This window comes from Odocoileus virginianus, chromosome 17 (assembly GCF_023699985.2).
Source record: "Odocoileus virginianus isolate 20LAN1187 ecotype Illinois chromosome 17, Ovbor_1.2, whole genome shotgun sequence".
NCBI lineage: Eukaryota > Metazoa > Chordata > Mammalia > Artiodactyla > Cervidae > Odocoileus > Odocoileus virginianus.
In genome coordinates, this window is record NC_069690.1 from 45754250 (window position 1) to 45825702 (window position 71453).

The 71453-nt window shown below is 47.9% G+C and overlaps 1 protein-coding gene across 2 annotated transcripts; it reads left to right on the forward strand.

Annotated features, from left to right (window-relative positions):
• Positions 1–8770: 8770 nt before the first annotated feature.
• Positions 8771–27190, forward strand: MEOX1 (mesenchyme homeobox 1). 2 transcript variants are annotated; one of them, XM_020888971.2, is made up of 3 exons: positions 8771–9693; positions 23539–23711; positions 25055–27190. In XM_020888971.2, exons 1-3 carry the CDS (start codon positions 9225–9227, stop codon positions 25175–25177), a joined length of 765 nt encoding a protein of 254 aa, XP_020744630.2. In that variant the 5' UTR covers positions 8771–9224; the 3' UTR covers positions 25178–27190. The 2 variants fall into 2 exon arrangements, with proteins under 2 accessions (XP_020744630.2, XP_020744631.2); XM_020888972.2 differs by lacking the exon at positions 23539–23711.
• Positions 27191–71453: the final 44263 nt, after the last annotated feature.

A 71453-nucleotide genomic window follows, 5' to 3' on the forward strand; every position in this document is an offset into this window, starting at 1 on the left:
TGGAATCATCAAAGAAAGATTAAACCTTGCTTGTGTAATTGCTCTCTGAAATATCTTCTGTTTTATTCGCTTGCTTGGAAAATTGATAACCTATGGATTTTCAATTAACTTAAAGTTACGAAGAATATTCCGTTTACCCAAGTATCCCATCCATTTAGGGATGTTCCCTTTTAGGAGTTTATTTTCTATCTCAGGCAGAATCTCCCAAATATGACAGAGTTTGGGGGTAGAAAAATCATAAGGGGTTACTGGAGGCCCTAACTCCAGCCCTTTCTAAGACTGTTGACCTTGAAAGTCACTTAGCCTCTTCCAGCCTCGGTTTCCTCACCTGTAAAAGAAAATGGATTAGTGCCAGCCCTGCTCGCTCATGGCCATTGCTAGAATCAAGTAGGTTATGAGTGTGTTTGTAAACCTCATGTCTGTGCAAATGAGAGATACACGGGAAGCACCTGAGAATTGCTTGTTAAGACCTTGGGCTCAGCCAACAAATCTGCTATCTTGGGCCAGGAGCACTGGACAGGCTTCCTGGACCCATGGTTTTCCCAACGGTGACCTGTGCAGCCCTGGGCAGGTCACTAGGCCTCTCTGAGCCTCGGCTTCATCATCTGTAAAATGGAGAGCAGGCGGACTTGGAGGAGACCGGAGATTGCAAACTGGCAGTTCAAGAACCAAATTGTGCCCACAGGACTTTTTGTTTGTTCGTTTTTTGACCGAATCACTCAGCTTGTGGGATCTTAGTTCCCCAGCCAGGAATTGAACCTGGGTCATGGCAGTGAAAGCGCCAACTCCTAACCACTGGACTGCCACGGAATTCCTGGACTAGGAGTGTCCAGGAATATCATCACCAATATTTAAAAACCGAGAGATCATACAACTACCTCATCAAAAAACCCCAAACAACCTTCCCAAAAGTGAGAAGAGGACCTGAATAGACATTTTCTCAAAGAAGACATACAGATGGCAACAAACACATGAAAAGATGTTCAACATCATTAATCAGCAAAGAAATGCAAGTCAAAAACTGCAGTTAGATACCACTACACACCTGTCTTCCCTGGTGGCTCAGATGGTAAAGAAACCACCTGCAATGCAGGAGACCTGGGTTCAATCCCTGGGTTGGGAAGATCTCCCAGAGAAGGGAATGGGATACCCACTCCATTATTCTTGCCTGGAGAATTCCATGGACAGAGGAGCCTGGCAGGCTACAGTCCATGGGGTCGCAAAGAGTTGGACATGACTGAACGACTTTCACTTCACACACCTGTCAGAATGGCTCTCAACAAGAAGACAAAAAATAACAAGTGCTGGTGAGGGTATGGAGAAAAGGGTACCCTCATGCACAGTTTATGGAATTGTAAATAAGAACAGCCACTATGGAAAACATTATGGAGAGTCCTCAAAAAATTAAAAATAAGACTGCCATATGATCCAGCAATTTCATTTCTGGGTATTTACCTGAAGAAAATGAAAACACTAATTCAAAAAGATATATGCACCCCAATATTCATTGCAGCATTATTTACGATAGCCAACCTGTGGAAGCAACCAAAGTGTCCATTGATAAATGAATGGATAAAGATGTGAAATATATACATACATATATATTCATACATATAGCTCTTCCCTGGTGGCTCAGTGGTAAAAAATCTGCTTGCAATGCACGAGACACACATTCACTCCCTCAGGAAAATCCTGGAGAAGGAAATGGCAACCCATTCCAGTATTCTTGCCTGGGAAATCCCATGGACAGAAGAGCCTGGCAGGCTAAAGTCCATGGGGTTGGAAAGAGTTGGATACAACTTCTTGACTAAATGACTAAACAAGAACAGCAAAAACATACATATATATATGTGTGTGTGTGTATACACACACAGAGAGAATATTACTCAGCCATTAAAAGTGAAATCTTGTTGTTTGTGACAACACAGATGGATCTAGAGGGTATTATGCTAAGTGAAACAAGTCAGACAGAGAAAAACAAAACAGAATCTGTATGATCTCACCTATATGTAGAATCTAAAGAGCAAAACAAAGAAAACCAAATGAAAAGAGACTCATAGATACAGAAAACAAACGGGTGTTTGCCATTTGTTTCAAATAAGCACAGGGGATTAAGAGCTACAAACTTCCGATTATAAAATAAATAGGACATGGGGATACAATGCACAGCATAAGGAATATGGCCAACAATATTGTAATAACTTTGTATGGGGCCAGACGGTGACTTATCATGGTGATCATTTCAGAATGTATACAAGTGTCAAATCACTATTTAGTGCACCTGAAACTAAAATGATATTGTACATCAACTATATTTCCGTTAAAAATAAATAAATATAGGGACTTCCCTGGTCTGGTGACTAAGACTCCTCTCTGCCAATGCAGGGGGCCCAGGTTCAATTTCTGGTCGGGGAACTAGATCCCACACGCTGCAACTACAACCTGGTGCAGCCAGATAAATAAATAAGCATTTATAAACAAATAAATATCAATAAAAATCGAGAAATTACCTATAAAATTTAGAATCCTGACTTTAAAAAAAATAATGAAAAGATCTGGTAAATCTAAGCCCAGTTTCTTGCAAGGCAAAATTGGCCAGTGTCAAGCAGCTCTTCCCTGGAGAAGGAAATGGCAACCCACTCCAGTATTCTTGCCTGGAGAATCCCATGGACAGAGGAGCCTGGCAGGCTACTGTCCACGGGGTCACAAAAGTCAAACATGACTTAGCAACTAAACTACTACTACTAAGCAGCTCTTGGGCCCCCTCTGTCTCTCACTGTAGCCTGGGTATCCCAGCTGGCTTCCCTAGCTTGTGTTTACTTGCCTGGCCCCTTGAGGGTTCATGACCCCTAGGCCCAGAGGTCTCTAAGACTTCAGGCCTTGACAGTCACAGTTCCCCCAGGGATGCTGGCCTGGCCTTTGTCCTAAGGAGAGAGAGTGATCTGGGGCCTGCCCAGGGCTGCCCTTCCCACCTGGCCCCAGGCTCTGGAAGGACACATTCCTTTAGCAATTTCTAAGCCGATACAGAGCAAAGCACCTTTGAGGAGACCCCCTCCACTCTCCTCAGCCCTCAAGGGCCTTGCAGCCAGAGCCAGTAACTCACAGCTGTGGTTACCCGCGCTGATTTCTGTTTTAAAAAATACTGCTGGATAAACAGTGAGGGAAACCCGAGCTGTTCCCACACCACATAAATCCCCGGTTTGCTGTCCTATCTGGTTAGCTGGTTTTTCCCCCAAATAATGGCCCGGCTGCCTTGCATCAGGGGCTGGAAAGGCGCGCCCAGGGAAGTGGGCCCGGGAGTCTCCCAGGCTGGCGCCCTGCCCAGGCCTCCCTCCTTCTCCCTTTCAGCACTTCCTGCCCAGGGGCACTCACCTTTGTCCTTACTCCTTCCACCTGCACGCCCTTCCTCCTCCTGCCTCCTGTCTGCTTTGTCTCACTCCCAAGGCCTCCACAGGAGAACTTCCTGGGGGACCCTGGGCTCCTCTTGCAACTAGAAAGCCCACAGACAAAGTAAAACCTGCCCGACTACCGCCCCTCCCTCTGGAAGTTACCCTTGAGAGTGTCCTTCCAGAGCCTTCTGTCAAAGTGCAGATATCCTGGCTCAGAAAGCAAGGCCAGAGTCTTCTCCATCTTGAAGATTAGTTTTGCCTTGGATGACAGTTTCCAGACTTAGTGCGGGGGGGGGGGGGGGGGAAACAGACACCCAGTTGAGTTTGAATTTCAGATAAATAAAAAATTCCTTTTTACCTTAGGTGTGTCCCCAGTATTATATCTGAGTGGCTGCATGCTAGGTCATGTCTGACTCTTTGCAGCTCCATGGACTGTAACCCTCCAGGCTCCTCTATCCATGGAATCTTCCAGGCAAGAAGACTGGAGTGGGGTGCCATCTCCTTCCCCAGAGGATCTTCCCGACCCAGGGATTGAACCCACATCTCCTGTGTCTCCTGCATTGGCAGGCGATTCTTTACCACTGAGCCACCAATATTACACAGAGTATACTTAACTGGGCTCCCTGTAGTTTTTTCCCTGGCTGCTCTAACTTTGAGCCTACCCTTCAGATCCACATGCTTCTAACTCCTTCAGGCACAGAAGCTCTAGAAAGGGCACATTTACTGAGCACCTACTGAGTCTCTGCAGGTCATCTATACAGTGAGCTTCTACTTTTCAGTTGAGGAGACGGGTTATGTGACCTTCAGGAGTTGGAGTTGAGAATCAGGAGACTCAGTGCCTTATTGTGTTTTCCGGTCATCTGCCCACAATCTCGGTGCAGACAAGTGATGGCTGCACCAAAAATTTACACACAAGAGAGGAAACTCATTTGGGGAAATTGTCTCTAATATTAACACAGTGTTTTTCGGGATTTAAGACAAGATCCTGTCATTGGGTCTTTGGCATGGAATGTCCTGCAAGCTTCCTAGGAGCATCTGTCGTGAGGACAATATTCTGTGGTTTATTCAACTCCGATCTGTCCATCGAATTGGTTGAGCCTCACAAAAGTCCTAGAGGTCAGTAGTGACCCTGGTGCCACAAAGCCTTCCAAGAAGCCAAGGATGTATACATTCCAAATGAATCCCAGGACCAGCCACAAATGTTCTGGTCCAAAATGATTTCCATGCTTGGAAGACAGCTTGTTTGTCTCCCCTCTCATCCTTACGTGATCTTGCTGGGGATCAGGCATCTTATCCGACTCTTGTTCTACTACATGAGTGAATGCTAATGGACTTCTCCTCGAGTGGCCTTTTGAAGTTGTCCTCAAGGCAAAAACCTCAGGTATTTCCATCGTCATCATCCAGACATTACCACTAAACACTGTACACCAGGCTATGGCATGAGATTTCCTACAACACCTCATTTACTTCTCAGCAACCCAACTGAGAAAGAAGGGAAAGAAGAAAAAAATTATTCGCACTTTACAGATGAAGAAGCTGAGGCTCAGGAATTCCCTGGTGGCCCAGTGGTTAGGACTCAGAGCTTTCACTGCTGGGGCCCAGGTTCAATCCCTGGTCGGGGAACTAAGATCCTACCAGCTGTGTGGCACAGCCAAAAAAGATTGAAAAATAAAAAATGAGGCTCAAGTGATAAACTGAGCTATCCAAGGCCAGTTTATTAGTGGCAGAGCTAAGTGTAAACCCACACTCTCCTGATTCCCAAGGCCATGACCTTGACCCTCTGTTATGTTACCAAAGAAGAAGGTATGGGGGTCAAAGGGCAGCTAGGATGTACTGTCTTCATCCTCTATGGAGCTGTGACCTGCCCCGTAGTCCAGCAGAGTAAGGAAGGGGGAGATATACTAATTCCCCACATGCATTGCCCTTTATGGTCAGCCAGGTCTTTTTGCAGACATCAGATCGTGGATCCTCTTAACAGCCACACGAGGCGAGTACAGTCATCTCTGCTTCAACAACGAGAAAACTGAGGCCCAGAAAAGGGATGTGTCATGCCTGAAGCCACATAGCAGAAGGACAAGGCCACACAATGAACTCGCGTCTCTGCCTCCAGGCCCAGGTTCTCCTCTGACACCCGCGCAGTTGCAGGCACAGGTCGGGGATGGGGGAGCGGTGGGGGATTCCGAAGCAGGTCTGCGGATGCCAAGGACACGCCCACGTGTTGAGCACAATGAGGGAAATTCCAAAAGTTCCTTGGGATGGCTCAGGTGTGGCCAAGCCCACCGTCTTCCTCAGGGACCCTCCTCCTCACGCAGGCTTTTCCTCTTCCTTCCCCAACTCCCCCAACAACAACCAGAAACGGGGTCCCCTCCCTTCCTGGAAGCCCTGCTCCCCTTGGCCACTCAGGGCTTTTTTCCACAAACAGCCACGTCCATCCATCTCTGTCTTGTGGGCCTCGGGGCCTTGGCGGGGACACGCAGACTTTGAGGAGGTTAAAGGTGCCGGTGCCCGGCCTTCATCTAACAAATGGGTTGCCATGAGAGGAGGACCGTTGTTGTTCTTTCCCGGCCTCTGAAGAGGAGCCTGTCAGGAAGATGGAGAGGCCAGCAGGCCCCCGGCCGCGCCCCGCGGGGAGGTTGACAGGCGCCGGCAGCTGTGCGGGCGCCAGGGTGCCAGGGCCCTGCCTTCTCAGCGCAGAGGGCCCCCGTGCCCCTCCCCGAGCCCCTCCTGACCTCGCAGCCCCCCTCCAAGACCCAGGACCCACCCTTCCAGGGGCAAAGGGCCAGGCCCCGGGCCTCCCTGGGATGGGGTCCCTGGCCAGATGGGGAGGACAGAGCTGGAGTCCGGTTACAGCCTGCGGGCCAGATCCCAGGAAGGTTCCTCTCCCCTCCAGCCTCCTGTGGATTCCTTCCAGAGCCCCCACAGCCTGCAGCCCCTCGAGGGACCTCCCCAGGCTGTTCTCTGAGGAACTCCCTCAGTGTCTCCCCACCCTGCAGTCCCATTTGGAATCATCCAGATAAAGGAAAACTAGATGGACTAGGAAGGGAGCCACTTTCATCCATTACCTACTTCGCACTTTGCATAAATGATTTCATTTTGAATTCTCTGACGTCTGTGGGCATTCAGAGGCAGTGGGGCCAGGCTGCCTGGGCTTGAATCCGGATCCTCCACTTCCCAGCTGTGTGACCTGGTGCAGGTTACGCAGCCTCTCTGTGCCTCTGTGCCTCCTATAAAAGATGGAGAAGGTGAGAAAAGCACTTGCTTCAGTGGGCTTTTGTAGCATCCACTGGGGAATGTGGTTGAGGCGCTAAGATCAATGGCTGAGTGGAAGCTGTAAGAACCATCCCACCTTAGGGGAAATGGAAGCTCAGAGAGGTGAAGTAACTTGTCCTGGGGCACACAGCTGGGAAATGGCAGATTCTAGGATTTGAACTTTGAACTGTCTAACCCCAAAGTCTGTGCTCCTTTCTTGGCATCAAAGTGCTCCAGACTGGACAGCCGGCCACCTGAGGGCAATGCCTGCTTCTGCCACTTCTTAGTTATGTGATTCCAAGCAGCTCACGTAATCTGTCTGAGCCTCTGTTTCTTCATGTGTATAAATATAGAGTCTAATTCTTTCTTTACCCAAAATAGGAGAGTTGTAAGGTTCAGAGGAGAGATGCACGTGCAATGGGTAAGTCCTGGACAAAGTGGAGAGGGGAGTCTGGTTTGTGGCTTTGACCCCATCTCCTCCACCAGCCTGCAACACCCTGGCTCCCTGTTCTGGAAGATGAGATGCCTGTTTAATTAACAGCATGTGTGCCGCCTCCAGGCTTCAGGCTTCAGAGCTGAGACCCATGGCCCCTCCTCGGGGAACCTTGGGCATCTTTGGAACCAGCCAGCATATACACTGTTCTTACCGTCCATTCCCATTTCAGCCCCAAGCCTGCTGCACTAGACCATGTCAATAATTCAGTGGGCAAGGAGCTCTGACCCTATGTGCTTGAAATGTCGTTCTCCAAGAAATTATATTAACCCTCCAGAGACACCAGCAGGCCATGGGGACTGAGTAGACTGACTGGCCAGTTGAAATGGCAATGGATCCTCCTGTGATGGGCCGCAGCCTGTAAGACCACGAGAAAGTGAAAGTCCCTCAGTCGTGTCCAACTCTTTGTGACCCCATGGACTCTAGCCTGCCAGGCTCCTCTGTCCATGGAATTCTCCAGGCCAGAAAACTGGAGCGAGTTGCCATTTCCTTCTCCAGGGGATCTTTCCAACCCAGGGATTGAACCCTGGTCTCCTGCATTCATTGCAGGCGGATTCTTTACCCTCTGAGCCACCAGGGAAGCTCTTAGATCATGAGACTGTTTGCCAAGGAGAACTCTTTGGGGACTTCCCTGGTGGTCCAGTGGCTAAGACTCCACACTCCCAATGCAGGGGGCCCGGCGGGGTTCAATCCCTGGTCAAGGAACTAGATCCCATGTGCTGCAATGAAAATCGAAGATCCCCCCTGCCGCAGCTAAGATTTGGTGCAGCCAAGTAAATAAATATTTTTAAAAAGAGAGAGAGAGAACTCTTTGGGGAACGAGAAGCTCCTGATTCCTATTTCCATGCACAGACTCCATGGAAAACTTGGCCCCTGGGGGTGGGGAAGACAAAGCAGGTGGGCGAAGGTTACAGAGCCAGAGAGCAGGTGGGGGAAGCCTGGAGAAACTTCTAGGAACCTATCTAAGTGTCTTTCCTTTGCCTTGGAGAAAAATGACTTGAAACCCCACTAGACAAGAGTGTGGCTAATTGGCATGTAAGTTGGGGGTTAAAGAGCGGAAGGAAGAATCTGATTGTTTTTTTAAGTTACTGAGAAAGTGAGAATGTCACTGTGGGCAGAGAGAAATAATTTTTTTTTCTGGAGTGTGTCTTTCTTTCTACTACAGACCGTAGTGGGCCACTGAGACTTGCAAAAAAAGATTGCTTTTAATCCACCTTCCTTTTTGCAAGCAGCAGTAGAAGGGCCTTTAAATCAAATGCAATCAGCAAACTTGTCTCTTGCACTTATTCCCCGCTTCACTCCCTGGAATTTGGCACTTGATGGTTTCTGGATCTGACTTAAGGCTTTTTTCAAATCCGAGACTTGGGGAATTTTGTTAACAGTGCAATAAAATAACTTCATAGTGTTATAGGAGGCACATTAAAGAAAGTGTGTGTGTGCTGCTCTCTTTCCTTAAAAAAAAAATACAGACAATGTTTCTTTAAAAGACTCCATCTGCAAATCCCATTAGATGTGCATATAAGGTTTCTGATGATTAATAGTTGCCTGCTCGGGTTTTGGTTGGAGGGGATCGTGTGTGTGCTGGTTAACCCCTCCCTCTCCTCTCTCACATTTCACTTCAGAAATTTGTCACTCTCTCCCCACCGCAGGATTTAAAAGTGTGTCTCAGCAGCCCTGGACCAGCTCTTTGCAGGCATTTGCTGCGGGCTCCAGGACAAGCCCTCGTCAGCCGGTGCGTCTGGGCTGGGACAGTGAAAATGTTTAGTGTCATCGGCGACAAATACATGTATAGGGGACCCCACTAGGCAGGCTGGTGGGTCAGGGGGAACAGGAAGCCAGGAGCCAAGTCCAACATAGGTGTGGGCACACGTATGCGTGGCCACCCACACGTGTGCGTACTCTGAGGAGCAACTTTCGTTTTGGTTTTTGTTTTGGTTCTTGTTTTGGTTCCTGGGGCAAATTTTCTATTGAACACTTTTGCCCTCCTGTTTAAAAAAAAAAAAATTTTTTTTTTTTTGCATTTTTAACAATTTGAATATAAAAAGTGTAAGAATCCAACCTTTGAAAGGATTGAGGCAGGCAGCAGACAGCAGATGGATCCAGCGGCCAGCAGCTGCATGAGGGGTCCCCATCCCCCGGCACCCGTCTGGGGCTGCCTTCGAAACCCCCACTCGGAAGGCACTGGGGCCTCAGGGCTCCCCCACTACCCGCCAACCCCATTCTCCTTCCACCAGAAACCAGACTTCCCAGCAACAGCGACAGCTGCGTACCCCGACTTCTCAGCCTCCTGCCTGGCGGCCACCCCACACAGCCTGCCCCGGGAGGAGCGAGGCTTCACTGAGCAGCACCCCGCCTTCCCACAGTCCCCCGACTGGCACTTCCCTGTCTCGGAGGCCCGGCGTAGGCTCAACCCAGGCCCCGCGGGGGGCTCCAAGGAGATAGGGGCCAGCAGCCCCGGCCTGGTGGACACCACAGGAGGCCCAGGCGAGGACTATGAGGTCCTTGGGAGCACTGCCAACGAGATGGAGAAGAAGACAACCAGACAGAAAAAGGAGAATTCAGGTAGGTGGCTGAGGAAGAGCTGACAGTTCCTTTACTGTGTGACCTTGAGGAAGTTGCTTGCCCTCTCTGAGCCTAGGTAGCCTGATGTGAATGGGGGATAATATGATCTAACCTCCCCAAAGGCAGGAGACTCAAACCAGTTACCTTTGGGGCTATTTCTGCTCAGAGTTCTAGGATTCTCTGGTGATGGGGGTTATGTCTGTCTCCTCACCTCTGCTGGGTTCCAGGAAGGATGTGCTGGAAAGAGAATGAAACAGGATCCACAGATTTGGAGGGCAGGTGGGATGGAGCCTCCGGGTACAGGTTGGCAAAGGCTGGAGGGGGCTTTTCTGAACTGGACTATGTCTGGGTCACACTTCTCCCCGGTATGCCCCAGCTGGTTCCAAATGGCCCCGAGAGCCCCAGGGCTGACTCCCCAGGAGAGTTAGCTTACTCCCCAAGGCTCAGAGGGCTAGGACCAAGGCTGGGACCCTGGGCAGTCAAACAGAACCAGGACTCTGTGTCTCTGGGAGTCTAGAGGCAGCAAAGCAGACATAGGGCAGGGATGCAAGAGGCAAATGCTGCGGTTTGAGGAATGCACTGCCCAGCTGGGCTGTGTGCACAGGCCGAGGGGCAGCACAAGCTGCTAAGGTCTGGGTGATCTCCCAAAGGCCACTCCTCAGAGGAGCCCTCCCGGGGCGTCACCAATCTTGGGGAGAGTCAGAGAGGCAGGCAGCAGAGGGTAAGCACTGGTGGAGTATCAGAGGATGGAGCTGACCTGCTTGTTCAGACCCCAGTTAATGTCCATCTCCTCCTGGTAGTGGGGACTGTTATTTCCTCATCTCCCCATGGGACCGCCCAGCTTCTCACCACCCATTCACCTTTTGTCTGATTCCCCGTCTCTATCTCGACCAGAACAAGACAGTGCCCTTGCCTCCTGCACCCACTGCCCGACTGTGTCCTCCTAACGGCTGCCGTCAGGGCACATCTGTCTGTCTGAACCTATAGGAGAGTTTTCATGGGGCTAATGAGGGGCAGGCAGCAAATGAGAAGACCAACCAAAGAGAACACTCCCTGCTTTAGGTTACGAAGGGCTTTCAAAGTAGCCCAGATTTCCCAAGCATCTTCTGTTTGTTTTGACAGAGGCCCTGGGGCTGCAGGGATGAATAAGGTGGTCTCGCCCCCCAAACAGCTCAAACTGAGAGGGAGGGGAGGCCAGCAGATGCCACTGGCAGTGGATGTGCTATGACTGAGGGGGTTCAAGGTGCTGTAAGAAACATACGATAGTTCTGAGTCGCACAAGGTTCGAGTTTGCTCCATCAGGTCTTATCAGTGCCTCGATTCTTTACGCATGGATAAGAGACTGAAAAGCTTGAGAGGAGCGCTGCTAGCACAGAGTTAAAAGACAGTGACCCACTCATGCCAATGTACCTAGCACTTTCCTGGTTTTAGCATTCAAAGTCCAGTGCCCCCAGAACAGTTGGTCACCCTAGAAGAAAGCTCAAGCCCCAGACTTCAGACCCCAAATCCCACACCCTTCAGTAGATCCCAAACACAATCCTTATTTTGAAATATCTGGTCTGCATGCTTGAAGAAGCCCCTCAGTGTGCTCACAGCGGATGTTAAAAACCACAGTCCCTGGTGGTCCAGTGGTTAAGACCCTGTGCTTCCCCTGCAGAGGGCAAGGGTTCAATACCTGGTCAGGGAACTACAATCCCATGTGCCATGCTTCAAGACCAATAAATAAAATAATAATTTAATTGATTTAAAAACAAAGCAAAACAAAACATAGCCCTCTTGGATGCTATGAATAGAAGGGCTCTTTGAATTCTCAGCCGGTTAAACCCTGAACTGTTCCTAAGCCTGGCTGGAGATTTGCTGAGAATGGGACACTTTCTGCTTCTCCTTTCAAGGAACTCTCAGCTTCTTGGCTCTGCGCCTAGTTGAAGAGCTCGCCCCTCTACGGTGCCTGCCACTGTAACTCCTCCATCTCTGCCCACACCCACCTCGGCTGCATCCAGCCACTTTCCAGGGAGCTGTGAGCCAAGAGTACTGGGAAGGCATGGACAAAGCCAAGGGCCAGGCTTAGACAGGTCATTCCATGTTTCAGCTGGACCCAAATGCACCATCTTTCCTATTGATGAGTGGCCCGTGGATGGTGCTTCTCATGTGCCAAGCAGCTGGCCACCCCTGGGCACCCTCCTCATAGGGTCAACTTCTGGTCAGGAGAGGTTCCCACCCAGGAGGGGCCCTGAGCTCTCGTTCAAGCTCCTCTCAGAAGCAGCACTGGCAGCAGCAGTCACACAAAGCAGGGCACAGCTCGCTGGCTCTCATTCATTCTCTGGGCTTCCAGACACTCCGTGGTCAACACGGAAATCTTTATCCCCCAGTGGCTTGCATCATCCTTTGAGATTTAATTAAAGAGGCAGGAAAGATCAGCTTTGTCAGAACCTAAAGAGAAGAGAAAGCAATGGGCAGGGCTCACAACTAACTCCAGGAGTCTGGAATTCAGATCACAAGAGACAAATCCACAAAGAATCACCACCCTGGGACTTCCCTGGTGGTCCAGTGGCCAAGACTCCACACTTCCAATGCAAGGGGCTGGGGCTCGATCTCTGGTCAGGGAACTGGATCATGCCTGTCCCAACTAAGACTTGGCCCAGCCAGAATAAATATTGAAAAACAAAACAAAGAACCCCCACCCACCCTATCAATCCTGATCCACTGGTTGGACTGTCTTATTTTAAACTTTGACATCCTGTTCATTATGGACTTTTTGTAAGAATTTTGATTTTTTTAAACATTGCATTAAAATATTCTTTCTCTTCGTTACTGTGGTTATTGGCACCCCTTGTATGTTGTACTCAACGTGAGTGTCTCACCCCGGCCCCTGCTAGGCCACATCTGCAAGGTTAACCAGCACTGATCAAGAAGTGTGTTTTCCACCAAGCTTCACAATCAGGTTGCAGGTTGGCACTGCAACTTCCCACTGCTTGACGTTGGGAAAGTCCTTAATTTCTCAGAGCTTCTGTCTCCCCAGCTGTAAAATGGGACTCTAATAGTATCACCCTCCACACAGAGTCCCTGCGAAGGTTAAACGCTGTGATCCATGAGATGAACCCTGTGCCTGGCACATGAGTTCGATAAATAGTGGCTATGAATGGTATCAGGCCCGTCTTTACAGAACTAGTCTCCAGAACATAGAATGTGACAAATAACCCTTTGTTTGGGGGGACAGTGGAATTGAACATTTCAAATATGCTGTCTCAGAAATTCCTGAACCCGGGGTATAAAATGTGGAAACTTCTCAAAATCATTGTGGGTCCTGAAATCCAGTTGCCATAAATCAGGAGCCTGAAGCTCAGAGATCCACCAGAGAAGCTGGGGGAGGGAGTGAGTCGGGCCTGGCAAACGTGTCCCATGCTGGCTGGCCTGGCCAGGAAGGGTCCAGTAACAGAAAGTTACTGAAAGTTCATTTCGAAAGGAACATTCTCTGCTCCCCGGTCTCCTTCAAAGCTCTGCCAGTCCCAGCTGCTTTCCCATCACTTGCCATCACTGGAAGTGGAGCTGATTTGCTCAAGGAAATGGTCAGGAAAGCGGGGTTCCCTGGACCCCACTCTGAAACTTTCTGTTGGTTCACAGCACCAAAGCTGATTTAGGAGTCGGCTGTGATGTTAACTTGCCCTAACCACTCCCACTCCGGGGGGCCAGGGGGCGTTAAAGACCCCTGCTGGCAAGGACAGCTGCCACTCCTGTTTGCCCCTCAATCTGTCAGGGCTACCGTGGTCGTCTTTAATTTATGGGAATGAAGGATTTCACGGTGATTTCCTGACGGGGTTCAAGGGAAGGTCGCATGTGATCAGCCCGGCGGCAACAGGTGAATCTGATCGGCCGCCTGGGAGGGCCTCTGTGCCTGGGATCCCCGCTGCTGGCCGATGCTCTCGCATACTCCTTCTGTCTTCATCAGACTTGCTTTGTCCTCCCCTCCATACTCCTGAAGCTCCGACATGTGTGCCTCCCAGGGCTCCTCCTTCCCTGTTTTTTCCCCTGTAAGATCTGATGTCCACCTGCCCTGCCCAGCTACGCACACTCTCAATGTCCCCTGAGGTTGAAAAACCCTCCACAAACTGGCCTCTTTCCCACCTGATTTCCCTCTATAGCCCACCCCTCTCACTTCTATCTCCACTCAACAAGGCACCAAGCCAATTTAGTTGCCTTGCAAAGGCACCCTGCTTTTTCTCCCCACCACCCCGATTTGTTCAGTGCTTCCCCTTGCTTCCCCTTGCCTCAAACACCCTTCTCTTCCCACACTCTTCTGCTTTATTTTAACATCCAGCTTGAAAGCCATCTACCCCAAGGATCCTTCACTCCTTCCATCCTTCCTTCATGATTCCACTTAAACATGGCATCATTTCAGTGAAAGTTACAGTTTAGAAATTTCAAATGACAGTATCACTAGAACCTGAGGATGATTTTATAAATAAAGTTTGTAACTCATAAGGGAGCTCTCCTGAGATTTCTTACCATCAAACATCTAATCTTTAAAATCTGTTTTTTTCTTTATTGTGATCAAAAACACATCATGTAAGCTTGACCATCACAACCACTTTTAAGTGTGCAGTTCAGTAGCATTAACTATATACATATATATATATATCTCATTGTGCAACAGATCTCTAGAACTTTTTTTTTTTTTAGATCTCTAGAACTTTTTCATCTTATACAATGAAATTCTACATCCACTGAAAAACAGTTCCTTTTACCCTCTTCCCTGCACCGCCCCCCCCCCCCCACACACACACATCAGGCCCTGGAAATCAGTATTCTACTTTCTAAGAATTTTACTACTTTAGATACCTCATATATGTGGAATCAAGCAGCATCTGTCTTTTCACGATAGGTTTAGTTTACTTAGCCCAATGTCCTCAAGCCTTATCTGTGTTGTAGCATATGACAGAATTTCTTTATTTTTTTAAGGCTGAATAATATTATGCTGTGTGTATATCCACATTTTCTTTATTCATTCATCTGTAATGGACACTTGGGTTGCTTCCACCTCTTGATTATTATGAATGATTCTGCAATGGACGTGGATGTGCAAATCTCTTTAAGATCCTGCTGTGAATTCTTTTGGATATATACCCAGAAATAGAACTGTTGGATCATATGGTAACTATTTTAATCTTTTGAGGAACCACTATACTATTTTCCCTATGGAATGCTTTTGTTGACCATACTTTTGATGTCATATCCAAGAAATCATTGCCAAATCCATTCTCTCCATGTTTTCTTCTAGGAGTTTTCTAGTTTTAGGTCTTGCATTTTTAGGCCTTTAATGTATTTTGAATAAATTTTTATGTGTGTTGTACAGAAAAGATTCAACTTTATCCTTTTGCTTGTGGAGATCCTGTTTTCCCAGCACTGTTTGTTTAAGATTGTTCCTTCCCCATTGTGTAGCCTTGGCACCTTTATTGAAGATCATTTGGTCATTTATGTGAAGGCTTACTGGGCTCCCTATTCTGTTCCATTGATGTATGTGTCTGCTCTTATGCTAGTATCACACTGTTTTGACTACTGTTGCTTTGTAATGTGTTTTAAAATCAGGAAGCAAGAAGCCTCCAGCTTTGTTTTTCTTTCTCAAGATTGTTTTGGCTATTCAGGGTTCCTTGAGCTTTCCTATGAATTTTAATTTTTTTCTATTTTTGCAAAAAATGCCATTGGGATTTTTATAGGGATTGCGTTGAATTTGTAGATCACTTTGGGTAGTGTGGACATTTTAACAATATTGCCTTTCAAAATCCATGAACACAGGATGTCTTTCTTTTCATTTGTGTCTTTAATTTCTTTTAGCCATGTTTTATAATTTTCATTGTACAAGTCTTTTGCCTCCTTAGTTAAGTTTATTCCTAAGTATTTTATTCTTTTTGATGGTATTGTAAATGGGATTATTTTCTTAATTTCCCTTTTGAATTGTTGATTGTTCATGTATAGAAATACAACTGAGTTGTACATGTTGATTCTGTATCCTGCAACCTTGATGAATGTATTACTTCTAAAAGGCTTTTGTGGAATCTTTGGGGTTTTCCACATACAAGATTATACTATCTACAAAGAGAGATCATTTTACTTCTTCCTTTCTGACTTAGATGCCTTTAACTTCTTTTTCTTGTCTGATTGCTCTGGCTAGGACTTCCAGCATTATATCAAATGGAAATAGTAAGAATGGGCATCCTTGCCTAGTTCCTGATGTTAGAAAACTATTAAAAACTATTAAACTGTTAAAAACTATTTTAGTTTTTCACCACTGAGTATGATATTAGCTACAGGCTTTTCGTATATGGCCTTTATTATGTTGAGGTAATTTCCTTCTTTTCCTGGTTTGTTGAGTGTCCAAATATCCTTTTGTGACCTCTCTCTCCACACACACATAGCATGCCCTGTTGACAACTCCATTTTAGCATCAAACCTAAGTTGGCTTATATCCAGAGTTATAGATGCATGTAGCAGTCTTTTTCCTTAAAATGGAAGTGTCTAGATGGCTGGAATGCTATCTGATTCACCTGTGCAGTATCACCAGCACCTACTGTAACATTTGTACATAGAAGCTGAGTGTCTGGCCAATAACCTCTGCTGTAACCTGGCATTCACTCATTCATTTTCTCACATTCTGAGAGTGGCTCCACTGCCTGGCATGAGGTTTTCACCATGTGTGCTGTGCTTCTGTAAAATGCATCAGGACTTTTATAGTCTCACTCATGAAAAGGTGTGCAGAGAGCCAGACTTCAATCATAAAACCAGCGCAGGGTCAGGGTGAGTGCTGGGGTCAGAAAGATGTGTAAACATCCACATGCAGGCTGGGCTGACTCACAGGAATCCCCTACAGGGCACCGGGGTTGGGTCCAGCAAGGGGAGCTGCTGTGGCTGAGCAGTAAAGGGGACCCACCATGGTCAGGCACTCAGGGGGGATCCTGGCTGGGCAGTTAGAGGCCCCAACTGCGGCGTGAACAAGTGGCTGTGCTCGCCACTCTAGAGGAAAGCACACCTTTCTCTAATTTGCAGAGAGGTCCCTGTGGTCTTGCATCAGCTTTGTACCCATCGTGGCCTTGCTGCCTCTCTCTCCTCAGTGGAAAGCTGTAGGGAGTTAGGTGGGGGGCATCTTGGCTCGCTTGGGCTGCCATAACAAATACCATAGACTGGGTAGCTTAAACAACAGACATTTATTTTCCCACAGTTCTGGAAACTGGAAGTCAAAGATCAAGATGTTGGCAGGTTTGGTTTCTCCTGAGGCTTCTCTCTTTGACTGGCAAACAGCCGCCTTCTTGCCGTTCTTGGCGTTCTTGCCTTCTTGCCTCACTTGGTCGTTCTCTGTGTCCTCATCTCTTCTTATGAAGACACAAGTCAGATTGAATTAGGGCTCACGCTAACAGCCTTCCTGGAGAAGGGAACGGCTACTCACTCCAGTATTCTGGCCTGGAGAACCCCATGGACTGTATAGAACATGGGGTCGCAAAGAGTCGGACACGACTGAGTGAAAGTACTTAAAGTACTTTCGTACTCTGTACTTAAAAGTACAGAAAGTACTTCTGTGAAAGTACTTAACAGCCTCATTTTAACTTCATCACCTCTTGAAAGATCCTATCTCAAAACAGTCGCATTCAGAGGTACTGAGGGTTAGAATGTCAACATATTAATTGATAGAGGGGACACTATTTGGCCCATAAATAGAAGAAACAGGGACAAGATTCTAGCAGTGGTACAAATGCTCCAGTTATAAACCCCTTTGGCAGGACCTCAGAGCTTCCCTAGCCTGGGGTCCAGGGTCTGTTGGCCCCTAGAGTTTTTCCATTGCTATAGCGTGTTGCTTCTGGCCACAAGGAGATCCTGCATTTTTTTAAGTTTTTTTTTTTTTTTTATGTGGACCATTATTCAAAGTCTTTATTGAATTTGTTATAATATTGCTTTTGTTTTATGTTTTGGTCTTTTGGTCATGAGGCATGTGGGACCCTAGTGCCCTGACCAGGGATCAAACCTGCATCTCTTGCATTGGGAGGTGAAGTGTTAACCACTGGACCACCAGGGAAGTCCCGATCTGGTATTCTTATTTTTTTCCCACAAACAGAGAAGAAAAAGTGGAGACTGTTTTAGGAATGAATCCTTAGAGAAGCAGGGTGTTTGACAAAGAAGGAAAGGACGTGATAACAAAATAAATGGACAACCTCAGTAAGTGTCACCTGGGTCATGAGCATGACTCTTGAGTATCACGCCCAGTGATTGCAAAGCCACCCCCACCTCTGTCGGGGCAAGACTCGAGGCCCCTGGAGACCCCTAGAGCCAGCTTCCTCAATGCCTACTCTGCCCATTGAGTCAGGCTGCCCTGGCCTCTCCCAGCTCCCAACCCCACTCCAGCCTTTTCTATTTCATGTTTTCCCATCTTCCTCGAATTCGATGATGAAGGAACCATGTGAGCAGTGGGGCCTGGGGCCTGAAGCCTACACTTCCTTTGGTGACAGCTGAAGGTGACATCTGGAACTTATAAACACAAAGTCCAGCGCTGCCTGTGCCTTCCCCAACCATCTCAGAAGCTCACTGCAGCTCCTACCTCTCATTTCCACTGCCCCTCCCACCTCCAATTCTCTGCTACAATCCTCCATGGTCCCCACACCCCATCTCCTCACTCAGTCCATTCCACTTTCCCTCATCAGAGCCCACCCTCACTGCCTGCCCCACCACCACCAGCTGGGACTCTCAGCAAACACGACTCTAGCCCTAGGCATTCCCATCCCAGAGAACATAACCTAAATTCCCCAGCCCTGCTGCTGGGCTCCTCAAAGAAGCTGGGAGCCCTACCATGTCTCCTCAGGCCCCCATGGGAGAGGAAAAGGGTCTAGACATTGAGGTGGAACAGACAGGGACCAGAGAGAGAGGCTGGCCAGTCTGAGGAAGCCAAAGAGGTCTGGATGCAAACGCATCTGGCGAATGGTTCCATCCAGGTCTTGTCTATTTTGAGGGCTTTGACTGCTCCCTCTGAAGCTGAAAGTATCAAAACTAAGGAGCAGGGGATTTCCCCAGTGGTCCAGAGGTTAAGACTCCACGCTTCCAATGCAGGGGGTGTGGGTTCAATCCCTGATCAGGGAACTAAGATCCCACATGCTGCGCAGTGTGGTCAAATTTAAAAAAACAAAAAAACAGCTAATGGGCACATTAAAGGCCTGGTCTATAGCCCAGAAAACTATAGGCATCATTTTCAGAGGATTTGCCAAGGTCTCACTTAGGGAAGTCCCTGGGAGGCTGACCTGGACCCAGATTCAGATTGCCATCCTTGGAGTAACCACATCTCCATACTCACTGTCCCCGCAGCCCAGGGTGACCTAGCCTGGACACGTCCTGGGGGACTTTGGGCAAACCATTTAGTCTCTGGGTCTCAATTTCCTCATTTGCTCTATGGTCTAATGTGTACCTTACCTACCTCACAGAATAATTAGGAGGATCTAATAGGAAGCAGCCTAATAGCAAGAAAATAGCTTCCTCTCAAGAAAATCTGGGTTCTCAGCCCACTTCTGCCACTAACTTGCTGTATGTCTTTAGGCAAGTTTCTTACCTTAACCTGTAAGGTAAAAAGGCCACATCAGATCATCTCTAAGTCCCCTTCTAGGTCTGCTATTCCATGATTCTGTAGTACAGAGGAAAGCCCAACAGAAGTTTTTCTCTGGGGGAAAGAAACCCATTGTCAATTGTCAACTGCAATGTGCTATTTGAACATGGGGCATGTGGCCATCTATCTGGTCTTGGATAGAAATTTATGTTAAGTAGCTGTGAGAGTTGGGGAGTAGGAATACAGAACTCCAAAAAAGGCACATTCCCCAAGGTCTGTCTGAGCCTCCCTCTAGTACTGATAAAGCTGTCTGCTGACTTTAAGAAGGCTTGCCAAACCTGACAGCTATTTATGAAATAATTTACCTTGGATGGTGTAAAAGCTCATGGTAGAAACTGCAATATCACACACACACATCCTGTTTGCATTTCTCTGGGCACTCTGGACCATTCCCTCATGGTCCTGCTCCCTCTGAGGGTGTGCAGAGGATGGGGCGGGGCCATGTGGCTCCTCCATAGACACAGAGGCAGACTGCTGAACGCCAGCCTCCTCCCTCTGCTGTCGTGGAAGAGGCACCCTTTGGCCCCGAGGAAGAATCAGGACCAGGAGGACTGATATGGATCCTCACGCAGATCAATGCTAGTTACTGTGCTTGGAACCAATAGTGACAAAGATTCAAGTACAGATATGCATAAGTACTGGGAGAAGGGAAAACAGTTACAAGGCCAGACATTGAAAAGGCGTCCCTTTCGCACAGTTCTTGAGACGTGGTACCCCAAGAAGCGTCGTGATTTAGCTCTGCCTGTGCTACCTCTCCAACATCATCCCCAGTAGAACCTCTTCTGGTGGTTCTTTCAAAGGAGTCTCAGCTGAATGCCACGCACTGTGCTGTGTTAACACACATTTCCCATCTCATTTTACCTTCGAAGCAGACTTTTCATCACAGCAGGTGTGATAGCTAACTTGACATACTTCTGACGCTTTTGTCATTTCTAACATTTCTAAAAGGTTCTTACACCTGTGGGAAGCTGATGAGGGACAAAGGTCCTCCCAGTGCCACCCTGTTTAGCCAAATGTTGCCTTGAGGTTCACATACAGGTTCAGACACTGGGTTCCCAGCTTATCCTGGGGCCCCAGTGCCCAAATCAGGATAATAAGAGATGAGATAGGAGAGTGGATAGGGAGGGATTACCCTGGTTTTTGTCTCCCCCTCAACCAGTCCAAGACCAGGTACAAAGGGCTCGTCTCCCAATCTCCCCTCTTCTCCCTAGGAAGGATTATGTACAGGACTCTGTATGTGTGTGTAGGATGGGTATAACTGGGGGGGGGGGGGGGGGGGGTGTCCATAGGGCACCTATGCACACCTAAGCAGGCCTGGAAGACAGGGAGGGTGGGATGTGAGCATCAACCCAGGACAAGGCTTCTGGGAGCCCAGGAGGTGGAGATGCACAGAGCTGCCATAGTCCAGGTCCAGCCCCCAGCCAGCCAGATACAAGATGGAGAACCTGACACCAGGGCTGATGATGGCCACGGCTCTGGTCAGCTGGATCTGGATTCAAATCTCAGTTCTGCTGCCCCAAAGCTGCCTGGCCAAGTTCCCGGGCCTCTCTGAAGTTGCTTCTGCCTCTGTATACTGAGAAGGATTTAGCAAACATTTAACAAGTACCTCCTATGTGCCGGGTTCAGTAGCAAGTGAGAAAACCAGTTACATCCCTGGGGAGAGAGAGAGCTATTAATCAAATTATCACACAAATCCACATGACAAAGATAAAGGGATAATAAACACTGCCTACTCCTTCCAGTGTTATGTGGGGATGGCTAAAGCCGAGACTGCATCTTAGCACAGGGAAGACTTTAAGAAGTGACAGCTGCTATTACCCCAGGCCCTCAGATGGCATCTCAAGGAACTGAAGAATCAGAATACTATATATTCGTTTCAGCACTTTGAAGTTTTAAAAGCATTTTCCACCTACAGCAACTTGTCTAGGCTTCCCAATAACGCTGGGAGGTCGATTTTTGGATGAGGAGGCTGAAGCCCAGGGAGGTTAAGCGACTTCCTGAGAGGCTCCAGCAAGAAGATCCAGGATGAAAACCTCGGCTCAAGCCCTCCGGGTTTGACACACCCGCTGCTGTGAAAAGAAAGGACTGGGAACACTGAGCCCCCGGGCAGCAGCGGGTGGGAACCTAGCCCGGCTTCGCGGCCTCGCTCTGGGCTCGCGGGCGGGGACGTGCTCCGGGAGCGGCGTCCCTCCGCGGCGAGAGCGTGACCGCCCCTCCCTCCCTGGGCGGCGACGGCCAAGGCTAAGGACTCCTGGGGGACCCCGGCCGGGCGGCGCGTCCTTCCCCTCCAGCCCCCGCTCCGCTTCCGGAGAGGTCCTGGCAGGCAGCCCGGTCGGAGAACTCGCCCCCTTCCTTCCCGGCCCCCTGGCGCGCCCGGTGGGCGGCCCACCCGGACCCGGGGCGGACAGCCGGGCATCGCGGCTGCGGGGACCCCCGGGGGCGGCCCTCCTCCGCCTTCTCCACTTCCCCGGGACGCCAGGCTGGGGCGGGAGGCGCCCCCATCTCTGTCCCGCGCGCCTCCCCGCGCCTGAGCCGCCTCTCCCCGCCCTTCTCCCGGGCTCCCAGCGGGGGACTCGCCGACTGAAATACAAGGGACTGTGTGGAAAGCGCTAGAAAGAACCGGCAGGCTGAAGTTCCCAACGGAACGCGGAGTGGACGAGGGGGCTCTGTATCCCGACCCCGCTTGGCAATCTGGCGGATTGGTCAGCTTCCCAGTCTGTAAAACAAGGACAGTGAGTTGAAAGACTTCTAATTTTTAGAGCCCTGCGTAAAACGTGCTTCCTGGAGCCCTTTCCCGGCCACGTGGCAGCGTTGGTAGTTCATTGTATGGGTGTGTCGTCTCCTTCCTTCACGCCTCTCCACCCGCCACCGTCTCTTACCCTGCTCCGGGAGGTCACGATACAGTCCCTTCTATGTATACAGCACTTAACAGTTTGTAAAGCCCTCCTAAGTGTATTTCACTAGAACAGTGTGTGAGTCAAACTGCCTGAGTGGATTCCAGCCCCTCCACTCACTGGCCAAGTGAACAGTTTACTTCACTTCTCTGTGCTTAGTTTTCTGGTCTGGAAAATGGGTTTCGTCCTAGAACTCACCTGGCTGAATTACTGTGAGGATTAAGTGGCTGATACACCTAAAGTGCTTGGTCCCTGCACCGCTGTTAGCAGCTGCGATTGAGCCCCTGCTATGTCTAACTCAGAGCCTCCTTCATAAGTGAACTTTCCAGACTGGGCCCCTCCTGGTGTCACAGGTAGGGGCTAGGGTAGGTCTTGAAAGCCAGGAAGAAACTTAAAGCAGCACTTCTCAATTTACATGTGCACACAACTCCTAAGGTTAGTGATCATGTAAGTCACTCAGTCGTATCCCTGACTCCTTGCAACCTCATGAACTGTAGCCTACCAGGCTCTTCTGTCCATGGCATTCTCCAGACAAGGATACTGGAATGGGTTGCCATGACCTTTTCCAGGGGATCTTCCCCATCCAGGAATCAAACCTGGGTCTCCCGCATTGCAGGCAATCTTTACCATCTGAGCCACAAGGGAGGCCCTAATTCCTAAGGGGATCATGCTAAAATGCAGATTCTGATTCAGTAGATCTGAGGATGGGAGGTGGGCAGCAGGAGATCTTGCAAGTCTGGTCAGCACCCAGACTCTGCTGCTGCCACCATCCTTTGAGAAGCCAGGTCTTAGAGCAGTGGTTTGTAACCCTGACCACGTGTCTGAACCATCAGAAGCCTTGTTAAAACAGATCACTGGGTCCCACTCCCAGAGGTTTTTCATTCAGCAGGTGTGTGTGTGGTGATGCCCAAGGATTTGCATTCATAATGAGTTCCTAGATGGGGCTGATCTCCCCGAGGACAGAGAACCTCAGTTTTAAAGCATCTTGCCCCACAAGCTCCTAGCCACTACCAGTGTCAAGGTGAGGGTGGCTCAGGTGGCAGAGGTCATTCAACAGCCAAGGGCAGCTTCTTGTGCTCTGGAAATTAAAAATAGTTGTTTGAGGGGCAGGGCACTTGAGGTTGGGATCCTAAATTCTTTCCATTTCTCTTAGGGTTAAGACATTAGAAGGAATGATAAAGGGACACAGTGGGATCTCTCTCAGCATCCTTTAAAAATAAGAGCGACAGGGAAAGGCTTGCGCCTCTGCTTGAAGACAAAAGAAAGGGAACCAAGGTCCCTGCGGTTCATATCTTCCTGTTTGGGGTCCTCTCTCCCCAGACAACCAGGAGAATCGAGCGAAGCCAGAGGGCGCCAGCAAGGCCCGCAAGGAGCGGACAGCCTTCACCAAGGAGCAGCTGCGGGAGCTCGAGGCTGAGTTTGCTCATCATAACTACCTGACCCGGCTCCGCAGATATGAGATCGCGGTAAACCTGGACCTCTCCGAGCGGCAGGTGCGACATGGAGGAACCCCTCCTCTTCTGGCTATCCCTCTTTTCCTTTGCTCTCTCATCCCACCTCCCTCCCTGCCCCCTTCTCCTGGAACCTTCTCCTTTCTCCTCTCCCTCCACCCGATCCAGACATTCTGGTTGTACCTGACAGTCACCTATGGAGATTCTAACAAGGAGGATGTGTGGAGCTCACCCCTAAAGATTATTTTCACTGGTCTGGGGTGGAGTCCAGGCATCAGAATTCTTCAAAGGTCCCCCAGGTTGGGACTTCCCTGGTGGCCCAGTGGTCAAGACTTCTGCTCCCAATGCAGGTGGCCAGGTTCAATTTCTGGTCAGGGAACGAGAGCTCACATGAGGCAACTAAGACTGGTGCAGCCAAATAAATAAATATTTTTTAAAAAGTCCCCCAGGTGATTCTCGCATGCAGCCAGGGTTGACACCTCTGCTCTGCTTATCCCCAAATGTGAGTGTGCAGTGGAATCACCCAGGCCCTTGTTTAAAATGCAGATTTCAAAAAAATAAAATGCAGATTTCAGGGTTCCACAGTGTGATAGTGCAGTAATAGAGTAATAGAGGGAATCTGCATTTCTAGTAGGTTCTCCGGGTGATTTGAACATGCAACTGTTTCCTGGGCACACTCTGAGAAAAACCTCCTCACCCTTTGTTTTGGCCTTTTCTTCAGAACATTCGAGCCATACTCGTTCTCTGATGTGGAGTAAAATATAATAATAATTGATAGCAGCTTTCAGCTGAGAAAGCGATCTGCTAGAGTGCTGGATTTAGAATCAGAGGACTTAGATTCAAATCTTGCTTCTACCACTTCATAGCCCTGGGACCTCTGGATCACATCTTCTCCTAACCTGTCTGGTCTCCATTTGTAAAACTGGGTCATAACCCCACCCTGAAGGTTTACATGCAGGTAAATGCTGAAGCTCAGATGAGAAAATGCCCAGACCAGAGCTGAAAAATGCTTTCCAAATGTGCCTAAGGGAGAGGCTGGTGATTCTGTGCTCCCAGGTCCTTGGGTAATAGAAGCTTGAGGGAGGGGTGTCCACTTAAGAGGGGCGGGGCTTGTGAAGGGGTGGGGCCAATGCAAAGTGACATTTAGTACCAGTTCTTCTGCCTGTGAGGTTTTCTTTATCTGGAGAGGTAAGACAGGTCTTTGAGCAGATTGAGGAGTCTTCCCTTTGGTCTCAATACCTGGAGCCTTTGGAGGCATGGGGAGGGGCAAGCAGAGTTTGGAGCTGGGCTCCCTGGAGCTGCACCGCAGGTACCTTGAGTGTCAATATTGGTGAGGTCGTCACACCTGCCCTGAAGTTACCGGGCTCCTCTGCTTCCTTCATCAGGTCAAAGTGTGGTTCCAGAACCGAAGGATGAAGTGGAAGCGCGTGAAGGGGGGTCAGCCCATTTCCCCCCACGGGCAGGACCCCGAGGATGGGGACTCTGCCGCCTCTCCAAGTTCAGAGTGAGATTCTCCAGGGAGAAACAAAAAGAAGACTGAGAACTGACCCCCCCCTACCAACGACCCCCACTCCAACCCCACCTTAACCTTCTCCCACTCTCCCAGGGCAGCCTCTCCACACTTCGCAGTGATTCCTGGATAGAAAGCTGCCCAGGGCTCCTGGGAGCCTTGAAGTTTCTATAAAGTTCTGTCCAGCATTACTCTGTCTTTAGCAGCCCCTTCCCCAGGGCCTTCACTTCCCACAATTCTCATGGAGTCAATCATACAGCGGCCAGATCCAACCCAAGTGAATTCAGAGAATAGCTTCGGGGACACTGTTTCTTCGGGTCTAAGCTGCCACTCACGCCTCCTTCTCACAACCTTCCTCCCACACTGGCCAGACCTCCTCCAGTTCTGGACACCTGGCCTGATGGGAGAGGAGCCTTGAGACCAGCCGGTGAGTCACAAAAGCAGATGCCCCCAAAGAAAGGCAAGGAGACACATGCATACACACACACACACACACACACACACACACCCCCTAGACCACCTCTCTTTTCTGGGTTTTGTTCTGAGGCTTTGGGGGACCTCAGTTGTCCCAAAACCCCAGGGAAAATCAATGTGAGGAAGTCTGAAGACAGAAACTTAGCTGCTACAAATCAGAAGCCATCCATGGATCCAAATTGGCTGGCTCCGTGGGCAAGTTCATGAGCACTGGCTGGAAGCAGTCAGGAGAGCAGCTTGGCATAGGTCTCTGTGGGCCCCACACAGGCCTTTCATGCTGGCTTGACTAGGTGGGTGAGAAGGGACCCAGGACAGCACCTGCTTCTTCAAATCAATTCAGGGACATACCTGGGATTGTTGAGCCGGACCCCAAATCACTGGAATAGCTATTCCTTTTAAATCTGTAATTTCTGGATGGAAAAACTATCCAGATGCTCACATTATTGATGTGAGGGCTGGAGAGGGTCCCTGTGTTCCAAGGATGGAGCAGCCATACTAGGGCTGCTTACTGGGTGAGGGCCTAGAAATGTGGGACCCTGGCCTGGTTTCTTTCTCCAGCTGCAGGGTCTTGTGCTTTCAAAGAACTCTGGCTGCAAAAGGACCAAGAAAATGTCCTACTTTCTCCATGCGATGCATCTGAGGCCCTCCGAAGTGTGCATTCCACAAATGCTGTTATGATATGAGAAGCTGCCACATTTATGTGTGGACTGCCCAACCCCCACCCCAGGACTGTTGGCCCAGCAACCTGGGGCTACTGACACCTTGAGAGAGGCCCCTGCCTGCCTCAGTGCTCTGTCCCCCAACACCAGCTGGTGTTGCAGAGGGAGGTCAGCAAGAGTTTGAGTTCTTGTATGTAGATGTAATCATTCATGTGTAAAAAAAATACAAAAACAAAAAACCCACCTCCCTATCTTGAAAGGACAGACTCTGTGGAAAATGATTGCCAAGTGAGATGGCTGGTTAGAGCATGTGTAATTTTTTCTAAAGTATACTTCATCTATTTTCTTTAGATTACATCAAGTTAACTGTGTAAAATCAATTCACTTACTAAGAAAAATCTTCGAGAAATAAAATCAATAAAAAGAAAAAAAAAGAGCAGAGTTTCCAGGTCTTTTTTCCTGGAAGAGCTAAGAACCACATGTCTGTATGTAGTCCTCTGATACTCACGTGATCATCAGCCAGACAAGATCTAGAAACAAAAAAACAGAAATCCTCTAAACCAAGGTATCCCTTGGTTCTTCAAAACGTAGGGGTGCAAATATAATGGATGGTTTTTTAAAAAGTCTTGTCTTCCTTGCAACTGTTTTGTCTTCATTTCCCATTGAAAAATTTTAGCTTTCAGTTTCCCTAACCTGTGGCTTATCAAATAGACAAAGGTCCGTAAACAAAAGGTGAACTCCTTTGTTAATAAAGGAAACTTGACCATAAAACTAACCATACCTAATTTTTAAATCCAACGTTTGGAGGTTTTTGTTTTTCAGGGTGCAACAGTATACACCAACAGTAATAAAAATGACACAAGAAAAAGTGTCCTCAATTCTGTGTCTTTTTAATTATAAGGGATTTGTCTCACCAAGATGTCAGCAATGGACAAAATAGGCCTGGCTGGACAGAGAGGAGGCAGGGAGCTCGGAGGAGAGCCCTGGCCAGGATTTGGCTCTGAGGCTGTCTGGGCCTGGTGTGGGCGGCCACCAGAAATGACATCATCAGGAGCTGGCGGAAGAAAGCTGACCCACCAAAATCAAGGTGCCAAAGGGAAGGTTCAGGTTCAAAGCCAAGCAAAGCAGACACCCCAGGCATTCCAACACCCGCTGCTCACTCAATTCCTGTGGCTTCAGAGGACATCAGCCTCTCTCTTGGTTTTCTTGTCTGTCTAGAATGTTCCTTCTCTATTTCCCATGCAGACTTAATCTCCCTTTCTCGATGCTTTTGCCTTGCATTCCTAGTTCCAAGATTTCCTCTTTCTGTCCACTGCCCTGTTCTCCCTCTTCTTACCTTCCCCAGATGATCCCATTTACCTACATTTGTTTCAATTGTGGTAAAATGCCTGCAACATAAATTTTAAACCATTTTCAGGTGTACGGTTCTGTGGCATTAAGTACTTTCACATTGGTGTGCAACCATTGCCACTGTCTCCCGAGCTTTTTCATCTTTCCAAACTGAACCGCTACTCACTAAGCAGTAAGCCTACCTTCTCTCTTCCTTCCATCCACCTACGTTATACAGCATTTACTGTCTGTCAGGCACTGTTCTTTCTATCTCCTTCTCTTTTTAATATTTGTTTATTTATTTGGCTCTGCCAGATCTTAGCTGTGGCATGTGGGATCTAGTTCCTTGATCAGGGATTGAACCCAGGCCCCCTGCATTGGAACTCGGAGTCTTAGCCACTGGACCATAAGGGAAGTCACTTGGGCACTGTTCCAAATGCTTTACATGGACAAATTAAATTATTAATTAATAATTCTTTTAATACTGTGAGAGGTAGTACTTTCTATTCCTGTCTTACAGAGAAGGTAAGCAAAACAGAGAAGTTGAGTAAGTCCCCCAAGGTTTACAGCCTATTAATGGTCATCACAGATCGTATGTGTGCTGTGCCTAGTCACTCAGTCGTGTCTGACTTTTTGCAACCCTGTGGACTGTAGCCCGCCAGGTTCCTGTCCATGGGGATTCTCCAGGCAAGAATGCTGGAGTGGGTTACCATACTCTCCTCCAGCAGATCTTCCCAACCCAGAGATCGAACCCAGGTCTCCCACATTGCAGGTGGATTCTTTACCCTCTGAGCCACCAGGGAAGCCCCCATAATTATATGGTTGGGTCCCAAGTTTTTTTTTTCCTCTCCTATAGATGAATATGGCTCCCTGACCATCGCCATGTGCTGTACTCTTGTGGAAGCAGTGTATGGCCCCTCCCCATTGACTTCAGTCTTGTGCATGTGACCTGCTGCAGCCAATAGAATGTTCCCTGCTGGTTGCCCTGTTGATGCAGAAGTTTGAGAGTCTTCATTGCCTCTGTCATTGCTATTTTCCTTCTGCTCAAGGCTGAGATGGGGGTTCCACCATTACCTCAGGTTCCAGAATGAGAAAGACAGAGCAAAGCCAAAGCCAGCCCATAACCTTCATCTCTGTCAGTGAGGTTACGAAAGTTGGCTACTGTAAGCCACTGGGATTTGAGGGTCATTTGTCACTGGGGCACCACCTCATGGAAACCAACCACTCCACTGATGACACTTGAGATTTGCATCCTGGTATTCTGGCACCAGACCAATATTCCCCATCCCTGCTCTGGGAGCTTCATGTTTCATACTCTGCTGTCAATTGCCCTTTGCCACATACAGGTACCTCAGACTCAAAATACCTGAAGGGGAAACCTCCATTCTCTGGATTAGGCTGGCTCCTCTGCCTGCATTCTGAATCATGTATTTTAGTTGGCAACACCAAAACCTACCCATTCACTCATGCTACATACCTGGGACACATCCTTGAGAATAACGTCTTTACTCTGCAGAGCCAATCAATTACCTGATCCTGTTGATTTCACTTCACATGTAGATTCTCTTATATTTGTGCATGCTTTGCCTTCCAGCCACCATTGCCTTTGTTCAGGCTGTCAACATCTCCCAGCTGAATAGAGCCGCCGCTGCTGCTGCTGCTAAGTCGCTTCAGTCGTGTCCGACTCTGTGCGAATGCATGGACAGCAGCCCACCAGGCTCCCCGTCCCTGGGATTCTCCAGGCAAGAACACTAGAGTGGGTTGCCATTTCCTTCTCCAATGCATGAAAGTGAAAAGTGAAACTGAAGTAGCTCAGTCGTGTCCGGCTCTAAGCAACCCCATGGACTGCAGCCCACCAGGCTCCTCCATCCATGGGATTTTCCAGGCAAGAGGACTGGAGTGGAGTGCCATTGCCTTCTCTGATTAGAGCCTCTAGTAGCTCTCAAAGTCCATCCCCTAAGGAACTGCACACCCAGAAATTCAACCTTGTCACCTCTGATTTAAAATCTATCAGTGACTTCCTATCACAGACAAAATAAATTCAAAACCCTTTGTATGCCTTCAGGGTTGCTGTGCTCTGGCCCCTACATGTCTCTACAATCTCATCGTATCCCGTGCCACAGAACCTGTGCTCTAGCAATACCAAACCACTGACTCTTCCATATGCATGCACATACAAGGTGATTTCTTGCCTATATCCACTTCTCATTCCTTTCTGCTTGGAAAGATCTCCCCGACTTGGACCCTGTAAGGATTCTACTTACTTAATATTCTACTACTACTTAATAGTACAGCTTGAAAGGGATACAGAGGAAGTTTTAATGGGACAGTATGGCCCAATTTTAAACAGGAAGCTGATGCTTGACATCAGGCAGCAACATTATCTAATTTCTAAAGTCAATAGAAGAAAATCTCTTTTGATGCAGGAATTTTAACTTCTTTAATAATAGTTAATAAATCCATTGAAGAGAGTCTGATCATGAAATTAAATGTGCAGACACACATCAGAATATTCATTGGAAGGACTGATGCTGAAGCTGAAGCCCTAATACTTTGGCCACCTGATGAGAAGAGCCAACTCATTGAAAAAGACCCTGCTGCTTGGAAGGATTGAGGGCAAGAGAAGAAGGGGGCAACAGAGGATGAGATGGTTGGATGGCATCATCGGCTCAATGGATATGAGTTTGAGCAAACTCCAGGAGATAGTGAAGGACAGGGAAGCCTGATGTGCTGCAGTCCGTGGAATCACAAGAAGTCAAAGACAACTGAGCAACTGAACAACCACCACACACATCAGTCAAGTTTTCTGGTTTCTTTGGAACACTCCCTGACTCCTCCCACTCTTCAGTATTGGCATTTGATTGGCCAGTGCTGGATGAACAGTAGCTGGGACCAAATGCTCCTCAAGCTGGTAAAAAACCTTCTGCTTTTTTCTTGAGTGCAAAGCTATATGAGGGAAGCAAGGCCACCCACTGGTGACTCCCTGATGAGAACCAGTGACTGTGACCAGAGATGGTGGCTTGGTAGGAATCCAAACAACCAAGAATTCTCCAAGAGTAACTCTTCAGTAATGGGTTTCTCCATCCTTCAGAGAGCATCAAGGACAAGCAAGTGCGTGACTGCCCTTTGGAGAGAGTTAGAGAGAAGAAAGCAAGATAAAAGAATCCATTTCCAAGTGAAAGAGCTTGGAAGGACTCAGGGCTTCAGAAATCTACCCACCTGCCTGGGACAAACCCTGTGATGGATGCATTCCTAACAGTTCTTTTATTCAAAGAGGAGAACCAGTATCAGGCAGGAATCCCTTCTTTCCTGTCTGGAACCCCAAAGTGCCACAGCTCCAGTAAGCAAGAAAGCCCATGGTGGGTGACTTTCTTTCCTTACACTGAGTAGAAATATTTTCCACTAAGAGCTATATATTCCCCAGCCAGGCAGAGGGGCCTGTGCCAACTAATCCCATGCAACTACCAAGGTAGCAACTGCAAATAGTGTCCTCTCTTTGCCACCATAGCACTGGGCTCTCATCACCTTCCTTCTCTCACTGGATGTGACTTCTCAGTTCCATTTGCTACAAACCCTGAATGTAACTTCAAAAGATATCTCACATCCATGCCCTTCTCTGATGCCACCATCATCTCTGGCCACCACTGTCCTTTGATCTGTGTCTTCTCACGTTATGTGTGTACCTTTAGAGCTGTTACCACAATTTATAATTCTTTTACTAGTTGTTTGTTTATTCACGTGTGGTCTGTATTCCAAGCTGGAGGAAAGAAAATGAATTATGTTTCTCTGATCACTTATTCCCACCTACTAGCATGATGCCTGAAACATACTAAATGTTCAAGAGATACTGCATGAGGATGGACGGATGCAGGGATGGATGGATGTATGCGGGGATGTGGGGATGAATGGATGGATGGATGCAGGCATGGATGGATGACTGGCTGGATGGACAGAGGGCTCACTGGCTAGCTGGATGGATGAATGGATGGATGGATGGGTGAATTGTTAAAATAGTGGTGTCAACTGGCTTCTCAGCTCACAAGTGCCCATTGCTGGCCACATGGACCACATAGCAGAATCTCTGGCCAAGATGCTGGTTAAACCAGCTGGCTTGATGCAGTCCAGACCTTTAGCACCCACCAAGTCTGGTAGGCAATACCCTTTTCCAAAAGTGGGACAGTAGACACCCACCCTGTTCCTGCAGCTCAAGGGAACTGATCTGGCCACAGGACCAAATCCTCTGTCACTCATTCCCCTACTCCCTGCCCAGAGCCCTGAGATCTAAAAGAGCCACTTCCTTTGACCTGCAGTGGACAAAGAAATAGTGTCCAGGGCCAACCACTGACAACAGCAAGACTCAGAAGCACGTCTGATAAGAGGTCTGTGAGCAGCTAATGTGAGCCTCTGAGGGTGATGCTTAATAGCTTGAAGGTGACATCAGGGTCGGGACTAATATCCGATTGAAAAGAAAGAGACATGACCTAACTCGTCTCTCACCATGGGCCTGGCTGCAAGAGATTCTCTTTCTTTTTTAATTTCCTAACTGGAGCTGCTGGCTCGGGACTCCAGCCTAGTCCCCAGAGTTGGGGCCTGTGGCTGGGCTGAACTCCGGCATCACTGGGAAAAGATCAGGCTCAGCTGAGTCTGAGAGCCCCCCTGAAGGGCGTCTACCATCGAGCCTGTGCTCATCTGGCCCAGAGCCTGATGCTGGGTTTTCTCTCCCATCCAGCACATTTACCATGCTTTGAGAAAAACCAGTCAAGCGATTTTAAGTCTCTGAAGAATTCTTGATGGTACCGAAGAGAACGTGGCTGCAGCCTCCTATCAAGCTGCAGGCTTCCCCAGTGCCTGTAAAGGATGGTTTTTATTTGCGTTTTTTAAAATGATTTAAAACCAGTTTTCCAGGAACACAAATCCTTTCTAAGGCACCCAGCACACCTGGCCAGGAGCTGCAGACCTGTGTCTGAGCTGGCCAGCTGCCTGTCTAGTGGGACCAGGCTTTCTTCAGGCTGTTTTCTTCTAATATGTTCTGCATTGCAGGAGGAGAAATCTCTTACTCCTTACCACCTTCCTTCCTTACCACCTTCCTTCCCCCAGCTTCACCTCCCCTCCCCAACATATAACACACATACACACACACCATGTTCTAGACGGAGTTTTCTTCTATTTCTACAGGGACGCTGCAACCCAGTAACAATAAAAGCACAGAGCAAGGAGATGGAGGCCTGGGTTTTAGCATCTGCTGTCCTACTCATTAGCTGTGTGACTTTAAGCAAGCCACTTGCCCCCTCTGGGCCAATTTCCAGGTCTGAAAAAACAAAACAATCTTATACCTTGCTCTGAGTACAAAAGATAAACAGATACCACCAGGCAGAAGGTTTTCAAAGCACCAAGCTGTCCAGATAAGAAACACTGCTGAGAGGCAGTAGGGGATAATGATGAAGGTCAAGGGTTTACAGGATGCTGGATCTAGATTTGCTTCTGATACGTTGGCCCAGAGCAGAACTTCTGCTCACTACCATGCTATGGCCACACACATGCTGCTGCTGCTGCCGCTAAGTCACTTCAGTCGTGTCTGACTCTGTGTGACCCCATAGACGGCAGCCGGCCACACACATGAGCCCCCAGCAAACCCTGTGATAGCAATTTAGTTATTAAAGCATCCTTCCCTTCATGTCCCCTCACCAGTAGAGGTATCACTGAGATCTTGATCCAGTAGCCTGGTACCTGGAGAGAAGCGGCTTCTTCAGAGGTTCTTTTGAGGGAATTAGAAAATGGATTCTCTGTGCCCGGCTGGACAGCATTCTCCTGGGAAACCTCTTCTTTTCCTTTTTTTGGCCATGCCCACAGCATGCAGAATGCTGGATCTTAGTTCCCTGACCAGGGATCGAACCTGTGCCCCCTGTAGTGGAAGCCTGGAGTCCTAACCACTGAACTGCCAGAGAAGTCCTTCTCCTGGGAAGTCTTGCAAAGGCTCTGGGCCCCACCATCCTCTCTCACCAGCTGTCTTCCTTTGATAGTGCCCACAAGCACCCACTTTCCCTCCCCAGAATGTCCAACCCATGGGAGGTATACAGCGGAATAAAAACCCAGGCACAGCTGCCTCTTCCCGGACTGCCTGGCCTTCTCTTCACTGAGAAGGGAGACCAAAGGCTAAGGGCATTTTTTCTGAGAGAAGATGGTGTTCCAGTCCCCTTAAATGCCTTTGCATCCTCAGTCACCACTCCTTCAGTGTTTTCCTCGCCCACCTCTTCTCTGAAAGGCCTGAGGAGCAGCTATTCAAGAGGCTTGTGGGGAAGCATGGGGAAGTGGGGCGCCTGGGAGGATGATGCAGAGGCTAGGGGACCTCTCAGCCAGGACTAGGTTCTCTCTGCCCAAGAACTTGTGGCTGGAATTCTCTGGTGGTCCAGTGATTTAAAATGCGCTTGCCAGTGCAGGGAACATGGGTTCAATCCCTGGTCCAGGAAGATTCTACCTGCCGTGGAGCAACTGAGCCCGTGAGCCACAACTACTGAAGCCTGCGCACCCTATAGCCCATTCTCTGCAACAAGAGAAGCCACCACAATAAGACCCCTCACACCGCAAGTGGAGAGCAGCCCCTGATCACTGCAACAAGAGAAAGGCTTGCGCACAGCAACGGAGACCCAGGGGAGCCAAAAATATAAATAAAAGCTTTAAAAAAAAATTGTGGCCCTTCTGTGGGCTGCAGCTCAGGATGCAGTGCCTTCATCCCGCAAATCCCCTCTGAGCACCCCCCTCCCGCCCCACGTCAGATCTCTGCAGAGCAGATGCCAGGGGTGGGAGGACGATACAATAGCCCTCTTTGTGGGGGGATCTGGGCCAGCAGGCAGGGGAGGAAATTAGACAGCGCTCCTGACAGCAGGCTCTGTCTGGGGTGTCTGTGAAATATGGGCCAGAGGGGCTCCTTCCCCGAGGCCAGTTCAAGGCTGCCGACCACCCCACCCCCGCTTCGGGCAGAGGACACTGCCTGCTAGGAGAGAAAAGATATACGACACCCAGCTTCCTTCCCTCCGCCCCTGGGGGGCTTAAGGGGGCCTCACAGTCTCTCCTGGGAGGTGTGGACGTGCATGTGTGTCCGCACATGCATGGGTGTATGTGTGTATATGTGTGCACGTGTATACGGGTGCATAAGTGTGTGCATTGTTCTATGTTTTCTCTATATGTGTGTGTGTCTACTCACTCCATGGCGAGAGGAAAAAGAGTTCAAAATGCTGCCACCCTCCCCACCTCCAGGCCAAAAATCAAAACTAGCCAAACAAAATGCTGGCCAAGATGGCACCCTAATTTAGCATGCCTGCCTTTGCCCAGGCCAGAATGAGGGCCCTTAGGAACAAACTTTTTTCTTTTGGCTGAGCTGCAAGACATGTGGGATTTTAGTTCCCCTACCAGGGATTGAACCTGTGGCTCCTGTGAGGGGAAGGGCAGGCAGCTGAGCCCTTGCCCTCTGAGTTCATCCTCCAAGTAGCCACCTCACATACAGGAACTGTTTTCAGGATAAGCACAGCGCCCACCTCACAGAGACTCTCAAGGCAGCCATAGCTGACAGGGCCTCCATGGCCCCTGAGCCATTTGTCTTCAAGGGGAGGAAATGGGAGGGTGTCCCCACACACCCTTCTTTGTGGCCAGCCAGGCTTCTACATCTGGGCTGCAGCTGGCTGCCCTTACAGGTCTACTCTCTCCAAATGACAAGAAGACAGAGCGCTGTCAACAGAGGGCTCTGAAAGTCACCACAACCCCTCAGCCAGCTGGGAGCCATAAAAGTGCAGCCCCAGTTTCCCCACCTGTAAACTGGGGCCGAGGGCAAAGTCAGCCCTGCCCTCTGAAAGGTCGGTTGGGAAAATTAAAGAAGTTAAGGTGTGGGGACTTCCCTGGCTGTCCAGGGATTAAGGCTCCGCACTCCCAATGCAGGGAGCGTGGGTTTGAACCCTGGTTGGGGAACTCATATCCCACATGATGCATGGTGTAGCCAAAAAAATAAATAAAGAATACAAGGTGTGGAAATATTCAGCAAACTCCAAACATTTTCCAAAGAATGGTGACTAATTTCCACCCAAAAGATAACCTGCCAGGCGTGGGCCACAGGTGTCCTTGTGATGGGGCTGTGAGAGAGGAAGAAAGATGGTATATTTTACATCAGAGCCACTGAGGTGGCTCTTTTCATGTTGCTGCTGGTGGAGGTGGGTGGGGGATATTATGCCCAATATGCAAATGAGGAAACCAAAGTTCTGATTGTTGGAAGAATTCACCCGAGGGCACGTAGCTACTTTGTGTTGGGAAAGATGGTACCTGGCCTTGTGTGTGTCATTTTGGGTTGTTGTGTGGAACTCATTCTAGAGCCTTCTCTGGCAAGTCAAATTGGTCAGTGAAGTTGGCCATGACGTGAGATGGGAATGGAACAGGTGTAAAGTCACACGTAGAGAGCCTGAGGCTCAAGTTCACCACTGTCGCAGTCCCAACTGTTCCGGAGACTTGAGCACATCCCTTCTCCTTCCACAGTGTGGCTGGGACTTAGGTCTTCAGAGCAAGCTCCCATGTTTGCCTGCTGTGCCATTCACAGTCCTCAAGGCACCTGGAACCTTGCCCAGGAAGGACCCAGATGGCTAAGTGACACAAGAAGGTGTCATATGGGAATTCCCTGGTGGTCTAGTGGTTAAAAATCTGCCTGCCAATGCAGGGGACATGGGGTCTATTGCTGGTCCAGGAAGATTCCACATGCCTCGGGGCAACAGAGCCGGTGCAGCCTCAGAGCCGGTGCAGCCCCAGAGCCCATTCTCCACAGCAAGAGAAGCCACCACAATGAGAGACCCAGGCACCTCAACACAGAGCAGCTCCTGCTCACCTCAGCTAGAGACAGCCTGCATGCAGCAACAAAGACCCAGCACGGCCGAAAATAAATACATCTTTTAAAAAGAGGAAGTGTTGTATGGTGTAAGGGAGAGAATCTGGCCTTTTGCGTCACACATACCTGGTCTGAATCCTGGCTCCACCTCTTTCTGGGTGGGAGCTTGCCAAATCATGGTTTTTTTTTTTTGAATAGTTATTTTTATTTTATTTATTTGTCTGTGCCAAGTCTTGGTTGCAGCACGCAGGATCTTCGATCTTAGTTGCAGCATGTGGGATCTAGTTCCCTGACCAAGGATCAAACTCAGTCCCCTTGCATTGGGAGCACTTAGTCTTAGCCACTAAATGACCAGGGAAATCCCCCAAGCCATAGTTTCTAAGCCTCGGTTTCCTCATCTGAAATGAGACTCATCTGTGTCTCTGAGCTGCTGTGACAATTAAACGAGCTAACGTGTGAAAGAGCCCAGCACAGCTTAGTCAGTGCTTTGGAAGAATGGATAGCTCTCTCTTTCCCCAGGGAAAAAATGGCAAAAGAGAGACGAGACTCATGAGTCCAGGGGAGGAGGCAGGTGAGACCTCATTAGTTCTGCCAACCAAAGGGAGAGGATCAGAGAAAGGAAAAGGAGTGATGCTTCAGTGAAAAGATGGCAGAGAAGACTTCCGACTGACGCTGTGAGTCACTGCGAGACACAGAGTGTGTGTGTTTCCTCTCTATTGGAGGAATCCTACGAACAAACATCACCATATAGTAGGGTTGACAAGGACCCGGAGACTAGTTCTTCCAGCTCCTTTGATCCACAGGGAAACTGAGATCCAGAGAGAAAGGACTAGTTCAGGGTCATGAAAGCCTTTTGTGACAGACTCCTGACTCCCTCCGGGGCTCAGCTCACTTCCCAGGAGACCTGGGTGAGGCCTGGGGAGATAACCTGCTGTTGTGAGTTGGCAGTCAAGAAGGACAGGAGGAAGAGTTAGAACAGAGACAAGAGCCATAAGCCTGGGCTCCTGCCTTTCTGTCCAGGGCCTGATGTCCTCTCCACGGGTCAGATCTGCCCACGGAAGCTGGCTGGCCAGCCCTGGAGGTCCCTATCTGTCTAGACTGCCTCCTGGCCCATCCTACCGAGAAACTCGACTCAAGGCAGGCTGGGGCGGGTGGGATGGCCTTGGAGGTCCCCGACAGCTCCGGAAGTCTGCACACACAGTCTGTGGAAGACTGAGAGGTGTTGTCTCTGCAGAAAAGCCGTCGGACATTTCTGTGTGATGGTGACACAAACCATCCCTTCCTCCGTAATCACCCTAGCTGCAGTGCTGGCTCAGAGCAGACAGCCTGCCGTGCACGGGCTTTACTTTCAAATCCCTCTTGCTTTTTTTAAATCCCTGTGAATGCCTGAACGCCCAGGCAGAGGAAAGCACTCAAATCTGTCCTTGAGTGTGCTGGTGGTGATGTGATGGTTCAGACGGGACCCTCCGAGCTCTGTGGCAGGAACAAACCCCCTGCTGATGTAATTTAAAAGAATAACCTCCCAATTTTCTCATCTCCCTTGGCTGGATACACCTTATCAAATGACAAGAGAAGCCAATGTTTGGTTAAATGGTTCAGAGGTTAATACTCAACAGATGGAAGACTTTTTTTCCCTTTCTTTTCCCCCCTTCCAGGAGATCTGGTCTGCTCCTCTTGCTGGATATATGAGGCTGGAAGGGACCCAGGAGCATTCTTCCCATCATGCCCTTCAAGGGACCCCATCTCCTCCCAGCTGCTGCTGGTCCTCTGAGTATCTCAGGCTGTGTCCACAGCCTCCACAGGGTCTCATCCTGGGGCAGGGCCAGCCCGAGGCTGGACTGTCTACCCTGTGAGACAGCAGGATGGGACCCAGGACAGGAGACGAACCCAGTTCCCCGCCACCAAGGGAACACTGTTCTCCTGGTTTAAAATAAATAAATAAAAAAGTCCAGGGTGGGTTGAAGCAGGCAGGGGAGGGCATTTATCTCCTGCACTGGGTTCTGCTCCAGGCCTGCTGGGGGACTGTCGGCAAGCCTCAGGCCAGCTTTGCACCCCAACATCCCTTCTATGGAATGGGAAGAAAAGCACCTCCTTTTCTTCCTGGCTTCACTAAAGTGGAGAATGAAAGAAGCCCCTGTTTGGGGCCTTATTCACTCAGATGCAGACCCTAGAACAAGGCTTTGAGGGCAAATGGTTTACTTGGGGGGTGAGGCCAGGAAGTACCAGTAGGGGAGAGAAGACTGAGCTAGGGAAGAGAAAGGGGTCCCTGAAGGATGTGTCACACAGAGTATGTTGCCCACTGTGGGCAGTCGAGATCCACTCACACAAGGGACACAGGGAGACTTGCTTAGATCGTAGCAACAAAGTGGTATAAAATGTGTTAGTCGCTCAGTCGTGTCCAATTCTTTGTAACCCCATAGACTGTAGCCCGCCAGGCTCCTCTGCCTGTGGAATTTTCCATGCAAGAATACTGGAGTGGGGTGCCATTCCCTTCTCCAAGGGGATCTCCCCTACCCAAGGATCGAATCTGGGTCCCCACATTGCAGGCAGATTCTTTACTTCTGAGCCACCAGGGAATCCCAGCAACAAAGCCATACCTCTGGCCGTTGTGACTACTGGGGACCTGAAACGTGGCTAGTCTGAATCAGGAGGTGCTGCATCAAATATACATCAATTCAGAGACTAAGGAGAGAGAAAGGATATCTAATGTCTCATTAATAATTTACTTTATTGTTTACACATTGAAATGATAATACTTTAAATCTATCAGGTTCAATAAAGTATAAATTAATTTCACCAGTTTAGTCTTATTTTTTTCATGTGGCTACTATAAAACTTACAAAAGCCGTTTGGCAGGCTGCTATTTCCATCGGTTACCACGGAAACAGTGATGGCTGAATTGGGGGGGTGGGCATTAGATAATAGGAAGTTTGTGATGCACTGGAGGTTTAGGTGCCGAAAGCCTTGTTTTCTAGAAAATTACCCATGCGTAAGCGCTATCCTCTATCAGCCGAATCCTGAAAATGTAAGGGGCTTCCCTGGTGGCTCAGTCAGTAAAGAATCCACCAGCAATGCAGGAGACCTGGGTTTGATCCCTGAGTTGGGAAGATCCTCTGGAGGAGAGCATGGCAACCCACTCCAGTATTCTTGCCTGGAGAATCCCACAGATAGAGGAGCCTGGCAGGCTGCAGTCCATGGGGTCACAAAGAGTTGGAAATAACGGAGTAACTAAGCACTACGTTTCTTGGTCAGAGCTGGTACAGAACAGGCCTCAGAACATAACCTCAGAACAGGTTATCCCCCATGAACTCCAATACAGAGCTCTGATTCTAAAAATAGTGATAAATCTAAAAATAAGAGTATGAAAATGTACAAGTTTATACTAGAATTAATACCGCTGTGTGATATTTTTTAATATTGTTGAGAGAACAGAACCTAAAAGTTCTCATCACAGTTTTTCTTAAAACAATTTTTCTTTCTTTTTTCCAGGTGGGGGTATCTATACGAGATATGTGCTTGTGTTCAGTCACTTCAGGTGTGTCCAACTCTTTGCAATCATATGGACCATAGCCCTCCAGGCTCCTCTGTCCATGGGACTTCCCCAGACAAGAATATTGGAGTAGGTTGCCATGCCCTTTTCCAGGGGATCTTCTTGACCCAGGGTTAGAACCCACATCTCCTGCATGTCCTGCCTTACAGGTGGCTTCTTTACCGCTGAATAACTGGGGAGGCCCAAGGTTAAACATACACTTTCCATAAGATCAGTCTGACCACTGCACCCCAGCCTACTCTAGGTTTCTACCCTAGAGAAAGGAAATCTTTTGTTCACAAGTAAACCTTTACAAGATGTTTCTAGCAGCTCCATTCCTGATTGCCAAACCCTAGAAACAACCCAAATATCCTTCAAGAGGTGAATGAATAAACAAGTATGGTACATCCTTACAATGGAGGACTATTCAGCAATAAAAAGGAAAAAGCTACTGACATACTCAAACACTTGGATAAGCTCAAATATATTAAGCTGAGTGCCAGGAGCCAGTTTCAAAAAGTCACATAGTGCATGTTTCCATTGACACAATATTTTCAAAAAGACAAAACTGTCAGGATGAATCAGTGACTGCCAGAGGTTATCAATGGGGGAAGGGGATATCTATTCAGGGGTGATGTCAGGGGGCGAGGTTTGAGGTGATGGAACTGTTGTGTATCCTGATTGCAATGTGGTTACACAACCAATATATGTGCTAAAACTCATAGAAGTGTACACCCAAATTATTTAAAATCTATCAAGCTATCTGGAGAAGGGTTTCCCCTGGTAGCTCAGTGGGAAAGAATCAGCCTCAATGCAGGAGACTCAGGTTCAATCCCTGTGTCAGGAAGATCCCCTGGAGAAGGAAATAGCAACCCACTCCAGTATTCTTGCTTGAAGAATCCCAAGGACAGAGGAGCCTGGGAGACTACAGTCCATGGGGTCACAAAAGAGTTGGATCCAACTTGGCAACTCAAGAACAACAAGCTATCTAGAGAGAGAGAAAAAAAAAAGACAGTGAATGTGGCAAAGTGCTGACTGCTGTGAAGTCCAAGTGGTGGGATACTAGTTGTACTGTATTAATCTTTCCATTTTTCTGTACATTTGCTATTTTTCATAACACAGAGGAAGAAGAGGTGGAAAGTTCTTTCTGAAGAACCAGGCTGGCTGGATCTGGCCCTCCGAAGCACTATTTTCCTCTCCCCCTGGAACACAGGGGAGGCAGCCACTCTGCCCAAGACCTGAGGTCTCACCCTCACCTCCCTAACCCACACTCAGGGCATAGCCCACATGAGAGGTGAGAAAGCAAGCTTTTCTGTCAAAGGCCAGATAGTAAATACGGTAGGCTTATGAGCCACAGAGTCTTTGGTGCAACTGCTCTGCCCTCTTAGCACAGAAAGCAGCTCTAGACAATTATATAAACAAATGACTGGCTGTGTGCCAATAAAACTTTATTGATGAACATTAAAATTTGAATCCATGTAATTTTCGCATGTCATGAAATCTTTTTTGACTTAAAGAAAAAACACTTTAAAATGTAAAAACCATTCTTAATAGGGAGAGAAAGTAGATTAGTGATCACTTAGGACTAGGGAAATGGGAGAGTTGGGGGGAAGGGAGTGACAGTGAAAGAGTATAGGGTGTCTTTTTGTAGTGATGCAAATATTCTAAAGTTGACCATGGTGATGGCTGCATATATCTGTGACTATACATACACTTCAAATGGGTGAATTATGTGGTATATGAATGATACCCCAATAAAGCTGTTAAAGTGTTAGTTGTTCAATCGTGTTGGACTCTTTGCGACCCCACAAACTGTAGCCCACCAGGCTCCTCAGTCCATGCAATTCTCCAGGCAAGAATACTGGAGTGGGTAGCCATTCCCTTCTCCAAGGGATCTTCCTGACCCAGGAATTAAACCCAGGTCTCCTGTATTGCAGGTAGATTATTTACTGTCTGAGCCACCCAGGAAGCCCCCTCCTGAAAAAAGCTGTTAATGTACACATCTATTTTTAGCTCCTAGACTGTATAGTAACAGACAGCCGGTTAGATTTGTCTCCTGATGTAGCTTGCTGATAGATAGGAAAGATTTAACCTAACAAGATTTAAATGCTCTGAATAAGAAAACTCTTCAGGATGGGGTTCTGGGGGGTAGGTGGAGAGGAGATGGGAGGAAAGGTCTGGAAGAGACTACTTGAAGATAGACCAATGTCTACACCTGGAAGTAGTGAGGGAAGCAGGGAATGGCTGATGTATGTCTAGGCCAGGGTCCATGGGCCAAACCTCACCTACAATCTGTATTTGCAAGGCTTGTGAGCTAAAACTGTTTTTCACAGATGCTCATTTGCAGTCAATTTGATGATAAGGAATGCTAATTTTGAACCAACTAAGCAAAATGTTTTAGCTCCCAAAGTAATTCCATTTGTCTCCTTGCATGCATGCATGCTAAGTCGCTTCAGTCGTGTCCCTTTGAGACCCTATGGACGGTAGTCTGCCAGGCTCCTCAGTCCATGGGATTCTCCAGGCAAAAATACTGGAGTAGGTTGCCATGCCCTCCTCTAGGTGATCTTCCTGACCCAGGGATCAAACCTTCATCTCTTTAAGTCTCCTGCATTGGCAGAGGCAGATGTTTTACCACTAGCACCACCTGGGAAGTCCCTCTGTCTCCTTAGTAAAGCTGTATTACAAAGAAATGTATTCTATTACTACTACACTTTGAATTTCATTAATGAAAAATTTGTGGAAGTTTGTTTCCTCTGTTGTTAATATAAGCATATATTTAATATGCTTGACTTTGCTTGTTGGTCCACAAGCCTCAAATATTTATTATTTGGCCCTTAACAGAGAAAGTTTGTTGACACCTGGTCTAGCAATAGATAATTTTCAATTTCAAGTGGCTACCTGTCTGGAAACCCTATATTATCTTAAACCTGGAGTGAAAATCTGTAAAACACACACAAGGCTATGTTAGGGGAGCTCTGATGACCAGCAACGAGTTGTACGAGGTTCCAGAGAGAACTGGGCAAGTTCAGGGAGGTGGAGCCAGGTGAGAGCTGAGACGGAAGATACACAGAGAACTGAATGACCCAGGACCCCAAGGAGACAGCACTCTCTCCCTGAATATTCTAGAGGAAGGTGGTTCTGGAGAGAGGAAAGGAAAGGGCTAGATCCTTCTGTTACCTGAATGAAAACAGACAGCTAATTACTTTCCTACCAGGAGGTCAGTCCCCTGAGGGTAAGAACTGTGTCTTACTCATTACCCTACACCCAGGCTAGCATTTAATAAACATTTGATAAATGAATGAATGATCAGACTTAGCTGGCCTGAGTGAAGAGGTTGCTTGAAGGGTGACTTGCACTAACCTCTGATATGTGCTCCTATCACCAACCTGTGGCACTCCTTGACCTTCCTCAATCAATAGAAATTGGCTAGAGGCCAGACAGGAAATTCAGGCAAGGCTTTATGGGAGCCCCTGCTGCGGCAGGGGAGGAGTCAAAACAAGCAACAAGGCCTCTTGCTCACTCCCTGAAGGGATGTGGGGAGCTGGTTCCTTATATGGGGTGAGAGTAGGGTTGTCTCAGCCTGGAGTGTGAAGTCAAGGGGGCCTTAGGAAGCATTCTTTACTATGAACAAAGCTAATGGAGGTGATGGAATTGCAGCCAAGCTATTTCAAATCCTAAAAGATGGCACTGATAGAGTGCTACACTTAACATGCCAGCAAATTTGGAAAATTCAGCAGTGGCCACAAGACTGAAAAATTTAAGTTTTCGTTCCAACCCCCAAAAAAGCAGTGCTGAAGAATGTTCAAAGTACCATACAATTGCACTCATTTCACATGCTAGCAAGGTAGTGCTCAAAATCCTTCAAGCTAGGCTTCAGCAGTTTGTGAACCAAGTACGCCTAGATGCACAAGCTGAATTTAGAAAAGGCAGAGGAACCAGGTATCAAATTGCCAATATCCATTGGATCATAGAGACAGCAAGAGAATTCCAGAAAAACATCTATTTCTGCTTCATTGACTATGCTAAAGCATGTGACTGTGTAGATTACAACAAACTGGAAAATTTTTAAAGAGATGGGAATACCAGACCGCCTTACCTGCCTCCTGAGAAACCTGTGAGCAGGACAAGAAGCAAAAGTTAGAACTGGACATGGAACAATGGACTGGTTCAAAATTGGAAACGGAATATGACAAGATTGTATATTGTCACCCTACTTATTTAACTTATATGCAGAGTATATGAGGCAAAATGCTGGGCTGGATGAAGCACAAGCTGGAATCAAGATTGCTGGGAGAAATTTCAACAACCTTAGATATGCAGATGATACCATACCACTCTAATGGCAGAAAGTGAAAAGGAACTAAAAAGCCTCTTGATGAGGGTGGAAGAGGAAAATAAAAAACTGGCTTAAAACTCAACATTCAAAAAACTAAGATCATGGCATCTGGTCCCATCACTTCATGGCAAACAGATGGGGAAAAAGTGGAAACAGTGACAGATTTTGTTTTCGTGGGCTCCAAAATCACTGCAGATGGTGACTGCAGCCATGAAATCTAAAGATGCTTGCTCCTTGGAAGAAAAGCTGTGACAAACCTAGACAGCGTATTAAAATGCAGAGACATCACTTTGCTGACAAAGATCCATATAAAAGCTATGGTTTTTCCAGTAGTCATGTACAGATGTGAAAGTTGGACCATAAAGAAGGCTGAGTGCCAAAGAATTGATGCTTTTGAATTGTAGTGCTGGAGAAGGTGCTTCAGAGTCCCTTGGACGGCAAGGAGATCAAACCAGTCAATTCTAAAGGAAATCAGTCTTGAATATTTATTGGAAGGACTGATGCTGAAGCTGAAGCTCTAATACTTTGGCTAATTGATGCAAAGAGCCACCACATTGGAAAAGACCCTAATGCTGGGGAAGATTGAGGGCAGGAGGAGAAGGGGGTGACAGAGGATGAGATGGTTGGATGGCATCACCGACTCAACAGACATGAGTTTGAGCAAACTCCAGGAGATAGTGAAGGAATGGAAAGCCTGGCATGCCACAGTCCTAGGGTGGTAAAGAGTCAGACACGACTTAGTGACTAAACAACAATAACAAAAGTTGACATGCGTGTATTAATTTGCCCTTTTTTTTTTTTTCCTGTGGCCACACAGCCCAGCTTGAGGGATCTTAATTCCCCGACCAGGGGTCAAACTTGGGTCCTGACAATGAAAGCACCAAGTCCTAACCACTGAACCACCATGGAATTCCCTCGTTTGCCAACTTCAAACAGAAGAAAAGAAGGGCTCTCTGCTGTGGGGTCATGTCAGGCGGCAGGAAAAGACAGGGAGCAGGTAAATGAGAGAGAGGGTTTGGGAGGAGAGGGCTTGCCTGGCTTCCTTGAATGAGAGGATAAGGCTGACTGGCCAAGAGCTTTGCTAGGGTCTGGGAAAGCAAAAAAATATAAAGAAGATCATTTCTTCAAGAGACTTAGTGGATGAGAGGTAAGTAGATGACTAAAAAAAGCAAAAGGTGGTAGGATACTGTGACAACTGAGCCTGGAGAGGATGCAGGGGAGGACAGGAGGTCTCTTTGTTAGTATCACCTGAGAGCTTGGGCTTTATCCTGGGAGTTATATGGAGCCTCTGAGGCTCACTTGGGCCGCCGACTGGAGGATGGACCCAAAGCGGATGGCACAGGAGTCTGGGAGGCCACTCGAGCAGCTGTTGCAAAATCCGGTAAGGAAGGATGAGGCTCCTGCTCATGCAGGGAGCAAATTCGTGATGGATCGCTGGGGACAGAGTCAAGGAGGTGAACTCAGTGGCTCGTGGGCTGGGGAGGAGGGAAAGGGAGGGTGACCTCCTGGAAGTCTCCCAGGTTTCCAGCTTTTGTTGGCAGCTGGGGGAGGGGATGGACTATCCCCTCCAGCTCCCCTCCCTCCTTCCCAAAGCCCAGAATGTTCCCCCCAGACCATGAAAAGAGTGTTGGCTCCCCTCCCTGCCCCACCTTCCCTCCCCCAACTGTTTGCCTGAAGTCCCCAGAGGGGAGAGAGAGAAGGAGATGAAATCATGGAACAAAGGGGATTAGAGACGCATTTCTTCCCTTCTCCACAATGGAAAACTCTCGGTGTGTTGGGAGAGGGGAGACTTTAGGGGGGCGGAGGGGGAGCCTGATGAGGTTATGGTTTTGAAATAGGAGCTGCCAGGGACCTGCCAATCTGACAGGCGACAAGGTTCTCATTTTTCTTTCTTCTAAGTAGGCACTCCAGTTGCTTGACCCCAGTTTACAGCTTCCTCTGCTGGGGTGAGTCTGCAGCCTCGAAGTGCCCCCTTCCACCTGGCTCACCACAGCCTGGGCACCCACTGAGGAGCAAGACACAACCTCCTAAAAGAGAACAGGCTCCCCATGGCAGGAAGGGGTTTCAGGGAGTAGGAAGAGCCAGACGTGGGGTTGAGGGGTTTGATTTCACGTCTAGGTTCTGCTGCTTTCCAGCTATGCAGACTCAAGCCAGTGTCTTAGTTTCCTTGAGCCTCAGAGTCTTCATTTGGAAGTGAAAATGATCAGCCCCAGCTCACAGGCTAGGAGGGGACCAGAGGTGCTTTGGGAACCAGGCCCCACCACAGCTATGGTGGGGCCTGGGGCCATAGTACAGATGCCAGCTCATCTGCGTGTGTCTAAATCCTTGAGTTAAAAATCAAGTCTAACAAATTCTTAAATGAAATATGTTTTATCGTCCAACCTTGACAAATATTTCATCCTAACATTTAATATAATATCTTAACCTGGAAAGCTGGGTCTGCATTCAGAGTTCCTGGACTCCTTAGAGTGGAACTTGGAACACCACGGCATGGGGAAGCCAGCCACAGTCCAGAGCCCGCAGCCCCTTTCCTTTCCCACTGAGGCTCCATCCAGCACAGTGAGAGCTTCATGAAGATGCTTGAGGATAGCCTAGTGCCAACCTCTAACCTACACACATACACAAACACACACTGCAAATAGCTGGGAACATAGAGGTTCACACTGAGAAAGTCTGGGGAGAATGGATTTGGGGAAGAAGCCTGTGCAGATCCTGAGAGAGTACCTTGGACTCAGGTCCCAGGTACACCCACCGTGGTGTAGAAGGGGAGCATTGACACCAATGGGCACACCCCCTTGGCCCTGCCCACTGTGGAGAAGGGTGTGGCTGGAGAAAGCTGAGCACGCAGATCAGGGGCCACTTTTGCCTGATTTAAGGTGCTAGGTGCTGCTCTAAGCTCTAAAGCAATCACAAGTTAGGAAGGATGATCTTTCCCCCATGTCTTCTGTCTCTCTCTGATTCCCCATACCTTGCTTTTCTATTGTCCTTGGGAAGAACTGGGGGATAATTTACACGCCAGCTGGTCAGAGAAGTGGGAGAGTAGATGCCTTAGGGGACAGGTGAACCAGGATGCCAGGAACTCTTGAGTAAGGTCCAAAGCTTCCTCCGGCCTCGGTGTTGCTGAGTTTCTCCCTTCCCACGTCTCTGGACGACTTAGACGCTTGTAATTTATTGTCTGAAAACAGAGAATCTTTAGAGCCTTAGAAAAAAGCATGGCCAAAAACCTGGGGGAGAAAAACTGCTCCAAGCACTCACCAAGCACCATAAAATATGGAGTGTTGAATGAGGACATTTGGAGAGACTCTCTGACGCCCACCTGGACAGGCGATCCAGCGGGGAGGCTGAAGCTCAAAACCTTCCTGTCTCTGTTCTCACATCAGATGAGCCGGTGCACCCAGGCCCTGGGGAGCCTGGAGTCGAGAGGAAAAAGCCACAGGGAGTAACACAAGAAGGCCTGGAGTCTGGACCTAGGGTCAAGAACCAGGCGCTGGGCCTGGATGAAGGGCTGGTGGGTGTTCTGGGGAAGAAGAACACAGGCCCCCAAGACCCCAGACTAATCCCACTGACCAGCAAAGTCTCTTCCCTCTCAACTTCCCCATCTGTAAAATGGGGTTAAGGGTGTTTTCATCACAGAGTGGCAAAGAGGATTTAATTAAAGCCTGAGATATGCTTAGCTCTGTGCCTGGAATGGGGAAAGGATCAGCACATATTAACCGTGTGATTGTTACTATGATCACAGTGCCTGGAAAACATCAAAATGCTAGTTGAGAACTTCCCTGGTGGCTCAGGGTCTAAGACTCTGTGCTCCCAATACAGGGGACCCAGGTTCAAACTCTAGTCAGGGAACTAGATCAGATCCCACTTGCTGCAACTGGGATCCAATGCAGTCAAATACACAAATATATACATTTTTCCAAAAACGCTAGTTGAACTGGTGTGACTTTCAGCAGATCATGTCCCATTTACAGGCCACAGTTCCCTCAACTGAAGAATTTCTTTTCTTCTCTAGAAACATTTCACTGTTAAAGCCCAGAGCTTCCTTGACACTAAATATAGCTATACTTGCAGAGAACCTCCTGAGGGCCTGGCACTGTCCAAAGCTCTTCACACATGTGACATCATTTCATTCCCACAATCCCCTTTGAGGGGGTCTTCATTATTTTCCATTTGGCAAAGGAGGAATCCGGGACATAAGAGGGTTGGGGAATTTCACCCAGCAAGATCCAGGCCGACTGGCCATACAGTCCATCCCCTGGATGGCTCCCTGGCCAGATGGGGCCGTGCCCCTGCTGGAGCCATCAGGCGGCGCATTTTAACTGATCCTGCCAGTCAATCCAGCCAGCTCACTGGTTTGGCTGGTATTCCCCACACCGCGCTAGTTATGGGGCCAAATTAGTCATGTTGGCCCTTGAGTCAGTGATCATGCTTCAACGTGTTTAGACTTTCTGAGAGTGACATGGACCTCTGCCTCTGGGTTTAAGAGAAGCAATGGTAGGAAATACAGATTTTGACTAAAAATGAGAAAATGGCCATGGGATCATTTATATCCTATCCAAGGATAATGAGCCATTGTCTCTTGGGGGACTCTCCATCATTCGGTGAGATACACAGGTTGGGACTGTCACCGCATCGCACTGGTGAGGAAACCCAGCTGGGGCAGAGGGGTGCAATTGCCTGGAAGGGCACAGCCTGCTGGAAGTGGGGGCAGAGATGGGATTTGAACCCCTGTCTCCTGATGTACCATCCAGCATATACCCTGCTGCCTGGACATTCCACTGGTAACACTCTCTGCAGGCCCCTGTGCCCCCAGCCATTTGCGGCATCACCCTGAAGGGTGGGAATGGCCGCAGACCATTTGGCCGGACCTCTCCCATTTGCTCTGCCTTTTGGCAGTGATCTGTAGGGCTACATTAAGCGTTCTTTTCTGAGTTGTTTGTGGGCAGGAGAAGCCTGGAAATTACAAGGAACGAAGGCACCTGGCTCTCTGGGGATGATTTTGGAGTCCATCTCCTCACCTTGTTTATTTGTAAAATGGGAATGCAGACACAACGGGTGTATGTTTTACATTAAACCAAAGAGGAGTTTGTGGCACTCCTGTCTGCACTTGAGACATGTTTATACTGCAGGGTCCATTATGAATCTGTTTAATATCCTCCGAATTCTCCAAGTCCTTCCATACCTGCAGCCAGGAAGTGGGTATAATGTGCACATAGAGAAGAAATTTCCAGGCTCTCAGGCCTTTAGGTGAGGACTCTCTCTCTCTCTTTTTTAAGGAGGAAAAGGCCTGGTACAGAAAAATTAAATTCTTCCTGTTCAAAATTATTTTTCCAATGATCCTTTCCTGGTAGGAAATTGCTGAGGTCCTGAAGACATGCCAGGGAAGCCACCGGCTAGGGTAATCTGTGGCCCATGCTGGTTAGAGCAGCATGCTTTTGCCCTGGAAATCCAGGGATGGGGACCCGGAGATAAATGACCTCCCCCAGGACTGAGGAAGATAGCAGGGATCCGCAGCCAGAAGCTCAAGGTTGCCTGAGGGCTGCCTTACCTACTGGGGGGCTCCTAGGACGCCAGCATCAGACTAATCCTGCTAGACTGCTGGCAGGACCAGTTCCCTGCTTGCTGGCAGAACAGAGAGGTATTATTTTAGGGAGAAAAATGAGAATCCTGTTATTGCTTTATTCCTCCTGCAGAAATGTTGGTGTGGCTCATCCAGGGCCAAGATGGGATGCGAGTCGGTGCCAACAGAAGAGTGAGCTCATCGCATGCGGGGATGTGAGGTGTTTCCAGCAAGGCACAGTGTGGAAAAAAAGGCTCCCTGCCCGGAATCCCAAATCCCTTGTCAAAGCAGAACCCTTTGACCCTCCCATCACCTCCCTCCTCCATCATTAGCCTGTCACCTTCCCTCTCCATCAACTCCCTCCTCCACTGTCTGAGTCCACTCCCATTCTATCCCTCTATCTTCCTGCATCTGTGACTGAATACCCCTCAACAACTTTGAGCATCTGTGCATGCTCTTGTTTGCTGCCTGAGGGAAGAGCCCAGGCTTTGGAATCTGAGAGACCTCAGCTCAAATCCCATGGTGATATGGCGTTGGAAAAGGGCCTGTCTGGGCCTCCGTGATCTCATCTGTTACCATGCTAGATAGGAAAGTACCTAGCACACAGTAGATGTTCATTTATTTTCTTCCTCCCTCCTTCCTGTGGATGCAAAGGATATTGTATAATTAAAGTAAGACTTTGGGGTTTACAAATGTCAAATTCCCACAACTCAGAAATAAGGGGTCACCAGTTATTTGTCATTTTCATCACCAGAGTCCTGGCATAGCCTAGGGTTGACACAAGTCACTCTGAACAAAACCAAGAATTAAGAAGAGGGGTTTCAAATGTTCATAGCAGCACTATTTACAATAACCAAAACACTGAAGCAACTAAATGTTCATTGACAGATGAATAGATAAAGAAGATATGCTAAATATATAAAATGGAATATTACTCAGCCCTGAAAAAGAATGAAATAATGTCATTTGCAGTAGCATGGGTGAATCTAGAGATTACCATATTAAGTGAAGTAAGACAGACAGAGGAAGTAAAATCTTTTGTGATATCACTTACATGTGGAATCTTAAAAAGAGATATAAATGAACTTATTTACAAAACAGAAATAGACTCATAGACATAGAAAACAAACTATCATTGCCAAAGTGGATGGTAGGGAGGAATGAATAGGGAGTTTGGAATTAACATATATACACTACTATGTATAAAATAGATCATCTGGGGCTTCCCTGGTGGTCCAGTGGTTAAGAATCTGCTTTGCAATGCAGGGGACACATGTTCAATCCCTGGTCCAGGAAAATCCCACATGCTTCAGGACAACTAAGCCTGTGTACCACAGCTACTGAGTCCATGCTCTAGAGCCCAAGAGCTATAACTACTGAAGCCCATGAGCCCTAGAGCTTTGCTCCACAACAAGAGAAGACGCCACCATGAGAAGTCTGCACACCACAACTAGAGGGGAGCCCCCACTCACCACAAGTAGAGGAAGTCTGCATGTAGCCACAAAGACCCAGCACAGTCAAAAATAAAAATAGTTAAATAATTTTTATGAAAACAGATCATCAATAAGGACCCACTCACTGTACAGCACAGGGAACTCTACTCAATATTCTGTAATAAACTTTCTTGGAAAAGAATCTGAAAAAGAATGGGAATATGTATATGTATAACTGAATCACTTTGCCGTACACCTGAAACTAACACAACATTATAAACTAACTACCTTCCTTTTTTTTTTTAATGGTTAAGAGAAGAGAAGAAGAACAGGGATTTCAAAGGGCTAGAGGGAACTTTCCTGGTCTTGGACAAGAAAGAAACGATGTGGCCAGAAGCCAAGGCCAGAGAAGGCAGGAAAGATGATGCTGGCTGGATAGAAGCAAACTGAGGCTGAGGGAATAAGAGACTCCATAAAGTGGCCACAAAGTTGTGCTAGGTGGAAACTCTGAAAGGCAAGGGTGAAAAGGTACAGGGCCTGTGGAGTGAGTCACCTCTGGTGGGACACAGAGCTCTAACTGACTTTTTGGCTGCTTCAGGCTAGGCCTAAAACACATAGTCAAGCCAGCTTTCATTTTCCATCTATGAATCATGAAGTGGGTATCATTAATAATGGGCCTCTAGAAGCTTCCTATGAAGAGTCAAATCCCTTTGTTTCTGTGTCACTGAAGAAGCACATGAGCTATCAGTGTATATATTTCACAACATTTAAAATTTTATCACCTTCTGGAACTATAGTGTTAAATTTCACATCCTCTAAATTTCCAGCCCCACGGGCAAAAACCTCAGTCAGCCTGCCCTGGTCATGGCTGTGGTTGGGTCAGGTATCTCTTGTGATAGAAACTAGATTGGTTTATGCTTCACTTCCTGGATTTTGTTTCTCCTTCAACTTTTCTCTATTTCATGAAATCCCTTTTTAAAAAACAAATCCATCCTGTCTCAGTTTTGCCAATTAAGAAAAGGGATATGAGTTCACATTTTGGTGAATGAAGGACAAAGAGTAGACCAGAGGCCTTTAGAGGCCAAGTAGGGGGCTATGGGGGGATTGATGGCAAGCAAGTGACCTTGTATGGATTAAGGTACAGGCTGAGATTCTGGAGAAAACAAAAATATGGCATTTCATTCTTCTCCCATGCTGTGGACTCATAGTGGATTGGCTCAGATGGTAAACAATCTGCCTGCCGATGCAGGAGACCCAGGTTCAGGAGCCCCAGGCAATGGCAGCCCACTCCAGTATTCTTGCCTGGAGAATTCCATGGACAGAGGAGCCTGGCAGCCTACAGTCCACAGGGTCACAAAGAGTCCAATATGACTGAGTGACTAACACACATGCTGTGGACCGGGGCTAGGCAGGCAGACGGGGTCAACTCCTAAAGCTTACCCGGACACCCAGATTCCTTTTCTTGCATTGCCTTGTCATTCCCTAGGGTGTTGTTATCCAGGTGAGCCTACCGTCCAGCCCAAGGCCGCAGGGAGAGAGGAGAGGGCAAGTAGCATTGTCATACAGAAGATGCCTGTAGCTTTTCTGCTTCATCACATTGGCCACAGCTTAGTCACGTGATCATGTCTAGTTGCAAAGGAGCCTGGGAAAATGTGGCCTCCTGTAGGCGCCATATGCCCAACTAAAACCTGGGGCATCCTATTACTAAAAAAGAAGAAAGGGGCAGTGAATAATGGAGATAATGGTCACTGTCTGCTGTAAGCCCCAAGGAAAGTGGTATCAGGGCTACAGGTGGAACTCTGAGACCAGCAGGGACTCTTTTAGAGATTCTCCCCAAGGAATAAAGAAAGTTCAGGGCTTTGTTTTAAGCAAGGTTATGGTAGATTGTCCTTCAGCTCCTCATTCTCACCTACCTTGTGACCTTGGGGCAGGAGAATGGGCAAAATATATTTCTCCACCCTAATAACATTGAGCTTGGCCATTTGACCAGTTTTAGCCAATGGGATGTGAGCAGAAATGGCAGTGTGCAATTCCAAGCCAAAGTCTAAAGGGCACCATAAATTTCTGCTCCTGCCATTTCACCACAAGGACATGTCCCAAACAGCAACTTGCCCAGGAAAGTGAAGAAACATGTGGAGCGTACCTGAGTATAAGCCTGGAGCCAGGACTGCTGAGTCCAGCAGAGCCAGGCAATCCCAGGATTCGTGAGTAGGGAAACAGATGAACACTGGTAATTGGAAGTCAGTGTTTGTAGATGCCCCACCATGGAGAGTTATTGCAACAAAACTGACCAACACAGAGGGCTATGACACCTCTAATCCCTGGTTAATATATATATATATATATATATATATATATATATATATATATATATATATATATATTTGGTCTTTATCCCCTTCTTGGCATGGAGATCTTAAAACCTAAGTGAGGAGAGTGGTCAATGTGTCTTTTGTTACATTAATGAAGTGATCTTTGAAAAGCCCCTGGGTCACCTAAGGAGGAGGGCTGGTCCCCAGAGGAAGCAGTCTTGTGACTGGAGGACTGAAGCTTTCATCCCACTTCCCCTGACCTTTGGAAAGGGGAGAGGGGCTGGAGATTGAGTTCAGTCACCAATGGCCAATGATGTAACCAATCATGCCCATGTAATAAAGCAGCCATAATAAAAAAATAAATAAATAAATAAAGCAGCCATAAAACATAAAAAAAGGACATAATTCAGAGAGTTTCTGGGTTGGTGAACGCTTAGAGAGGCAGGGAGAGTGGTGCACACTCAACACAGAAGTTCTGGGCCCTTTCCCCACACCTTGCCCTAGGCATCTCTTTCATCTGGCTGTTCTTGAGTTCCATCCTCTTATAACAAACCAGTCATTGAGTAAGTGAAATGTTTCTGGGTCCTGTGAGCCACCTTAGCAAATTAATCAAACCCAAGGACGGGGTCATTGAAACCTCCATGTGGCAAGTCAGTCGTCTACCCGTGACAACCAGGACTTTCTGTCGGCATCTGGAGGTGGAGGGGTTGGCAGCCTTGTTGGACTGGGATCTGATGCTGTCTCCAGGTAGATAGATTCAGAATCTAGCCAAATGTCCTCAGAGAATTATTTAACATACAGGGGGAAACAACATGTATTTCATTATGGTAAGTGCTATGGTCAGGGTCTCTGCAAGCTGCTGGGTGAGGGGGAAGCTCTGAGAATGGGAAAGCCAGATCCGCTGTGCTTTGTTGCCTTTTGCTCCCAGCCCCAGCCCACAGCCCTCCTGGCCATCCAAAAACTTGATGGTCCACGCAAGTGCGAGGCTCCAGGATATGCTACAGAAGCAGCTGTGGGTCCCAGATGGTTACTGTCCTTTCACAACAGCCAATACTTATTGGGTACTCACTAGGTGCTTCGGTGCCAGAGTCACATACCCTGCTGTCAGACTCATCCGTTCTCCTGATGATGACACTCAGCTGACAAGAGGTAATAATCAGACACAACCTAAAAGTGCATCTGTGGCTCGGGGGATAACTTACCTGCTCTGAGCCTCAGTTTCCTCATCTGTAAAAGAACATCCAACTCACAGGACTTGGTGAAGATTTGGGAGCACAAATACAGGCTTGTCTGGCACAGTTTCCAGTGCAAAGCAAACCAGCAATCAATAGAAGGCATTCTTATTTACTGACTCGCTTCGCTTAGTATGATAGTCTCCAGGTCCAATCCATGTTGCTACAAATGGCATTATTTCATTCTTTTTTATGGCTCAGTAATATGCCACTGGGGCTTCCCAAGTGGTGCTAGTGGTAAAGAACCTGCCTGCCAATGCAGGAGACGTAAGAGAGTTGAGTTTGATCTTGGAGTTCTATCCTTGGGTCAAGAAGATCCCCTTGAGGAGGGCATGGCAACCCACTCCAGTATTCTTGCCTGGAGAATCCCATGGACAGAGGAGCCTGGCAGGCTACAGTCCACAGGGTCGCAAAGAGTCAGACACAACTAAAGTGACTTAGCACGCAATATTCCATTGTATATAATATGTATCACATCTTTTTTATCCATTCCGTTGTCAATGGACATGTAGGTTTAAGTAAGTCAGACAGAAAAGGATAAATATCATAGGATATCACTTATATGTGGAATCTAAAAAGATGATACAAATGAACTTATTTACAAAACAGAAACAGACTCACAGACTTAGAAAATAAATTTATGGTTACCAAAAGGGAAAGGTGGGGAGGAGGAGGGATAAATTAGGAGTTTGAAATTAACACATATGCACTACTATATATAAAATAGATTATCAACAAGGACCTACTGTATAGCACAGGAAACTCATCTCAATATTCTGTAATAACCTATGTGGGAAAAGAATCTCAAAAAGAATGGATATATGCATAACTGAATCACATTGCTATACACTTGAAACTAACACGATGTTGTAAATCAACTGTTCTGCTTAGTTGCTTCAGTCATGTCCAACTCTTTGCGACCCCGTGGACCGCAGCCCACCAGGTCCTCTGTCCATGGGATTCTTCAGGCAAGAATACTAGAGTGGGTTGCCATGCCCTTCTCCACAATATAAAATAAAAATTCAATTTAAAAAGTAAATAAAATAAACTGGAAAAATAGAAGGCACCCTTAGCTAACTAGTGTACGGCAAGTGGTAAAATGAGGCACCTGCCTCACACATGGGGCTTCCCAGGTGGCTCAATGGTGAAAAATCCACCCCTGCCAGTGCAGGAGACTCAGGCTTGATCCCTGGGATGGGAAGATCTCCTGGAGAAGGAAATGGCAACCCACTCCAGTATTCTTGCCTAGAAAATCCCAAGGACAGAGGAGCCTGGCAGGCTACATGGGGTTGCTTAAAGTTAGACATGACTGAGCAACTGAGCTCATTGCACATGTGCATCTCACACACGAGGTAATCCACACAGGGCACATGTCGACTCTTCTTATCACTAGACTATTGCAATACTGCTTCTTGATGTCACTACCGTACCAATGAACACCTTCCTGCCTGCAGTGTTTTTCTTCTTCTAAATTATTTCCTTGGGACAAATTCAAAATACTTTCTCCAACGCTTTCTGCATCTGTCAGATCCAAAAAAAGCAGGTAGCAGTAAATCCTGCAGCAGCTGAGGCCTGGGACCAAGTCACGGCATCTCCCCTGCTAGGAGCTGCCAGCAGCGGGTGACCCACAGCTGCTATGAGGCTCTTGAGCCAGAGATGACATCATCAAGGAAGAAGGGTTCTTCACAGAGGGGACGGAAGGGGTGAGGGGGCTTTTTGTCTCCTGGGAGTTTTTGTCTCCTGGGATTGCTACCTCTTCCTGAGGGGGGAAGAAAACTGGTGCCAATGCAGGACATAGGCTTGCCCAGTAGTCCTTTGAGCATAGTCCAGAAAATTCCCATGGAAGTGTAAGTGTCATGTCAGAGCGGAGTTACATGGAGCTAAGTGTTGGGATTGGAGCCTCAGCTTTGGAATCTGCTGCACCAGAGGAAATGCATGAGTAAGAGTGGAGGAAGGAAATAAAGTTTAGAAGAAGAGGCCGGGTCCGAGATGCGGGAGGTCTTCACTGAATGAGTTTCAGGGGAGCCTGCATTCTCAGAATTGTGTGTAATATTTTGTGTATGTGTGTGTGTGATCCAGATGTCAGCTAAAACACCGGATCCTTTGAGTTCCAATAAAATCAGTGCTGGACTTCCCCAGCAGTCCAGTGGTTAAGACTCCGCCTTCCAATACAAAGAATGTGGGTTCCATCCCTGGTCTGGGAACTAAGATCCCATATGTTGCAAGATGTGGCAAAAAAAAAAAAAAAAGACAAAATCTTTAAAAAAAAAATAAAAAAGGAAGAAAGAAATAATCAAATAAAATCAGTGCCTACCCTATCCTACACACACCCCTCCCAGCCCCTCCAGGAATTCTGGGATCTGGATAATGACTTTTCTGTTTATCACTGGCTCTATTGTCTTCCAATTTAGTTCAGTCTGTGGAGTATCTCACCACCCTGAAGGTATTGCACTGCATTGATGTGGACAGAGAAATCAGCCCCTCTCTGTGACTTCACTACACACACAGAAGTCCCTCACACACAAGTATGGCATCATTTGCTTTGATGGTGTTTGTGCGTGTGTTGTGTGTTTTTTATCTGCCCAGTGTCTCTTTCACCTTCTGGTAAAAACAGATAACTGCTTTTCCCCAATTCTTTGTTTCTGGTTGGTGGTGGTTTGTTTAGGCGCTAAATCGCATCTGACTCTTTGCAACACTGTGGACTGTAGCCTGCCAGGCGCCTCTGTCCATGGGATTTCCCAGGCAAGAATGCTGGAGTGGGTTCTCATCTCCTTTTCCAGGGGATCTTCCCGAACCAGGGATCGAACCTGGGTCTCCTGCTTGGGAGGTGGATTCTTTATCACTGAGCTACCTGGGAAGCCCCCTGTGTTTCTGGAGGTGTTGCCATAGACAATATTCCAGCCCACCGGCCCCCAAACTGAGCACATGACCCAGGCCTGGTCCAATCCAATAAAGGGGTTCCCAAGGTGACTGAGCTGATTCAAGTAGGCCTGGGGCTTCTGGGACCATTTTCCTAACTCTAAGGAAGAGGCTTCTCTACAGGAAAGAGAATGAAGCCAAAACCAAAAAATGCCATGCCAAGAGAGACAGGGGGACAAGAAGAGAGGTGTCCTTTGAGTCCCTGGATTCACTTGAGCTGCCTCAACATGAACAGTGCCCCCTTGAGATGTACCACTCAGTGGGGCCATGGCTCTACCCATCAACTTCCCAGCTAGGCAAGTCAACACATTTCATTTTTCCTGTTTTTTTCTTTCTTAAGAAATTCGAGTTGAGGTTTAATCACTTGCTACCAAAAGTCTGAATATAGAAAGGGTTTCCATCTACCCTACCTTGCTGGTCCTCAAAACTTTGGCCAAGTCTGCAATGCATTTTTTCGTATTGAAGTCATGGGGAGGAACTGATTTCCAGTCTGGGTCAACCCAGAGCAGTACCTGCAGGGCGGTGAGACTCTCTGCAAGCAGAACCATTTTCTTACACAGCACATTTAGTCATTCCTTTGTTAAGGGCACCCCTTTCATGCCCTGCTCTGGGATCTGTAGCACCATCAAGTCATTTTCCCAAAGGAAGACATTTTCTTTCCCCAAAGGCATCTGAATGCTTAAACAGTTATATTTTCACAATGTGCATGCATTTTTTTCTATTTGTATTTTTCTGGAGAGAAGTTTGGTCATTGTCATCCTATTCAGAGTTCTGTGACTCAGAAAATAAGATAGAAGAAAATAAAATGATGAGAGAGGGCATGGGAAGGGGTCCTCACACATTAAAGCAGGACAGAGGAACTCGCTGCCAGACGGATGCTGGAGTCAGACATTACCAAGCAGATTGCACACTGTTGGAATCAGATGAGTCCTGAGAGGTTTTCAAACATTTTCAGCCTCAGCACCCTTTTTTCAAACAAAATCTTGCCAGAAAACCCAATCTGCAAAACAGACAAAAGGAGGTAGGGAAAAGGGGTGAAGGGAAGGGGCAGCCTTGACTGTCAAAAACATGAAAGAGACTCTGAGAAAGGTTCTGTGAGATCTTTGAATCTCCTCAGTGGACGGTTTGGAAAATCCCTGAATCCAATCAACTCATTTTACAGATGGGGAAACTGAGGCCCGCTGGAAAAAGAATTGCTCAAACATTCCAGCTTGTTGTGACTTTATTGGGACCAGAATCTAAGACCCTGAGGCTCTGGTGGCCAGGTCTGTGCTCTTCTCACTGCCTGGGAAAATGTGGAGAAGGCACCTTCTGCCCCGGCAGCCCACAGTGCTCAGTCTTTCCCGAAACCCACACATGGGGCCTGCCTCCAGTCCTGTAAAATGCGCCCACTCCAGCCCCGTGGCCCTCCCGGCCTTTCTGGAAGGACAATGGGGACCTCCCTCATCCAGATGAGAGCTGTGGGGCCCAGAAGATGACTCCTTGCTCAGCTGGCAACGCACAGTCTAGGCTGCGTGTCATCTATCATGGCCCCCTGAGGAGGAGCCAGTGTGAACCTGGGGGCCTCGGGGAGCAAGATCTGCTTGCGGCAGGGTCCCAAGACATCTCACTTTACAAGGATGGAATTTCATGACTTGTGTATTTTAATTAAATTTTTATTTTTATGGAATTTTAGTTAAAGTTCCCCCACTCCTGCAGCTTGCTCATTGTTATTAAAAACCACGACAAGAGGAGGGGATAAAAAAATTAAAAAAAAAAAAACCAACACTGTCCAAGCGAAAATGAAGCCACCTTTTAGAAAAGATCTAACGGCGTTGTACATTTGAAACCCACTCCTGGCCTTCCGATGTGGATTCCGCCCCCGTAACTTCACAGATCAGATTTTAAGTCTGTGGCTTATTGCTTTCTGAGCCTCCTGGGGCTTATAGGATTATTCTGGATTTAATCCTTTAATAATTTTTCCTCCCTCCTGTCTAAGGCCTGGTTTTCCAGCTGAAATTGGCCTGGGTGAAACAGCTTGCTTCCAGTTCTGATGGATTCCCCTCTCAGACTGCCGTCCTCTGTCACTGTAAGAAAATGAAGGGGAGGGAGGATATGGGACTTACAAAGAGAAAGCTTCAGGGCTCTGTTCTGAAGCTCCGGCGGAGAAGGGGAGGCAGCCGTGCCAAGGCGTGTGCCCGAAGCCTGGCAGATGTTATCCTCTTTATTCCTTACCACAGCCTGGGAAGAGAGGGTTTAGTCTCTCTGTGCTTAGTTGCACAGTCACGTCCAATTCTTTGCGACCCCATGAACTGTAGCCCACAAGCTTCCTCTGTCCATGGGGATTCTCCAGGCAAGAACACTGGAGTGGGTCGCCATGCCCTTCTCCAGGGGATCTTCCCAATCCAGGAATCACACTCAGGTTTCCCACTTCGCAGGCGGATTCTTTTCCAGCTGAGCCACCAGGGGAGCTGGGAGAAACTGAGGCTCAATGACAAAAATGACCTGCTTAAGCCGACGCAGGTGGGAAGAAGCAGAACGTCTTCTTTGAACTATCTGCCACTGGACTTGGGGGTTTCTGGGCACTACTCCATTCGGTGCCAACCTGTTGTTCCTTTCAGCTGAACTTGCGGCTAGACAGGTTCCTCCTTGGAATCGGGAGTTGAAGGGAGGAGACCCCTTGCTCAGCCAGGCAGCCCTGGCACTTACATGGTCAGTGTTACCCCAAGCTGGTCCTGCTCACCAGCACATCCTTGGAGATTAGCAAATGTGACCCAGTTCAAAGATCCCCAACTGAAGTGACTTCCCTGGTGGTCCAGTGACTAAGAATCCACACTCCTAACGCAGGGGACCTGGATCCGAATCATGGTCAGGGACCTAGATCCCACATACTGCAGAGTTTACATCCCACAACTGAAGATCCCGCGTGCCACACTAAGACCTGTCACAACCGAAAAAATAAACATTTTTTAAAAGCAAGGGAGCCAACTGAGCACCCACTGTAAACCAGGAAGTTGCTAGAGGTGGAAGAACAGAGGAGGAGGAACAAATAGCCCATCTGGGGATGGAACCAAACCCACTTGAACCCTTGTAACAGGCCATAATGTCACAATCGGGCTTCCCAGTGGCTCAGGAGTGAAGAATCCACCTGCCAAGGCAGGAGACACAGGAGACATGGGTCCAGTCCCAGGGTCAGGAAGGTCCCCTGGAGGAGGAAATGGCAACCCACTCCAGTATTCTTGCCTGGAAAATTCCATGAGGGAATTCCAGAGGGGTCTGGAGGGTTACAGCACATGAGGCAGCAGAGAGTGGGACACAACTGATCATGCACATAATACAAAAAAAAAATGCTCAAAAGGTACCTAGAATAGTCAAATTCAGAGTCAGAAGTACATTGGTAGATGTCACGGGGTGGGGTGGGGGGTGGAAAGTTCGTGTTTACTGGATACAGAGTTTCAGTTTAGGAAAATGAAAAACATCAGGAGACAGGTGGTTAGACTAATACAACAATGTGAATGTACTTAGCGCTGCTGAACTGTAAGTCTAAATACGGTTAAAATAGCATGCTTTATATTATGTGACTTTTATCACAATAAAAAAATATTTTAAAAAAGAATGAAATACAAATCACAGGTCTTGCTCCAGACCTATTGTTTCAGAAACTGGGGGTAGGTCTCGAAATCTGTATTGTTACAAATCCTCCAGGTGACTCAGAGGCGGGCTAGTGTTTGAGAATCAACGAGCTATAGGAATACAGAGTGGTGAGTGAGTGAAAGTCGCTCAGTTGTGTCCAACTCTTTGCAACCCCGTGAACTATGGACTATACAGTCCACGGAATTCTCCAAGTCAGAATACTGGAGTGAAAAGCCTTTCCCTTCTCCAAGGGATCTTCCCAACCCAGGGATCAAACCCAGGTCTCCCACATTGCAGGCAGATTCTTTACCAGCTGAGCCACAAGGGTAGGAATACAGAGGAGAGAGTGGTAACTGAACCTAAGTGGAGTGATGAGGAAGCCTTCCTGCAGGAAGAAACTCTTGTAGGGAATCTTCAAGAACAAGGAGCCATAGAACTTCCCTGGTGGCTCAGTGGTTAAGACTTCATGTTCCTAATGCCGGGGGCCTGGGGTTTGATCCCTGGTCAGGGAACTTGATCCCACATGCTGCAACTAAGACTCAGCACAGCCAAATAAATTTTAAAAAAAGAACAAGGAGCCAGATGAAGGGATAAAAATATGTCCCCAGGTGGATGAAGCTGTGCAAGAAACAGCACAGAGGAGGAGCGGCTCTGAGTGTTTTCAAAGAATAGCAGGGACAGTGGGGTTGGCTGTCAAGAAGCTGGAGGGGCTAGGGAAAGAGAAAGAATACAAAATCTCAGAGTTTCTGAGAAAAGGAAAGTGAGAAAGAGTTCAGGTGTGCAGGTGGACCCTGTGCATAAACAGCCCAGTCTGAGCCATGCAGGACAGACACCCCCAGGGACTTGGAAGCCCCCCCACCTCACCCCCGAAACTCCTCCAGTTAACCAAAACGGCATGACCTCATGTGTTACGGCTGCAGAGGCGCGGGGGAGGCCAGATCCGGTGTTTGTATTGAAATTAATTGGGGGCTCCGTGGATGATGGAGGCTCTGAGGAATGCGTCGCCCCCCTGAACTGATCCCGCGAACAATGGTGTCGCTTTCGACCACCACGGCCCCCAGCGGTTCGCATCTGCAAGTCCACAGCCCTTCTGCGATGAAATCATAATCACAGACAGATATGAATATTTAAAATCCAAAGCGGATACCTACAGGGATTTGGGATGGGGAGGACTCAGGCCTGCACCCCAGAGCTATTTTTAGGCTAGGAAACGAAGCTCCCATTTTACCAGGGTAGCGGCTTGTCAATCAGGAAAATCCCATCACTCGCCCCCAGCCCAGATTTATGGTGATTCAGAGGGGAGATGCTGCCAGGAACAGGGCTGGGGCCAGGAAAATTTCATCTGTCTGGAATCCGACAGGAAAAAAGAGGCCTGGAAATTTCAGAGGAAGCTGGGACTGGTGCCGGCACAGCGCCTCTGTTTGTGTTCACTCAGCTGGCTCCTGTTAGCAAGTTAAGGGTCCGCTGAGGAAAAGCGTCAGGCCAGGTTTTTCCATCACTCCAGAACCTTGAGCTTGATCCCCAGGCAGCGGCTGCTCCCGTGACCTCTGACCCCAAACAACAGGAGCCTTCACCGTGTTTCCCCTGGGCCCCCAGCCCTGGGCCGCATCTTAAATCAACATCTTTGGTTGTTTTATTTTTTTTCTCTTTTCTCTTAACAAAAAAAAAAACGTAGCTAAGCTATTCTATCTTTTTTGTTCTTTGTTTAATCAGACTTTTAGCACCCTCAAGAAGCAGGGTTCAGTACAACCACTAATTAATTCCATTTAGCTTTCATTTCCTCCCCTGGAGGGACCCAGCTCTCCCAAAGTGTCTTCTCATTTGTCCTCCCTGGTGCTGAGGCACCAGGAACCCCTAACTTCCAAATCTGATGCTGTGAGCTCCAGAATAAAGCCAGGGATCAGGGCTGTATACAAAATCCTGCTGCAAGTATAGCAGATCCTAGACTGTCCCCTCCATTTTCGGATTCATTCATTCACTCAGAACCTATCGTGTGCCAGGCCCTGTCCTGGGGGTGTGGGACTGGGGGGGATACAAAATGGGCATCACTTGCCCTCCAAGAGCCCACAGTTTGGTGGGGGGAGCACAACCCCAAACAGAGGAGAGTCACAAAGCACATAGGAAAAGACCACTGGGCTGGTTCAGGGGACAAGGCATTCACGGGGAAAGAACCATACATGCAAAGACAGAGGAGCAGGAGAGAAGGGAGCATAAACACAGCCACATCCTAAGGAGTCTCGTGAGCCCAGAGCACAGATAGGATTCGAGGGCCGGGCTGGCTCCGGAAAGGGACTTGTTTAGGGTGTTGGGTCTTATGTCCAGGGCACTGGAAAGTTTAACTGGGGAAGACTGGGGTCAGATGGGCACTTTGTCCCGATGACCCTGGTAGTACTGTGGAAGCAGGGGTGCAAAGAGTCTAGAGGAGAGGGACCAGTCAGAAGAGAGAACAGGGGTGGATAAGGCAGGGCAGAGGGATTGGAGGGAAGGGAAGGGTTTAGAAGGCATTTAGAATCCCGATTCTGTTCCCCCAGTGGCTGGCAGATGGGAGTTGTTCAATAATCAAACATCGGTGGGCCAGGGGAGACCTAACTTTCTAAGGAATGAGAAGTAAAACCTCACGCCACAATTTGTGAAATACAGAAAACATCCAGGCCCATAGCTCCTTCATACAGGGCAGCTGGGGCTGTGGTCAACCAGGCACCCAGGAGAGTGAAGCCTGAGGGCAGAGTGGTGACCTACATCTGCCAGTCTTGGGGCCCAGGGTCTCCAAGACAGTGAAGGAAACTTTAGGAGATCCGTGAGGCACTTGCCTGGGGCACAGAAGGTAAGGGGGTGCCCAAAACCTCAAAAATTAAGATTGATAATTTTTTAAATATTTATTTATTTGGTTACACTGGGTCTTAGTTGCAGCATGCAGGATCTTTAGTTAAGGCGTGCGAACTCTTAGTTGTGGGCATGTGGGACCTAGTACCCTGACCAGGGATCGAACCTAGGGTCCCTGTAGTGGGAACGTGGAGTCTTAGCCACTGGATCACCAGGGAAGTCTCAAGAGAGATAATATTTTACTGCTGTATTTTAATCAAAATTAATGTCAAAATTCATAATGAACAAAATAAAAATTTTTTGACAAAGACAAGATCCAACCTTGCTCTCATGCACCTCACCCTAATCCCAGCCCTGGTTCCAATAAAACTTCATTTTAGAAAGCATAGGCTGTACTGTACTGAATCTTTTTGATATTATATTAAATTGTATTTCTCCTGATTACTGAGTTTTGGGTGCCTCATTATATTTTGGGCCTGTAGTGAATGCCCACACCCTTCATCCTAGACGTGGGCCTGATACACATGACCACTTCCTAGAGTACAGGAACCCCTGGGAGAAGAAGTCTGGCCTACAGAGAACAGCATGCCCATGCCTACGCAAATTCGGCTGGAGATCACTCCTATCCTGCATGTGCTAAGGGCTCGGTGCTGGTCAGAAACTTGGAACTAAGGGGTTCCATGAATCCTGGCTCCCTGCCCCTTGGAAAGTCTAATGCTACAGTGTACCTGGAAAGAGTTTAGCAACCTTTCTAAGCTCAGTTGCCTCATCTGTAAAATGGAGAGAGGAACGCTTATTTGTTGCTTTTCATTTCAAAGATATCTAAGTCAGGCCAAACCCGAGACCTTTTAGATATCTGATCCACCAACCAGGCACCATCCTGGGGAGATGGAGATAAATAGCATGTGAGAAATATATTCCCAACTCCTTGTCCCACTGCAGCTGATACCCACAGATTAGATAGAGCTAGGCCCAAACACACATTAAAATCATTCTTTGTTTTGTTCATTCCTTCCTTCCTTCAATAACAGACACAGACTGAGCACTTGTAATATGCCAGCTGCTGCTGGGCATTGGTTGAATCCTTCATGATCCTTGGCCTCAAGATCCAGTAGAGTCAGACAGACATAGAAAAATAACTGCAAGATGAAGTGCCATGTGCTCTTTAGAGACAAAAGAATGTGGGAATTTAGAGAGGACAACTATTGAGCTGACAGTGGTGGGGGTGGGAGGTGGGGCATTGCAGAGCAGGGACTTGAATTCCATCAAAGTAGAATCATGCCAGAAGACCGACAGACTAGCGCTTTTCAGACAAGGACTTGGTCTTAGTTTGTTCAGCCTGCTATAACAAAAAACACAGCAAGTGCGTGGTTTTATAAAAGAAGTGTATTTCTCACAACTCTGGAGGCTTGAAAGTCCAACATCAAAGTGCTAGCAGATTTGGTGTCTGGTGTAGACCCACTTCCTGGTCCATGTTCCTCCATGGCAGAAGGGGCAAAGGAGCTCTCTGGGGTCTCATCTTATAAGGGCACTAATCTTATCATGCTTCATTCTTTCTAGAGCAATTAGTAATTGCCCTCTCCTCTTCCCCAGTAGCATATTGGACACTTTCCAACCTGGAAAGCTCATCTCCCAGTGCCATTTCTTTTTGCCTTTTCCTAATGTCCATAGGGTTCTCTTGGCAAGAATATTGGAGTGAATCTCCATTTCCTCCTCCAGTGGACCACCTTTTCTCAAAACACTTCACTATGACTGTCTGTCTTCAGTGGCCCTGCAGGGCATGGCTCATAGCTTCACTGAGTTACATAATCCCCTTCACCGTGACAAGGCTGTGATCCGTGAAGGGGGATGTGGATAGATACTTCTCCAAAGAAGAAATAAATGAGCAATTAGAATATCACCAGGACTATTCACGTGGCTCAGTGGTTAAAGAATCCACCTGCAATGAAGGAGACTCAGGAGGCAGTTTCAGTCCCCAGGTCAGGAAGATTCCCTGGAGGAGGGCATGGCAACCCACTCCAGTATTCTTGCCTGGAGACTCCCAGGGATGGAAGAGCCTGGAGGGCTACAGTCCATGGGGTCGCACAGAGTCGGACACAACTGAAGTGACTGAGCATACATGAGCAATCTGATCACTCAGGCTCAGTCCTTATGACCTAATCACTTCCCAGTGGCCCCACCTCTAAACACCATCAGACTGGGGATCTAGATTTCAACATGAATTTTGAGGGGACGCAAGTGTTCCATCCCTAGTATACCGTATACAAACGAGGGCAGAGTGTGAAAAAAGGCAGCATGATGGAGATGGGAAGAGGCTTGGATGGTGGGGCAAAGTGTGTGGGAGGAATGGTGATGGAGAAGGAGGTGGTAAAATAAACTTGGTGTGGACCATGAAAGGCCCTATGTGTGGGACTTCCCTGGTGGTCCAGGGGCTAAGACTCGCTATTTCCAGTGCAGGGGGCCATGGTTCAATCGCTGGTTGGAGAACTAGACCCAATATTCCACAACTTGAATTCACATGCTGCAACTAAAGACCCTAAGTGCTGCAACTAAGATCTGGAGCAGCCAAATAAATAATAAAAAGTTAAATTAAAAAAAAGAAAGAAAAAAAAAAAAAAGAAAGAAAAAAAAAAAAAAAGAAAGGCCCTGTGTGCTAAGATAAAAATCTGGATCTTATTTTTCTGGCAATGGGAAACTACTTTAAGTTTTTAGACAGAAAATGGCATTTTTTGATCCGTTTTTAGAAAGAGAATGCTGGCAGCCGTGGAGAGGGGGGACTGAAGCTGGAAATATGTGGAGGTAGAAAAGTCAGTTGGGATATTGAGCAATAATCTAAGTGAGAAATGATGAAGTCATGGACCAAGACAGCAGTGGTGGAGATGGAGAGCAAGGATGGAGTTAAAGAGATTTCTGTGAGAAGCTACACACCTTGGTGACTAAGTAGACACAAAGGGTAAGAGAGAGGGAAAAGTCTACCTTGATTTCCAGGTTTCTGATTTAAGCGATTGTGCACGTAAGAGACGCATGTTCGATCCCTGGGTCAGGAAGATGTCCTGGAGGAGGGCATGGTAACCCACTCTAGTATTCTTGCCTGGAGAATCCCATGGACAGAGGAGCCTGGCGGGCTACAGTCCAGAGGGACGCACAGAGTCGGACACAACTGAAGCGGCAACACAGCATGCACATTGCACGCACGTGCACAGTGGCAACAGCAAACCAAAAAGAAAAATAGGAGAGGAGGGGCTAGTTGAATAGTGGATGCACTCCATTTTGGACTTGTTGACTCTGGGTGAATGGAAGATGTTCAGATGAAATAACCAAAAAGAGATATGATGGGTTCAGGACAAAGTTGAAGCTGGAGATTACTGTATAAGCTAAGGAGAGATGGGCTCAGGTGAGCCAAGCCAGAGGGAGGGTATAGTGAGAAGAGAGCTGAAGAAGAGAGACCAGCAGAGGAAGAGTGAAAAGAGATGAGAGACCAGGAGTCAGCAAGGAGATCCAGGAAGAATAAGAGCAGGGAAGAGTGCTGTCCAGGGGACCAGGAGAGCTGATAGACAAAAGGAGGAGGAAGAGTTCCATGCAGCAGAGCGATGAGGACATGAAGATGAGAACCAAACTGTAGTTTGAAGCTGAGGAGGTCATTGATGACTCTAGTAAGATCAACTTCAAAATCCACCAAAATCTGCCTCTCCACTCAACCCATGGACTCCCACATCTGTCTTCATGGGATGGTGGGAAGAGGGTTGAGGAATCCACGGGAGGTGAGGAAGTGGATGATGCCTTCAAGAAGTTCTGGGATGCTAAATGACTTGTTCACATGATGACAGCTCCTCAAAGTCTTCATCATCAACCAGGTCCCCAGAGTGAACTACATTTATCCCCTGCCTCCCCAGAAGACCCTCCAAGACTGGCAGGACCACATGATGTAGTACCAATAGGTGACCAAATTATCAACTACAGTGAAGAATTTTGCCTTTTTGGTCAACAAGAAACCCAAATCCTGTTATTCCACCAAGGCATCCTCCATTGTTACGGAGGTTAACTTGTTAAGAACAAGAGGATTATGAAACTGACAGCTTTTGGCTTTAACTATTTAGCATGAGAAGCCAGATTGAGAACAGAAAACAAAACTATTACAACAGGAAGTAGATAAGAAAATACAGTTAGCCAAGCTGGAGGAATCTCTTTTAGAGACACTTGCAAGATTTTGGAAAATAAGGGTTTGATGAAATCTCTGAATCAGACAAAAGCAGTGTACTTACTCAAGAGTCACTTGAAGAATCCTACAAACTCCAAATTTCTCTTAATCAAATAAATGTTTCCTTCTCGGTGATTTTCTATTGCTTTCTTAAAGGTTCATATTAATATGGTAAACAATATAGTATCAGGACATCAGGAGAATGATGATTGCAAAAAAAAAAGAATGCTATCCAAACACACACACACACAAGAAAAAGTTTCAGGGACTTCCCTGGTGGTCCAGTGGCTAAGACTCTATGCTCCCAATGTAGAGGACCTGGGTTCGATCCCTGGTCAATGAACTAGATCCCACATACTGCAATTAGAAAAAAAAAAAGACCCTGAATGAGGAGACTAAGAGCTGGCACAGCCAAATAAATAAATGGGTGTTTCGTTTTGTTTTGTTTTGTTTTGTTTAAAAAAAGGAAGTTCTGGGATGAAGAGAAGATGATGTTTGTAGGATAGACAGAGTTCCAAGACAGTGAGACAGAAGGTCTTATGAGAGAGAGACATGAGTAGGGCTTTAGGATCAAGAGGAAAGGCATTGAAGAGAGAAGTGAGATCCCAATTAAGCTGCACAAGAATGCCAAGCTCAGGCTCCAAACTCCGAGGCCCTTGTTCAATTGGTTGTTTCAAGTTCAACCCTCATTTTCCCAGAGAGCACTTAGTTCCCCAGCCATACTTCCAGAATGTACGTCACCCCTAATTCACCAGAAGCATAAGACAAAACACAATTCTTAGTCCTGCTCAGAGTCCTGGAGAAGATCTCACCATCTTAAAGACACTAGAAGGCAGGTACTGGGCTCTCAGGAATGGACAAGATGGACCTCTACTCTGATCTGGCTCAGGTACCTGCAAGGAACAGAGACCACTTAAGTCACCCCAAGGAAAGGGGAGTGGGTGACAAGGATATATGTGGTCAGGGTCTAGAACCAGAATGCAAATGGGAAAGCCACAGAGAAGGTGGCAGCATTTGGCTCCTGTCTTGAAGTTTCTCTGTTCCCCTCTGGATATCTGTACCATTGTCCTCTCTGCCAACCATTTCTGCCACTCTGTTTCTTCAGCTCCCTTCTAACTTTGGTTTGCAGGAGGCTTTGACTTTTCATCCTCAGCTTCACAGATTCCCCACCAGCTACTATGCGAATTGCCACCAGGTCCAGCTTCTGTTTCCCATCGAAGATTCAAGACAGGGATCCAACTGGCCCAGTTCTAGCTCAGTCAAGGCCTTGGGTCACAAGCCAGTCTATAATTGCCTGTCTTTAGGTCAGCTGCCCACCCCTGCTCCAATTATTGAGAGCAGTAAGGAGGGACCCAGGGACCCAGGACACCTCCACTTTTTTTTTTAGTATTTACTTATTTATTTGGCTGTGTCAGGTCTTGGTTGTGGCAAGTGGGTCTTCGCTGCATGGCTCCCTAGTTGTAGTACATGGGCTCAGCAGTTGTGGCACACAGACTTAGTTGCCTTGTGACATGTGGGATCTTAGTTCCCCAACCAGACATCAAACCCGCGTCCCCTGCATTGCAAGGTGGATTCTTAACCACTGGACCACCAGGGAAGTCCCACCTCCACTTTTAAACCCAGCACTTACTACAGAGGCTGGAATGAGAGATGGGCAGGCAAGCACCCCAAAACCCATCCAGCACAATAGACCTATTTCTTTTCTAAACCAGTTGACACGGTCTGAATTAGGAGAATGACTAGGGGCGGGCAATGATGAGGTTTCAAACCACCATTCAAGGATTCTTAAGGCACTGAGCACCTACTATGCACCCTTGAAATGACCACATTTGGACCAGGAAGTGGATGTGTAGCAGAGAATGATGGAGACGGTGGGAAATGCTCCTGGCTCCCATGATACACATCCTGGCTCCCTCCACCCAGAGATGGCAAGAGTTGCCCACTCAATGCACTGGTGTCTGCGGGCTCACGGGAGCCCTGTGTCCAGGGCTCTCCTATCTGCTGACTTGGTGCTGGCCCTCTGCAGGCCTCCTCCTTCCAAAAAGTAGGAGAACTCGGGAGCCAAGGGTAGAAGCCTGAGGGTGTGGGCTGGCCCTTTGGCCTCAGGCCCTCCCAGCCGGGTGGCGCTCTCCATCCTCAACCTCCCCATCCTCCTGCCTCTGCCCAGGCCCTGACCAGAGCAGCCAACCTGCAGAGGGCTCTCCCAGAAATCACTGGCTACCCTTTCAAAAGTAGCAAGTGTTCCAAAACCAAACTCCAGATGCCTTCCCTCCCACATCCTCCCACCAGCCTGTCCACCTCTTGAAACAAAGAGACTTAGAAATCACAAGTGTGGAAATGACATCAACGGACATTGGACAGAGACTTGTACCAGGAGGGGAGCGGGTCTGGGGAAGGGGCCAGAGAGCAGTGGCCTTAACTGACCCATCACCCCGCCTGCATTCTGCTTCTTGCTCCCCCAGCCTTTCAGCCCTCTAAAGCTTTCAGTGCACAGAAGATCCTGTCTTCCTTAAAGCAGGAGTAATGTTTGCGTCTGCTCTTAACAGAACATCCGGTAACACTTTAATTGAAATTTTAACTCTGATTATTCCAGCTGACCAGGAATGCAAGCAAAATCAAAGCTGTGTAGGTGCCAATAGATAACACACGTGAAAAGACAGTCAAAGTTTGCTGCTGCAAGCTGTGTGTCACTCTGGGATTCATGACCTCTGGAGGAGAGGATTTCAATCCAGGGCCAGAGACCAGGCATGACCACTCAGAGCTTTTTGTGTAACAGAACTTTATTAAAGTATAAAAAAGATAGGGGAAGCTTCTGACATAGTCATCAGAAGAGGGCAGAATGAATGCCCCCTTGCTAGTTTTTAGCAAGGCGTTTTATGTCTGTCTGTTAGCAAGCTGTTCATCAGATAATAGAGACACCTTAAGGTTGAGGGAGTTTCACCAGGCCCCTCTTCCACAATGTGCATTTTTGAGATAGCATGGCACAAGGTATGTCATCTCT

Bases quoted from the DNA above. Each gene is read 5' to 3' on its own strand.
- MEOX1 (XM_020888971.2), top strand. From the start codon at position 9,225: ATGGATCCAGCGGCCAGCAGCTGCATGAGGGGTCCCCATCCCCCGGCA. The intron at 9,694-23,538 runs GTAGGTGGCTGA...CTCTCTCCCCAG, and splicing joins ACAGAAAAAGGAGAATTCAG to ACAACCAGGAGAATCGAGCG. The intron at 23,712-25,054 runs GTGCGACATGGA...TTCCTTCATCAG, and splicing joins TGGACCTCTCCGAGCGGCAG to GTCAAAGTGTGGTTCCAGAA.